At 41.2% G+C, this 72,089-nt stretch overlaps 2 protein-coding genes across 14 annotated transcripts in view; one reads left to right on the plus strand and one right to left on the minus strand.

Moving 5' to 3' along the window:
* The first annotated feature begins 1,506 nt into the window (after positions 1-1,506).
* LOC132870918 (uncharacterized) lies at positions 1,507-49,555 on the plus strand. 10 transcript variants are annotated; one of them, XR_009651229.1, is made up of 10 exons: positions 1,507-1,603; positions 4,642-4,703; positions 15,516-15,647; positions 16,957-17,000; positions 17,202-17,590; positions 17,684-17,818; positions 17,938-18,010; positions 22,557-22,671; positions 22,750-22,904; positions 49,458-49,555. XR_009651229.1 is itself a non-coding variant. In XM_060904913.1 (9 exons), the coding sequence occupies exons 3-8, from the start codon at positions 15,625-15,627 to the stop codon at positions 22,634-22,636; spliced, it is 744 nt and encodes a 247-aa protein (XP_060760896.1). In that variant the 5' UTR covers positions 1,507-1,603; positions 4,642-4,703; positions 15,516-15,624; the 3' UTR covers positions 22,637-22,671; positions 22,750-25,310. The 10 variants fall into 10 exon arrangements, 5 of the variants coding, with proteins under 5 accessions (XP_060760896.1, XP_060760898.1, XP_060760893.1 ...); XR_009651227.1 differs by lacking the exon at positions 49,458-49,555 and adding an exon at positions 26,635-27,076; XR_009651228.1 differs by lacking the exon at positions 49,458-49,555 and adding an exon at positions 26,688-27,076.
* A 12,277-nt stretch (positions 49,556-61,832) lies between these two features.
* The window catches only part of LOC132870920 (uncharacterized), a 14,416-nt gene continuing 4,159 nt past the window's right edge, over positions 61,833-72,089 (minus strand). For 3 of the 4 annotated variants that reach the window (XM_060904918.1, XM_060904917.1, XM_060904916.1), the window contains 3 exons: positions 69,112-69,259; positions 67,291-67,467; positions 61,833-63,666 (listed from right to left, as the gene is read on the minus strand). In XM_060904918.1, the coding sequence (XP_060760901.1) occupies positions 62,968-63,666; positions 67,291-67,467; positions 69,112-69,129 (894 nt within the window). In that variant the 5' untranslated portion in view covers positions 69,130-69,259 and the 3' untranslated portion in view covers positions 61,833-62,967. The other variant, XR_009651232.1, reaches the window with a different exon arrangement.

Consider the following 72,089-nt stretch of genomic DNA (forward strand, 5'->3'; position numbering starts at 1 on the left):
TTGTCAGTGGGAGGTCAGGAGGATTTTCTAAGGCTACGTTCACACTGCAGGCTGAAGTGACTCAAATCCGATCTTTTCGCCCATATGTGACCTGTATCCGACCTTTTATTGACAATATGAACGACACAGATCTGATTTTTTCAAATCCGACCCAGGCCGTTTGGATATGTGGTCCTAATTCCGATCCCTATCCGCTCTTTTCATATGTGACTTCAGTCTGAACCGCCAGGTCGCATTCATCCGACTTACACGTCATCAACAAGCCACAAACGTCACTATTCTGCGCTGAAGTAGGCGGCGGGTCTCTCAAAAAAGTTACAACAACATGGCGCATAATCACGGGCGCAGATAGAGGGTGGGACTCGTCCCACCCAGATTTAAATTCACCTCGTTCGGTCCCCCCCACTTATAGGGAGGAAAAAACATCTATGCTGTCTTTCTTTGCATAAGGCAAACCTCACGGAAAAATCAAAAGACTAATTACCATTCGGTTTATTGAGGTGCACGGCAGTGTATACATAGTTGCAACAACTCACATAAAACAAAACAAAGACTGATATTCGGTTGGTTGAGCTGCGCAGACTGCACAGGTTGCGAGCTCGAGCTTGGTTGCTATGGTTACTAACAACAAGTTTGACAGGCATATCGGGGTTGGGGTTGGTTTGCTGGCAGCTTTGTCCCCCCCCCCCCCCCCCAGTTTTTTGTCCCTCCCAGTTCAAAAAACGTATCTGCGCCCCTGCGCATGACATCAATGCGAGGGACGCTTCGGGCTGTGAAGGTTCTGAATCTTCTCAATGGAAGGACGCAGAGGTTAGGGAGCTGATTTCCATTTGGGGGGATACAGCTATTCAAGCTAGATTGGATGAGTCATACCGCAACCGGGCGGTTTTACTTCCGTAAACACTGGCCATGCTCACTGCGTGTGACGTCGTCGTATCCTGCAATGCGCATGCGGAACACTTTTAGGTCGCTTTTCGTTCATACTGAGGATCACATACAAGTCGCATATATTTGTTAATGTGAACGACCTCACAAAAAAATCGGATTTCACAAAAAAATCAGAATTGAGCATTAAGCCTTGCAGTGTGAACGTAGCGTAAATGTTCCCTACAAGATGGTGGTGGATGCATACGTCACACTATTTTGTCACCTGGTTACACTCGAAGAATACAAACTGTCCCCAGTCTCCCCATATTAATCTGTAAATAATCCTTTACAGATTACAGGGAATTTTTTTTTCACAGTGAAAAATAGCTGAAGTAAACGAAAATGTCTGAGAACTCCTGGTGTATAGCACTACAATACCACTTAAAACTGTCAGTGCCTTTTTAGAGCACAAGATGTGTTATCTCTGCGTTATAGGTTATATGGAAAATATTGAATTATTTATATATAGGTATATTTATCATGGGCTGTTCTAACCTATAAATTGATTGTGAAACTTAAAGCAGCACGGTTTTGGGAGACTGTGACTGTGAAGGACTCAGAGTGAATGCAGGGTGTGGTGTTGCTCTCTTTGTGCTCAACGACGCCATGAAGGTGAGTCACACAGGTGGGAATTTTACTTCCGCAAAGAAACAAGACGGGAGTTGAACCGCTCTGTGTAAGTCAAAGTCTAATCTTTTTTATCCTTGTTTTAAATGTTATTTTATCATCAAACGTTGTCTTGTTGTGTGCTGTTTTACATTTAATGAATTATTTGGTGTTTTCCCCCTTTATTATTATTGTTTTATGTTTGAAAAATAATTTCCGGGAACATTAGTAACAATCACCAACTGCTTTTGGCTCTGCGCCAGGCAGCTCGGGTTAAAGCTGATTGTGGAAAACAAAATCCCTGAATATTTTAAAAATACATGTATCTTTCACACAGAGTTTTACCAATTTCATTCTAATGTCTTTTAATTTCACTGTCTTATTCCTCTTCTCTGTTTATGACGCACTTATTAAGCCTTTATATCTAACGTCCAGATTAACTCAGAATATTCTGTAAGCGTGTGTATCTCTGTCCCTCCAGAGCAGCGATGCACTATTTGTGCTGTTAATTTTAACGTTTTAAGTTTTATTCTTCTTCTAACGTTAAAATTTTTGCTTTCATTGTTATGACAAGTCACTTCTCGGATCACAAGACGATATTGACGTCGACTGATTTATTGATTTTCCATCTGATTTATTATTCTGGTTGAGACTGAAACCTCGGTGTTAAATAAATGTTGAATAACCTTTACAATACCAACAAAACCCAACAGTATAGTGATGTTGATGACAACGAAATCTTATCAGAGTCAGGGCGTTGTAGCCGACCCCGAAACAACGACGAGATATTGTAGCTGACCTCGAAACAATGACGAGATATTGTAGTCGACCCCGAAACGATGCCGAGATATTGTTGCTGACCTCGAAATGACGACGAGATATTGTAGCTGACCTTGAAATGATGAGATATTGTAGTCAACCCCGAAACGACGACGAAATATTGTCACTGACCTCAAAACAATGACGACAGATTGTAGTCGACCTCGAAATGACGACGAGATGTTGTAGCCGACCCCGAAACGACGACGAGATGTTGTAGCCGACCCTGAAACGATGACGGGATGTTGTAGCCGACCCCGAAACGACGACGAGATGTTGTAGCCGACCCCGAAACGACGACGAGATGTTGTAGCCGACCCCGAAACGATGACGGGATGTTGTAGCCGACCCCGAAACGATGACGGGATGTTGTAGCCGACCCCGAAACGACGACGAGATACAGTGGGGCAAAGAAGTATTTAGTCAGTCACCAACTGTGCAAGTTCTCCCACTTAAAAAGATGAGAGAGGCCTGTAATTTTCATCATAGGTATACCTCAACTATGAGAGACAAAATGAGAAAAAAAAATCCAGAAAATCACGTTGTCTGATTTTTAAAGAATTTATTTGCAAATTATGGTGGAAAATAAGTATTTGGTCAATAACAAAAGTTCATCTCAATACTTTGTTATATACCCTTTGTTGGCAATGACAGAGGTCAAACGTTTTCTGTAAGTCTTCACAAGGTTTTCACACACTGTTGCTGGTATTTTGGCCCATTCCTCCATGCAGATCTCATCTAGAGCAGTGATGGTTTGGGGCTGTTGCTGGGCAACATGGACTTTCAACTCCCTCCAAAGATTTTCTATGGGGTTGAGATCTGGAGACTGGCTAGGCCACTCCAGGACCTTGAAATGCTTCTTATGAAGCCAGTCCTTCATTGCCCGGGCGGTGTGTTTGGGATCATTGTCATGCTGAAAGACCCAGCCATGTTTCATCTTCAATGCCCTTGCTGATGGAAGGAGGTTTTCACTCAAAATCTCACGATACATGGCCCCATTCATTCTTTCCTTTACACGGATCAGTCATCCTGGTCCCTTTGCAGAAAAACAGCCCCAAAGCATGATGTTTCCACCCCCATGCTTCACAGTAGGTATGGTGTTCTTTGGATGCAACTCAGCATTCTTTCTCCTCCAAACACGACAAGTTGAGTTTTTACCTAAAAGTTCTATTTTGGTTTCATCTGACCATATGGCATTTTCCCAATCCTCTTCTGGATCATCCAAATGCTCTCTAGCAAACTTCAGACAGGCCTGGACATTCTTTTAAGTTCGTTTCTTAAGACACGTATTTTTTAGTATGTTACCTCGCTTGTTGACAGTTTCGGCGAACACTTCCGCCTTCTTCAAAACAGTCACCAGATGTCGAGTGGTGACGTGCCTTATCAGCTGATGTTACTCTATGGAGGCGTGAACGTCCCGCCCAATTTGACAGGTAGTTCACGCCTCCTGCTGTCAGGTCGCTGCCCCAGGACTGCGCTCCAGGTGTGTGACAGCGCGTACGCTCCCTCATCCCGGTTCATCGTCCTCTGCGCCTGCTTACGTATCTCCACTGCCTCCAAAATCCAACGCTGATATCTATTCTCTTCAGCGCGAATGACTCTGGCCTCTTCCCAATTCATTATATGATTTTGCCGTTTGCAGTGGTCTGAAATGGCTGATTTTAAGTTTTCTTGGTTTGCTTTTTCTTTTTCGGATCTTGTGAGTCTTTTTGTTGTTTCTTTTTCACATTCTAATTGGTGTTCTTTCCTGCGAGTGTGGAAGCATCTGCCCGTTTCACCAATATAGACTTTATTACATGAACGGCAAGGGATTTCATATATGACATTGCATTTATTGTCCAGTTGTATTTTGTCTTTGGGGTGAACTAGCAGCTGTCGGAGGTTCTTGTATGGTTTGACCGGGGTGTTGATGTGGTATTTCCTCATGGATCGTTGGATGCGTTCTGTAACTCCTTTTATATATGGTAATGTGACAAAGCCCCGGTTTGTTTTTTCTGTGTTTTTTCTTGTTTGTTTGCTTCTTTCCTTTTTTTGTGTCTGTAGTTTCCCTTTTTGAATTGCCCACGGTGGATATTGGCAGTTTTTTAATGCCTGTTGGATGTGTTGTTCCTCCTCCTCTCTGTCTTTCTCCTCTGTGATGCTCTGTGCTCGGTCGTATAGTGTTCTGATTACTGACATTTTGTGTGCGATGGGATGTTCAGATGTCCAGAGAAGATATTGGTCGGTGTGTGTAGGTTTTCTGTATGTTGTAATTCTGATGTTCCCTTCTTCTGTGTGGTGTATTTTTAGGTCCAGAAATGCTATTGTCTTGAAGAAGGCGGAAGTGTTCGCCGAAACTGTCAACAAGCGAGGTAACATACTTAAAAATACGTGTCTTAAGAAACGAACTTAAAAGAATAGTTATAATTATTAGACGTAATGAATTTTCACTACATACAGGCCTGGACATGTACTGGCTTAAGCAGGGGGACACGTCTGGCACTGAAGGATTTGAGTCCCTGGCGGCGTAGTGTGTTACTGATGGTAGCCTTTGTTACTTTGGTCCCAGCTCTCTGCAGGTCATTCACTAGGTCCCCCCGTGTGGTTCTGGGATTTTTGCTCACCGTTCTTGTGATCATTTTGACCCCACGGGGTGAGATCTTGCGTGGAGCCCCAGATCGAGGGAGATTATCAGTGGTCTTGTATGTCTTCCATTTTCTAATAATTGCTCCCACAGTTGATTTCTTCACACCAAGCTGCTTACCTATTGCAGATTCAGTCTTCCCAGCCTGGTGCAGGTCTACAATTTTGTTTCTGGTGTCCTTTGACAGCTCTTTGGTCTTGGCCATAGTGGAGTTTGGAGTGTGACTGTTTGAGGTTGTGGACAGATGTCTTTTATACTGATAACGAGTTCAAACAGGTGCCATTAATACAGGTAACGAGTGGAGGACAGAGGAGTCTCTTAAAGAAGTAGTTACAGGTCTGTGAGAGCCAGAAATCTTGCTTGTTTGTAGGTGACCAAATACTTATTTTACAGAGGAATTTACCAATTAATTCATTAAAAATCCTACAATGTGATTTCCTGGATTCTTTCCCCCCATTCTGTCTCTCATAGTTAAAGTGTACCTATGATGAAAATTACAGGCCTCTCTCATCTTTTTAAGTGGGAGAACTTGTACAATTGGTGGCTGACTAAATACTTTTTTGCCCCACTGTATTGTAGCCAAACCCGAAACGACGGCGAGCTATTGTAGCCGACCCCGAAACGACGACGAGCTATTGTAGCCGAACCCGAAACGACGACGAGATATTATAGCCGAACCCGAAACGACGACGAGATATTGTAGCCGACCCCAAAACAATGACGAGATATTGTAGCTGAACCCAAAATGACGACGAGATATTGTAGCCGAACCCGAAACGATGGCGAGATATTGTAGCTGACCCCGAAACGACGACAAAATATTGTAGCCGAACCCAAAATGATGACAAGATATTGTAGCCGAACCCGAAACGACGACAAGATATTGTAGCTGACCTGGAAACGACGACGAGATATTATAGCCGACCCGGAAACGACGACGAGATATTGCAGCTGACCTGGAAATGATGACGAGCTATTGTAGCTATTAAATTAAATTACGTATTTACATATACAAATATAAAAAAGAATAAGAAGAAGATATGGGGAAGGGGGGAGGCCAACAGAAGAGGTATTGCACATTATATTGCACATTGTCCGGTATTGCTTATTGTTAGGCTAGGCTACTGCTCCTTCCCGTCCTCTGTCTGTCCTCCTGTTACCCCTCCCCCCCAGAGAGGAGTTGTACAGTCTGATGGCGTGAGGGACAAAGGAGTTTTTGAGTCTGTTTGTCCTGCACTTGGGAAGGAGCATTCAGTCACTGAACAGGCTCCTCTGGTTGCTGATGACAGTGTGCTGAGGGTGACTGGCATCGTCCATGATGTTCAGTATTTTGTCCATAGTCGTCTTCTCTGCCACCATCACCAGAGAGTCCAGCTTCATGCTGACCACAGAGCCGGCCCGCCTGATCAGTTTGTCCAGCCTGGATGTGTCCTTCCTGGATGTGCTGCCCCCCCAGCACACCACGGTGTAAAACAGGACACTGGCGACCACAGACTGATAGAACATCCACAGGAGTTTCCTGCAGATGTTAAAGGACTGCAGCCTCCTCAGGAAGTACAGCCTGCTCTGTCCCTTCCTGTACAGGTCATTGCTGTTGCAAGTCCAGTCCAGCTTGCTGTCCAGCCACAGCCCGAGGCACTTGTAGAAATCCACAACCTCCACCTCGACTCCCTCGATCAAAACTGGTCGTGACCTTGGTCTGGACCTCCCAAAGTCAATGACCAGCTCCTTGGTCTTCGAGGTGTTGAGCTGCAGATGGTTCCTGTTGCACCACACAGCAAAGTCCCTCACCAGGCTCCTATGCTCCTCCTCTCTATCGTCCCTGATACACCCCATGATGGCTGTGTCATCGGCGAACTTCTGAATGTGACACAGCTCCGAGTTGTAGCAGAAGTCCGCGGTGTACAGGGTGAAGAGAAGAGGGGCCAGCACCATGCCCTGGGGTCCTCTGATGCTGCTAATCACAGTATCAGACATGATGTCCTTCAGCCTGACGTACTGCGGCCTGTCAATGAGGTCGCTGGAGATCCAGGTGACCAGGCAGGGGTCCACTCGCATCCTGTTCAGTTTGTCCTGAAGCAAAAGGGGCTGGATGGTGTTGAAGGCACTCGAGAAGTCCAAGAAGTGGATCCTCACTGTGCCATTTCCCTTATTCAGATGCGAGTGGGCTCAGTGTAGCAGGTAGAGGATGGCGTCTTCCACACCAACACCTGCCCAGTACACAAACTGCAGAAAGTCCTGGGCATGTTGCACCTGGGGTCTGAGGAGGCTGAGGAAGAATCGCTCCAATGTTTTCATCAGATGTGAAGTGAGTGCCACCGGTCGGAAGTCATTCAGCTCACTGGGCTGATTCTTTTTGGGAACTGGAACGATGCATGATGTCTTCCAGAGGGTGGGCACTCTCCCCAGCTGCAGGCTGAGGTTGAAGATGTGTTGGAGTGGTTCACCCACTTCAGCAGCGCAGGTCTTCAGTAGTCGGGGACACACCTTGTCCGGGCCTGCTGCTTTCCTGGGGTGAAGCTTCCTCAGTTGACCTCTGACCTTGTCTGCAGTAATGCATGGAGGAGTCTGTGTTGAGGAGGGGGAGGGCTACTCCACCTTTCTCCTGTAGCTGTCCTTAGCTTCCCTCACGCAGCGTTTCACCTCCTGCTGTGCTGCTTTCATCGCCTCTCTATCCCTGCTCCTGAAGGCGGCCTTCTTCCTGTTGAGGACAGCTTTGACTTCCTCTGTTACCCATGGCTTGTTATTAGGGTAACTCTGTACAGTCTTAGCGGGGGAAACCACGTCTGCACAGAAGTTGAGATAATCCGTCAGACAGTGTGTCAGCCCCTCTATGTCCTCACAGTGTGGGCTAAGCAGCACATCCCAGTTCATGATGTAATGGCAGTCTCTGAAGGCATCTTCCATTTCAGGGGACCACCTCCTGATGGAGCTAGCTGTTGCAGACTGCCTTTGAACCAGGGGGGCGTACTTCGGCTGTAAATGAACCAGGTTATGGTCAGACTTCCCTAGTGGGGGGAGTGGTGTGACTCTGTGTGCATCCCTCACATTAGCATGCAGCAAATCAATTGTCCTGTTGTTCCTTGTTGGACAGTCCACAGCCTGGTAAAAAGCAGCCAAAGTAGAGTCCAAAGTAGCAGTCCCCAGAAATGATCATAAATGCCTCAGGGTGCTGTGTCTGCAGCCTTGCTGTGACAGAGTGAATCCTCTCACATGCAGCATCTGCGTCTGCCCTTGGAGGGATATAAACACAGATGGTGATCACGTGACTGAACTCCCTCGGCAGATAATATGGCCACAGGCTAACAGCTAGCAGCTCCAAGTCCGGGCAAAATAAAACTGTCTTTACGGAGATATGTCCCGGGTTACACCAGCGGTTGTTCACGTAAATGATGAGTTCTCCACCTTTGCCTTTCCTGCATGCTTTAGTGTCTCTGTCGACTCTCACAGCAGTGAATCCCTGCAGGTCCACGTTAGCATCTGGTACAAGGTGTGTTAGCCATGTCTCCATAAAGATAAATAAGCTGCTCTCCCGATAAATCCACTGGTTGTTCAGTGCGAATGGCTCATTGACCTTATTCAGCAGCGAGTTCACAATGCCCATGATAACAGAGGGAATGGATGGTTTGTAGTGCCGCCAGTTGTCCGCTAGCCTAGCCTTTAGCTTAGCCCCGGTTTTGCAGCCCCTGGATTTCCTCCTCAGCTCGGCTGGGATGGGGTGTCGTATCCAGCTCGTCCCATTGTTTTCAGGGCCAGCAGCTCCTCTCTCGAATAAGCGAGAAAACTGGCTTGCATGTTAAAGTAAAAAAAATCCATGTGATATAAGTAAAACACACTATGTCTTCATAAGAAGAGCAGAAAAGTAAAAAAGGTGGAAAAAAAAGAGGTTTCAAGAGCTAAAAACTACAGAGCTACTGGAGAGGCAGTCGTCTCACACAGCGCCCCATTAGCTTGGTTTAGTGTCACTATTCTCAAACCTTTTCTCCTGGCATCCTCATGTACTTTATCTGGATTGCAACACTTCTTTTGTAGACTTGAGTACAGGTCTAAGTAGACTTTCTTGTGGTGTAAACATATGACTGCCTCAGCTGGGAGGGACTCCATATCACATCTGTGGAGCAGCAATTCCTGATCTCCGTCTGACAGTTTTTGAATCCTAATCAGATTCTTTGGTCTATAATAATGAAATTGGTAATATTAAATTTTATATAATTTATAAAACTACAAGACTTCAAAAAATCTGCTAATATTTTTAGGCACTTATAGTAAACTCATTAACTCAGTCCTCAAAGGGCTATCATTTACATTGTTAAAAATATTACAAAATCAGTGTTTAATGATTGGTGAAAAGGCTACACATTTAAGTTCTTTATGTCCAAGTGATCATGAGTAGGCTTATCTTTTGACGTTTTTCACATAATCTGGTTTGTGACAATCTTCGGGGCAATTTGTCAATTGTCCAATTGAGCATGATGCCAAAGATGAAGCCATGTTTTATCCAGGTTTGTATAGCATTGTTGGAAAGTGAAAGGACTACTGAACCAGATTATGGTGATCCCTTTTATAAACATTGAGAGACTGCTGACATCGGCCTCCAAATCTGGCTGGCAAGTCTGGTCATGTTTAGCGGCACTCTGCAGAGATAGGCAGAGCTCTGCTGACATCAGTCACTGTATCTGGCTGGCAAATGGAAGCTCACATATGTGCTTCTAAGAGATAGTGATAAAAATCCTCATGACCTTTGTGATTTTTCAGTTTTTATGCATCTCTAGATGCATCCAAGTACCAAATGTCGAAAGTGAGACATTTTGAAATTTCATGCCAAATATTGGCTCATTTGAAATTTCATGACAGCAACACATTTCAAAAAAGTTGGGACAAGGGCAATAAAGGCTAGAAAAGTTAAAGGTACAAAAAAGGAACAGCTGGAGGACTAAATTGCAACTCATTAGGTCAATTGGCAATAGGTCATTAACATGACTGGGTATAAAAAGAGCATCTTGGAGTGGCAGCGGCTCTCAGAAGATCCCCCTAATTCTGAGCCGACAATTAGTGGAGCAATATCAGAAAGGAGTTCGATAGTGTAAAATTGCAAAGAGTTTGAACATATCATCATCTATAGTGCATAATATCATCAAAAGATTCAGAGAATCTGGAAGAATCTCTGTGCGTAAGGGTCAAGGCCGGAAATTCATATTGGGTGCCCGTGATCTTCGGGCCCTTAGACGGCACTGCATCACATACAGGCATGCTTCTGTATTGGAAATCACAAAATGGGCTCAGGAATATTTCCAGAGAACATTATCTGTGAACACAATTCACCGTGCCATCCGCCTTGCCAGCTAAAACTCTATAGTTCAAAGAAGAAGCTGTATCTAAAGATGATCCAGAAGCGCAGACGTCTTCTCTGGGCCAAGGATCATTTAAAATGGACTGTGGCAAAGTGGAAAACTGTTCTGTAGTCAGATGAATCAAAATTTGAAGTTCTTTATGGAAATCAGGGACGCCGTGTCATTTGGGCTAAAGAGGAGAAGGACGACCCAAGTTGTTATCAGCGCTCAGTTCAGAAGCCTGCATCTCTGATGGTATGGGGTTGCATTAGTGCGTGTGGCATGGGCAGCTTACACATCTGGAAAGACACCATCAATGCTGAAAGGTATATCCAGGTTCTAGAGCAACATATGCTCCCATCCAGACGACGTCTCTTTCAGGGAAGATCTTGCATTTTCCAACATTACAATGCCAAAGCACATACTGCATCAATTACAGCATCATGGCTGCATCATGGCTGCGAAGGGTCCGGGTACTGAACTGGCCAGCCTGCAGTCCAGATCTTTCACCCATAGAAAACATTTGGCGCATCATAAAATGGAAGATACGACAAAAAAGACCTAAGACAGTTGAGCAACTAGAATCCTACATTAGACAAGAATGGGTTAACATTCTTATCCCTAAACTTGAGCAACTTGTCTCCTCAGTCCCCAGACATTTACAGACTGTTGTAAAGAGAAAAGGGGATGTCTCACAGTGGTAAACATGGCCTTGTCCCAACATTTTTGAGATGTGTTGTTGTCATGAAATTTAAAGTCACCTAATTTTTCTCTTTAAATGATACATTTTCTCAGTTTAAACATTTGATATGTCATCTATGTTCTATTCTGAATAAAATATGGAATTTTGAAACTTCCACATCATTGCATTCCGTTTTTATTTACAATTTGTACTTTGTCCCAACTTTTTTGGAATCGGGGTTGTAGATTATATGCCTTAGAACAGCATTTCCGTCTATCGTAAAACATACCGTACTTGATACCTTAATATTTATAGTTTGGTTTAGGGTACCAACTTCATATTTTGTGCATTTGCTAATCAAAACAAGCTCTTTCCAGTGGTGTAATTGTTTTTATGGTAGACCTTGTCATACATTTGTAATATGCATTTGAATTATAGGCGCAAAATGTTTTTTTGGTGTTTTTTTTAAAGCCTAATAAATCAGAAAGTTTGAATACATACCTAGTTACCTAAAGAGTACTATAACATGAGTAATAAATAAGAAAATTTGAAAGACCTGGTGTGCTTTAATGTGGAGATATGGGGCATCAAATTTGCTCCAAAGCACGATAGAAGACATTTTTTTATGATTTTCAGCAAGCCATAACTTGGCAAATATTGAACTGTGAACTTTCTATTATAGGATTTAAAGGTGTCTGGCTTTGAAGAACAATCCTTGAAAATTTCATGTATCTTGCATGAATAGTTTAAAAGTAATGACTTATAGAAATGCCCTGTGATGACCTGGCAACTTGTCCAGGGTGTACCCCGCCTTTCGCCCGTAGTTAGCTGGGATAGGCTCCAGGTTGCCTGCGACCCTGTAGAACAGGATAAAGTGGCTAGAGATAATGAGGTGAGATGAGACTTATGGAAATTAGGTCCGTTTTCTGTAGCACGCATTTTAACAGTGAAATTGGGTACATGCCCCTTTATTTAAGCCCCTATATGTCAGAAACTAATGAAGGTACAAGCCTAAAACTTTGTACACTATTTATTGGGCACACTGACAATATTTCCAGAAAGTATGAAGCAAATCTGAGATGATCAGTGGCGAGGCCTCTGATGATTTCACATGGATTGACCCAACAACAACAAGATATTGTAGCCGAACCCGAAACGACGACGTCATAATGAGTTGCAGAATTATAGCAGACCCAGAAACAATGATGGGATCTCGTTGGCATCATGGCAATGTCGCCGACCCCGAAACGACGGCGAGCTATTGTAGCCGATGCGGAAACTACAACGAGCTGTTGTAGCTGATGCGGAAACAACGAGCTGTTGTAGCCGACCCGGAAACGACGACAAGATGTTGTAGCCAAACCCGAAACGATGACGAGATGTTGTAGCCAAACCTGAAACGACGACGAGATATTGTAGTCGAGCCGGAAACGACGACGAGATATTGTAGCCTACCCGGAAACGACGACGGGATATTGTAGCCGACCCGGAAACGACGACAAGATATTGTAGCCGACCTGGAAACGACGACGGGATATTGTAGCTGACCCGGAAACGACGACGGGATATTGTAGCCGACCCAGAAACGACGACGAGATATTGTAGCTGAACCTGAAACGACGACGAGATATTGTAGCTGACCTGGAAACGACGATGAGATATTGTAGCCGACCCGGAAACAACGGCAAGATATTGTAGCCGACCTGGAAATGACGACGAGATATATTGTAGTCGACCCGGAAATGACGACGAGATATTTTATTACCACCAGTGTAGGATGTTCATGTTCATGATACAGACATATAGCTCTGTTCTACTTCTGAGTGCAATTTTTGAGCTTTTTTTTTAATCTGAAATTCATAACTTTTTTTATTTTATTTTTGTTTCTCTGTTTTCTATTTTAGATGCCCTGACTCAGAAAACGGGGGAAAGGGCTGTCTCTGAATTTGCCTTTACCCATGCAGGCAGTTCATAAATGGCTCTGTTCTACTCCATGCTCAGTGGGTGGGGCTGGACCGGGTGGGTGGGGCTGGGTACCGCACGGTGGAGGAGTCAAATCACAAAGATTGAAATTATAATAACTACACTTTTTTTTTTAAACTGATGCAAAGTTGTCCATTATCATTTATATATTAGGTAATAATAATAATGCATTTTATTTAGAAGCGCCTTTCAAAACACTCAAGGACACTATACAAACAGTAAAAACAAGAATAAAAACAACAGTAAAAACAGTAAAACAAGACACAAAAAGCACAGAGAAAGTAAACAGAGAATTTAGAGATGGTAAGAGTCACAGTGAATATGCTAACTGAAACAAGTGAGTTTTCAGTCTGGATTTGAATAGAGGTAGAGAGTCGATATTACGTCTGTCGGGGGGAGTGAATTCCAGAGTTGGGGAGCAGAGCGACTGAAAGCTCTACTCCCCATAGTACTGAGGCGGGCAGAGGGGACAGTGAGGAGGATGGAGGAGGAGGATCGGAGGGAGCGAGAGGGGTTAGCAATGTGGAGAAGATGGGACAAATATGGAGGGGCAAGATTATGGATGGCCTTGAATGTGTGGAGGAGAATTTTGAAATTGATCCTGTATTTGATAGGGAGCCAGTGGAGAGTCTGTAGTGTTGGGGTGATGTGATGAAAAGAGGGCGTATTGGTGATGATACGGGCAGCTGAATTCTGGACCAATTGGAGCTTATGAAGGGATTTTTGAGGGAGACCAAAGAGGAGAGAATTACAGTAGTCAATGCGGTAGGTGACAAGACTGTGTACAAGGATGGAGGTGGTGTGGGAGGTGAGGGAGGGGCGAAGACGATTTATGTTGCGCAAGTGAAAATAAGCAGACCGTGTAATGTTATTGATATGAGAGAGGAAGGATAGAGAGCTGTCTAGGATGACACCCAGGCTCTTGACCTGAGGGGAGGGGGAAACTATGGAACCATCAATTGAAAAGGAGATACTGTCAACTTTGGAGAGGGTGGATTTGGTGCCTACAAGGAGGACTTCAGTTTTGTCGCTGTTCAGTTTCAGGAAGTTAGCGGTGAACCAGGATTTGATTTCAGCTAAGCAGGTGGTAAGGGAGGGGGGAGGGAGGGTGGAAAAGGGTTTTCCAGACAGGTAGAGCTGGGTGTCATCCGCATAGCAATGAAAGTTGATATTAAATTTACGAAATATATTGCCGAGGGGAAGGAGGTAGGTGATGAAGAGGAGGGGCCCCAGGACAGAGCCCTGGGGCACGCCAGAGGTGACGGGGGAGGGTTGAGATCTAAAGGACTTGAGTTGAATGAACTGAGTGCGGCCAGAGAGATAGGAGTGAAACCAGTCGAGGGGGGTGTGAGTGATACCGATGGAGGAGAGTCTATGAAGAAGGATGGAGTGAGAGATGGTGTCAAAGGCTGCACTTAGATCGAGGAGGATGAGAATGGAGAGTAGACCAGAATCAGCTGCCATGAGGAGGTCATTGGTGATCATTAAGAGAGCAATTTCTGTACTATGGCGGGGGCGGAATCCACACTGGAAGTGCTGATATAGGGAGTTGTGAGATAGGTGGGAGTGGAGTTGAGAGGCTACAATTTTTTCGAGGATTTTGGAGATGAAGGGCAGGTTGGAGATGGGGCAGAGGTTGTTGTAGTCTGTGGGATCAGAACCAGGTTTCTTGAGTATTGGGGTGACAGCAGCAACTTTGAATGGTGTGGGAACAGTTCCAGTGATGAGTGAAGAGTGGATGATAGCAGATATGATGGGGAGGAGAGAGGGAAGGCAGGATTTAACAAGGGAAGTGGGGAGGGGATCAAGCTGACAGGTAGAGGGCTTGGACTTGCGGATGAGGCCAGAAATTTCAGAGGGATCAGGGAGCTGGAAGCTAGACAACGGCTGGTGAAGGGGAAGGAGTTCAGTGGAGGGGTGAAATGGAGGGTTGGAGCTGAGATGTTGGTGAATTTTGTGAATTCTTTTCATTGAAAAAGTGCAGTAGTTTGTTGCAGGTGTCAGCTGAATACAGGTGGGCGGGGAGAGAGTCAAGTGGTTTGATGATTTTGTTGAGCAGGGTGAACAGTGCTTTGGAGTTGCCGTCGTTGGAATGAATTAGAGTAAAGTAGTAGTCAGATTTAGCTTGAATGATGACATTAGGTAAAACCTAATGTTTAATGATATTGGGTTATAGATATATTTAATAAAATTTATCTTGACTGGAAATAAAGCAGAGCATATTCACAATATTTTGAAACATGAAGAGTAATTTTTGCTGTGGTTTAATTTCAGTTGAAATGCCATTGAAGTCCTGTTGATATTTAGTTATGATTTCAGTGTTCCAGTATTAACCGAGGGTGCAAAAGTGATGAAGGATGAACATTGGAGTTCAATGTTGTTTCGTTTAAATTAATGTTGATGGAAAAATGTTGATTTAACATAGTTTCAGTGATTGCTTGTTATTAGCTCCTGTTATGGAACACTAAAACTGGGAAAAAAATTTCACTGGAAATCTGACCATATATTTTGTTTGTTTGTTTGTTTCTTTTATTAAACTTTCTAGTTTGTCTGTCTCTCTCTCTCGCCTACTGCCTGTTGCATCTTGATCAAAGAAAAGGTGAGAGTAAAAGCAAAACTGGCAAGGAAACAATCATCCACTGTCAAAGATCACCATGAGCTTCAGTGCAGAAAACAAGTGAGCATGTTCAACTTTTTAATTTCACTGTTTAACTCGCTTAAGCATAAGTTACAGAATATTGATTCTGATAAATATGTGGTTCTGAGATTTTAGAACATTTACATTTAGTATAATCTCTAAAACAGCTTGAATTCAAATATTAATTTTTTTATAGACCTTTTAACAACAGATAAAACAGTTTATTGGTGAGTAGTACACTGTAAAAAAGAATAGTTGAGAATACTTGAAATTTCAAGGCAACTGTCTGCATTAAGAATTTTATGTTTTGCCAACGATGTGCCCATGATAATCCAAACTATGACAACACTGTTATCTTTATTAAGAATTCTTAATTAAGTCAATTTTCAATTCCTCATTCTGCCAACATAGATTTCTCTTTTTGCTGAACAGTGGCATTCACAGTAGTACAAAAAGGCAGTTGAGGTTATCACAATTTTTGGGGGGCTTTTTTCACCTTTATTTGGATAGGACAGTGTAGAGACAGGAAATGACCTCAGGTCGGAATTGAACCCAAGTCCCCGGATTTATGGTATGGCACTTTATCCACCTGAGCCACGACACCCCCAAGGTTAGTACAATTTATCATTAAACTATACATGCCTATTTTCATTGTTCTACACAATTACAAAACTTCAATAATGTACAATAAACTTCACACTTTTTTAAAAACTTTATTTCAGTATTGAAGTTTTGTAATTGTGTAGAACAATGAAAAAAGGCATGTATAGTTTAATGATAAATTGTGACAACCTCAGGGACATCGTGGCTCAGGTGGATAAGGCACCATACCATAAATCTGGGGACCTGGGTTCGATTCCAACCCAAGGTCATCTCCCCATCTCTCTCTACACTGTCCTGTCCAAATAAAGGTGAAAAAAGCCCCCCAAAAATAGTGATAACTTCAATTATCTTTTGGTACTACTGTGAATGCCACTGTTCAGCAAAAAGAGAAATCTATGTTGGCAGAATGAGGAATTGAAAATTGACTTAATTAAGAATTCTTAATAAAGATAACAGTGTTATCATAGTTTGGATTATCATGGGCACATCGTTGGCAAAACATAAAATTCTTAATGCAGACAGTTGCCTTGAAATTTCAAGTATTCTCAACTATTCTTTTTTTACAGTGTACACGCTTGGATCTCAGCCCAAAATGAGCAAGCTACAGGAAAAAATGACTCAAAAGGGAAACCTAGACTCCTCAGGGTCATACCCAGTGGACACAAATAATATAAAGTTTTTCATTGTGTTGTTGTTGATGTCTATTATTAATTATTACTTGTATTATTTGTGTTATGTTTTGTAGATGTGACCAGCTTAAACATGAATTAGATGAGGCTTACAGTGAAGGTATATACTTAAAAATAATCTTATTTTTTGCAGAACACTGATGTTTAATGGTTTTTCCTTTTTAAATTGATTTTTTTAAATTAATAGACATTGAAAAATTGTGTTAAATATTTTCACTGAGTGCCATGTGATTATTTTGTGGATTATTCTTTTCTTTATGTGAAGTTTATCAGTAAGATCTACACCATTTATCTTTTTTAGCAGGTTGTGTGGATCTGGATACAGCTGACAGTGTTGTAAAAAGGTTCTCCGGGACACTGATTCCCCTCATAAAGCCCAAGAGTTACAGTGTGAGAGTGTGTGGGCAGGATGGCACAGTCTATGCTGGGAACGACGATCAGCTAGAAGCCTGGAAAGATTTCTACCTACCAGAGAGAATGGAAATGGTGGTGATTGGTGCGATTGATGATTTCCCATGTGACGCATTTGACCTGCAGTTAGTCCTCTTGCTGTGTGAGGACGGGAAGATCTATGCCTATGAAGATGAAGAGCTGCACCTTGTAGCCAGAAGTGTAAATGAGCTGTTTGAAACTGGTTTGACCTTTCCTGGATTAGAATGCTACAAGCTAGGGGAATGTTTTGAGGACTATGTAAGTATTTCCAGTCTTTAATAAAATGGTAGGGACCTGTATTGATGAACTTTTTCCATGTAGACATTTACTGTGGCCTTTGATGTTTTTCAGACTGAGGAAGAATACAGTGAAATCATGGAATCTGATGACATGAAGAAAATGAAAGAGGCACACGACAAGTACCGTGAATCTTTAGAGACTGAACTCTGGGAAACTCTAAAGGAATTCAAAAGAAGTCAGTGTGAGGTCAGTTTCACTGCAAGTGAGAACTCAGTTTCTATTCAGTTTCTCAGCATAGTCCTTTGCGAAGTTTGTTGCAGTTTCTGAGTATCTTTCATATTTTTAAATGTTGCTTCCTACCCCAGGATGTGGTCCAACGAAGCATGGTCCAGCCTCAGAACTCAGACACAATGAAAGAACGTAAAGAGCTTGTGATTCGTAAGGACATGCCAGTTGATCCTTCTGATGGGAAATTGTTCAATAATGCATGTTTGTATGAACATACTGTATATACTGTCAAAGGCCACTTAAGAACATCTGGGCACCTGCTGATTCATGCAAATGTCCAATCAGTCTAACCCTGTGGCAATTTATTAAACCAAACAGATACAGCCCAACAGCTTCACTTAATCCTCTAATAATCAAATTTTAGAATGCTGTGATAAACATATAATCTGTGACAGTGTTGTTGGTGCCAGAAAACTTGACTTAAATACTTCAGAAACTGCTAATTTCCTGGGATTTTAACATGCAACAGTTTTTAGAGTTTACACAGAATGATGTGGAAAAACAAAAGCATCCAGTGACCACCGGGTTTGTGGACGGAAACACCTTGTTGATGAGAGAAGTCAGAGGAGAATGACCAGACAGGAAGGTTACCATAATTCAGATAATCACTCTTTACAACTGTGGTAAGCAGAAAAGCATCAAAGCTGGACAGCTCTCGCATCAGCAAGGTGTTTTTGACATCAAAAATACCATTCACTGGGTGTCTTTTTACTTTTCCGTTCTGTGTAAACACGAGAGGCTTGTGTGTGAAAATCCCAAGAGATCAACAGTTTCTAAAATGAGTTTCTAATCTACTGTCTGAAAACAGTTTCTAATTGGACTCGTCTCGCACCAATAACCATACTATACTAAAACTCACTGGCCTGATTACACTTGGTTTTAAAATGCATCTTTGGTTGTCAGATCACTTGTGGACAGCCGAGACACATCGTCGCTTACACGTGTACCTACAGTGGTGCTTGAAAGTTTGTGAACCCTTTAGAATTTTCTATATTTCTGCATAAATATGACCTAAAACATCATCAGATTTTCACACAAGTCCTAAAAAGATAAAGAGAACCCAGTTAAACAAATGAGACAAAATTATAATCAGGGATGTGATTTTTCCGCGAATTCGCGGAATTCCGCTTTTTTCACCTCAAAACTTGAAGAAAAATTTTTTTTCCGATTTTTCCCTCATCCACATTCGTATCCTATTCGTTCCGACTTTGTTTGAAAGATGGCAGCCTCGGATTTGCATCTTTACGCCTCGATCACGGAGGCTGCCATCTTTCAACTCTTTGTTTGAAGCGAGCTTACGTACAGCTATCTAACAAGCGCGTTCATTGGTTGTTACAGAGCGATGAGCCAATCACGTACCTCGTTTTAATTACGTAATTACATCAATGAGATGAAACGAGGTACGTGATTGGCTCATCGCTCTGTAACAACCAATGAACGCGCTTGTTAGATAGCTGTACGTAAGCTCGCTTCAAACAAAGAGTTGAAAGATGGCAGCCTCCGTGATCGAGCATAAAGATGCAAATCGAGTTAAAGAAATCGACAGAATAGTGAAAAAAAAGTTCCGCTGGGAATGGTTGGAGAAAAACCGCGGCTCGCCTCGGGGCGAATTACGTCACAAGGCGTGGGGCTAGCGGGCCCTGCTCGCGCTGGTTCTTTGGGGTGTGTGTGAGTGAGTGTGTGTGTGTGTGTGTGTGTGTGTGAGAGAGAGAGAGTGTGAGTGAGAGAGAGAGAGAGAGTGTGTGAGTGAGAGAGTGTGTGAGTGAGAGAGTGTGTGAGTGAGAGAGTGTGTGATAAGTGAGAGTGTGTGATGAGTGAGAGAGAGTGTGTGTGAGTGAGAGAGTGTGTGAGAGTGAGAGAGTGTGTGAGAGTGTGTGTGTGTGTGTGTGTGTGTGAGCGAGAGTGTGTGTGTGAGAGTGAGCGAGAGTGTGTGTGTCAGAGTTGCATGTTGACCATTAAATTGGCTTGAATTTGTTAATCATGACAAGTTTTTTCTTGTGTGTTTGCTTGCCATTTTAGTACAATTTTTAAGTCAGAAAACCCCAGAACCCAGGAGCTTCGGGGGGCTTCCCCCCTTGTCCCCCCACCAGGCCACTGCCCTGGACCAGCTGGGGGCCTGCGGCCCCCAGACCGCCGGCTAAAATTTTCAGATAATTTCACCGGCCCCAAATCACATCCCTGTATAATACTTGGTCATTTATTTATTGAGGAAAATGATCCAATATTACATATCTGAGAGTGGCAAAAGTATGTGAACCTTTGCTTTCAGTATCTGGTGTGACCCCCTTGTGCAGCAATAACTGCAACTAAACCTTTGCGGTAACTGTTGATCAGTTCTGCACACCAGCTTGGAAGAATTTTAGCCCGTTCCTCCATACAGAACAGCTTCAACTCTGGGATGTTGGTGGGTTTCCTCACATGAACTGCTCACTTCAGGTCCTTTCACAACATTTCGATTGGATTAAAGTCAGGACTTTGACTTGGCCATTCCAAAACATTAACTTTATTCTTCTTTAATCATTCTTTTGTAGAATGACATGTGTACTTAGGGTTGTTGTCTTGCTGCATGACCCACCTTCTCTTGAGATTCAGTTCATGGACAGATGTCCTGATATTTTCCTTTAGAATTCATGAGTATAATTCAGAATTCATTGACTGTAAATTGGTGGAGTCCAAACAGATGATTTTGTAACCTTTTCCAGCCTGATGAGCATCAACAATGCTTTTTCTTTGGTCCTCAGAAATCTCCTTTGTTCGTGCCATGATACACTTCCACAAGCATGTGTTGTGAAGATCAGACTTTGATAGATCCCTGTTCTTTAAATAAAACAAGGTGCCCACTCACACCTGATTGTCATCCCATTGATTGAAAACACCTGACTCTAATTTCACCTTCAAATTAACTTCTAATCCTAGAGGTTCACATACTTCTGCCACTCACAGATATGTAATATTGGATCATTTTCCTCAATAAATAAATTACCAAGTATAGTATTTTTGTCTTATTTGTTTAACTGGGCTCTCTTTATCTACTTTTAGGACTTGTGTGAAAATCTGATGTTTTAGGTCGTATTTATGCAGAAATATAACGTGCTTGAACGTTCACAAACGTTCAAGCACCACTGTATTATGTGTTCTTTTTGGGGATGCATTCGCATTTCCACGAGAAAAGATGCATGGTCAAATGTGTCCCAGATCTCCTTGGTAAGTGGTGTGACCCTACTATATAGTGATCTGACATGTATACTGTATGTTACTATACTGTACGTGTATGTACTCAACTTTACCACCTTGTTCCAAGCGCCGATCCTCTCCCACTTGGACTACAGCAACCCTCTCCTTGCTGGCCTTCCATCTTCTGTGGTCAGACACCTGCAGCTCATCCAGAATGCTGCAGCTCACCTGGTCTATAACCTCCCTTGTTCTTCCCATGTCACCCCTCTGCTTGCTGCTCTGCACTGGCTATCTTTTGCAGTTTGCATAAAATTTTAAAACATTGAGAGCCTCGTAAGCTAACACCAAAGGGTACCAGCATACCTCCAACACCAGCATACTTCCAGAGTCTGTTCCACCCCTACACCCCAGATAGATCCCTATGCTCCGCTACTACTCCACTACCTGATAAGAGCGTCTGCTAAATGCCATGCAAAGTTCTTTGTGAAATACATATCTAGACAATTTTTTTTAAATTTGTTTTCCATAGACTTATATTTTGTACAAAATATATTTTATATAAATATATGGTTGTCGGTGCTTACGTAAATGAGAAAGTAATTCTAATGTTTGTAAACAAATGAACTGATAATGTTTAACCTGTCAGAAAATCTTTTTGTTCCACTTTCTACCCACTTTCTAAGTATTTTTATAGATAACATTTTGTTAATCATTTGTTTGTTGTTTGTATTAATTTCTAGGTTTGTAGTTTACCAAAAAATGTGAACAGGCTGTTGACATTGTAACCACATGAAAATCCAGGTCAAAAGTCACACGTCATTCCTCGAACCAAAACTTTATAAAATGTCCACTGATATTAAAATATGTGGTAGATATTTACAACAAACTGCAAAAAATTATATATGTATATAAAAATAGAAAAATTTGAATATTTCAAGCATATAATTTTTTTATATGCTAGGAATTTAATTCTGGTCTCATTCTATTTATTGCAGTTGGATTCCAAATAAAAATCACAGCACTTTAATTTTTGTAAAGTACTTCATCTACTTCAACAATGTTACACAAAGATCGATCCATAACAGTTGTAAATGTCACTTAATTCCACAGGGAGTCGATAATGGTGGACACCGGTGAAAGTGATCACTATTATCGACACCTCACATGACTTCTCAAATGCGTGTTTAGATACAAAATAGTGACCGTCAAATGAAAGCGTAAGAAACAAAAGTAGGTTTCGACGAGGAGATCATGAAATATCGGTGAATTTGATCAGTAAAAACATGTCCATGATCTTTCCACCATGCTTACCTGTGATGATAACGTTTGGGTTTTTCTCAAATTGCTGATTGTGCTAAAGAAATTCCATCTCGAGCTGTGTCATCAGATGACAAGATCGGGGGGGGGTCTTCCAGTTGATTAATTAACCAATAATAACTGTTGTAACTAAAACTCACCTTTGTAAAATTGTTTTTATTGGTAAATGTGAAAAGGTGTCTAATTATGGATTGTCTAATCATAGCCGCCGCTCTGTATGGAATGAAACTGAATCTGACATCCTTGAGGAAGATGTGCCATCTTGATTTTACAATGCATTGCTAATTTCATATGGATGTTGCTGCAAGACATCACTATGAGTGAGTCAGTAAGGAATCTAGTTGCTGCAAAAATAAATAATGACATTATCAACATCCTGGCCAATGAAATTTTTTCAGTGTTTCAATGAGGGAGACAGAATCCGGTGAACCTCACACAGATTGGCCAGTTCCCATGACAAAGAGAGAGAGAGAGACGCTTCCCACCTCACAGGAGCCCTCCACAACAGCCCCGATCTATAATCTTCACCCATTCACTCAACGAGGCCCAAGTGGTAAGCATAAAATTAGGTGCATTTCAATTGCGGGTATGAATTCATTGTCACAAACTCATCATAGCAAAACCAGAAATATCAGACAGATGTTGCTGCCAGTGACTGTGAAGATGATTACTTTTACTTTTGCAGTTTGTGGATAGCGACGATGACTGTTTCATGTGACATCAGGGACAAATCAAAGTCCTCCACTTTTATCTGTTGGCAAATACGTTCCACAAGTGAGAGTCAGTGTTCCTATGTTTCAAGTTACTCTTTACAGTGTCTTTAAACCGAAGCTAAGGCCTTCCCCGGTCACGTTTTCCCTCAGACAGCTGAGAGTAGAGTAGCTGCCTAGGTAGGCGATCACATTCCATTCTTTCCACATGGCCTAACCATCTGAGATTCATTCGTGTTAGTATATCTTCCATAGATGGGAGACCTGCTCTCTCAAGGATTTCCTTGTTGGAGCTCTTATCCTTCCAGGATATATGAAGCACTCAAATGGCACACACGCGCGCACACAGCGATATTTCAGATGTATTGCAAGACTCACGCAATGGTTAGAAATCAGCATTATGTTAGATTAAGTAGTAAAGATTGAATGCACGCCGTTAATCTGCACCGTTTATGGCACAGCTGATGTAGGACAAAAATCCGTTCAAATGCCAAGAAATGACGTTTTGTGCTCTGCGCATGCGCGCGCATACGCAGTGGGGCTTTGTAGGACGCATTGACGTGTAGGACAGTTTATCAGAACACCGGATCCGGATTAGCGCTGAACTGGGAGATAATAAATCTCCGGAGTGGAAGTCCGGGGCAGAGCATGACAGTTTTTAGTCCTGTTGGGTGACATACCACCCTCCTCACCAGTATACACTGGTGGGGGGGCCGGTTTAGACGCCGACCACCCGTCCATGTGGCAGGTTGTACTGGGTTACCAGTAGCAAGGTCCACCAGGGCCCTGACCTGACACTAAGACAATACCGGCAATGTTTAATAGGCTATGTCGGCAATTTAACATTTTGAGTCCCAGAGACTCCATATAATGATGCGTAGGCCTACCCAGAAAATATCAGGGGTTTGGGTTAAGTGTCAAAGAAGCATTCTCAGTGAGTTATGGAAACATTGTGTGTTATCCACAACTTTCCCGAACTCTGACCTTTCCCATGATTTGTTGCTGCGTCATAGCGAAGCCAGTCTCTTTCTTCTACTCCACTCAGTGAGCTTTGAAACCTGGAGAGCTCATAGCCTATTCCCCACTGTTGAGATGAGTGTAGTCATCTGGCCGCTATCTTACCACTCGCATTGTGTGTATTTGGCTTGTGTTAAACCATCGTATCTGATCAAACTTCCCCCAAGAAACGTATCTCCTGACTTTTTTCCCCCTTTCATTACCTCCTCTTATTTTCTCACCTTTACCTACATGCCTTACATATCTTTATCACGCTCCTCTTTGCTGTTAGTGTTTTTTTTCCCTTTTCCAGTTCAGTCTCTGATTTTTTTTTTGAATGGCTCTTTTACTACCATAATTATTTTTATGGCGATTATTTCAGTTTTTCTCTTATGCAGTATATCTTTCTCTTTCATATATTTCTCCCTTTGATTTATTTATTTATTTAACCAGCACAAAGACTGTACAATTCTTTCTATTTAGGACAGTTATTGAAACAGGATTATTTTCTCATGTTACTTGCCATTTTCACTTCATTCTCACAGTCATGTCTTAACAGTATTTATTGGTCACATGAGGGCGGCACGAATGTGTAGTGGTTAGCACTGTCGCCTCACAGCAAGACCTGCTTTTAAGGGATTAAAGATTTTAAAGTGTTTTTTAAAATTGTGTATACTTTTAGTATTTTGTATTTGCAATTATCTGTACATACACGACCCCACCACCTGTGCTGATCAACTTTATTTAAATACAATAAGTTATTCATTCATTCATTCATTCATTCATTCATTATGACCTGGAAAATTATCCAGCCGTTGAGTTCCCCGACATCTCACACTACCTGGTGCTGCAGCCATCATTCTACACAGACAAACAGATGAAAACCTGGAAGAGCATGGAGGAGAACACCTTTTTATATGTGGCTGGGTTAAAGATCTAGGGATCAGGACACTACAAGATAAATCCTGTGTCGTTTTTGGCTGGGTAAATAAGAGTTTCTGGGCTTTTTGTCTGTGTCTTTGACATGATTGCTAGGACACTACAAGTTTTAGTATCAGGTGTAAGCAAACCACAGCCGCTCAATTCCCAATCCTCCCTGCTCTTCTCTTCCAGCAAGCATCACAGATCCATATAATTTACCCACAAATGTATTTATTTATTCTGCCTACTGTGCTGTGTGTGCACATGCACACACATGGGTTAAATGCAGAGGAGGAATGTGACAAAAATAAAGGCTTGTTGTTCTTAATTTACCCACAAATGTATTTATTCTACTTGAAAAGTGTACTGCAAACCAACTCCTGGATTTAGTACACTACGACATCCTGAACCATTTAGTATTTGGCTTCAAACTTGAAAAAAAATTCACAGCCCACTAGATTGTGCTTCGCAGCCCACTAATGGGCCATGGCCCAGTGTTTGAGAAACACTGCTTTAAAACATAAGCCAAATACACGTGGGCAACACGGTGGTGTAGTGGTTAGCGCTGTCACCTCACAGCAAGAAGGTCCGTGGCCGGCGAGGGCCTGTCTGTGTGGAGTTTGCATGTTCTCTCCGTGTCCGTGTGGGTTTCCTCCGGGTGCTCCGGTTTCCCCCACAGTCCAAAGACATGCAGATTAGGTTAACTGGTGACTCTAAATTGACCGTAGGTGTGAATGTAAGTGTGAATGGTTGTCTGTGTCTATGTGTCAGCCCTGTGATGACCTGGCGACTTGTCCAGGGTGTACCCTGCCTTTCACCCATAGTCAGCTGGGATAGGCTCCAGCTTGTCTGCGACCCTGTAGAACAGGATAAAGCAGCTAGAGAGATAATGAGATGAGAAATACACATGATGTGAGTGGTAAGATGGTGGCCAGATGGCTTCACTCTGACAAGCCTATGAGCTCTCCAGATTTTATACAGAGCTCAGTGGCTCCACTATGGTGACGTTTGGTGCTAACGCTAACTGCTAGGTAGGTAAGCTTAAAGACGACTAAAAGATGGTTACACAGGTCCGATTTTCTGACGTGCTCTGGGGATAAATACGATCAGAGTGCCCCATCCGTATACCCTCACGGAACGGATAGATGACAGGAAGTTGTGGCCTGACATCAGCTATGTTGACACTGTCAATTATTTTATTCTGTGTGAGGGCTTTGATGGCGAGGAACTAAGGAACTACAAAAGCATGGAACCGTACAATTATCTACACAGGAATAAAATTTGCAAAATTATATGTAAAAGAGAGAGCGTGCAAGTTTGTTTGCTTAAAGGCTGAGGTTGAGCTGAGCCAGAGCAAAAAAAAAAAAAGGGAAATCCTACAGTCATGCAGCAGCTATCATCTGGAAGGTCTGCCATGTCAGAGTAGAGCGATTTGATTATTGTATTGCAGTGGTCGAAATACTTTTTTCCAGTGTTCTGCAATATTGCAGAATGTCAAAATTTTGTTCTGCAATTTGGAAATATTTTCTGCAAATACACAAGCCTCCATACTACACCCTTCTCAACCTAATAATGCCTATATTTACATCATATCTAGCTTTACAACTCATAGCATTACTGTAATTCTTTATTCTTTCACTCCATTTTTAATTTCAGTCTTCACAGATCCTTCTCTGCAGCAAAGTTATCATTCCATGATCCCTCCACAGGTCTTTCATCCCCCTCGCCCTGACACTACGGGCTACTACAACTTGAAGTATACCAACTAATTCATAAATGTACTAGTTATCACACCCACACATTATCCTTCCACACAACATACTAATAAAAGGTATCACCACAATAAAAAATAGAACACAACTGTTCAAGAAACAAAACATTCATTTTCATGTTACATGTCATGTTACATTTTGTCAAGATTAAGTTTCTAGCTTGAACAATAGATTGTTACCCAAAATGTACTTCATTCACAGTGTTTGCATTTGCAACCTGTAGTTTTAAATTGAAAGCAAGGTTTCAATTCTACACTCTGTTACATCTTACGATGATGCAAAGAATTGATGCCATTATGGAATAAAACCCAACTGGCAAATGGAAAGACGTTTGGGTTCATTGTGTTTGCCTGGCTTCTAAAGTGCAAGGTCATGAACTGAACTGAGAACTACTGCAGGGGCTTCACTGCTCTAAACTAACAACAGAGAACTGGGTACAAACTAATCATGGCAGAACTGAGAGCTACAGAACTACTGAGAGCTACAGAACTGAACCTATGAGCTTTGTCTTACAGGGCAACTGTTTTACTTTGTGCTAGTCTGCACCACAGGCAAGATAGCACTAGTAAAAAAAAATAGAACATGTACACAAAACATGCATTAGTGTAGCTTGGTATGAGAAAACAAAATATTCAAAAGTATCTATGAATAAAGGTAAAATACTGTTGCTGTCTTCAAAAGGGATATAATATCAGTATAATTTTGCATGATTCAACAATACAGTATATACAAACCTATACAATTTACCAATTATTAACAAAGTTGCTAAGCCTATATCCATACTTTTTGTTGAATTTGGGAATATACTGTATATCCTAATTCCACAATGTCCATCTTGTGGATCTTTTGACCAATCTATAAATATTTTAATAAAACCATAATATTTAGATACACAATGTCTTTGGCTGCATTCTGCAAGGCTTTGTTCATTAGGCTGCTCTGCTTTTTCATTCAGCAGTTCTAAATCAATGGATGGAACAGGCAGCACCCATGGAGGAACTGTACTCAATACAAGTGCAGGGCTTAAGTTAAAATCTTTAATTCCATATTCTACCCCATGCTGTTAATATGCCATCCAAAACCAGAACTCTTTGAAATGGTATTCCCAACACTCATTTAGAACTGATACAGCAAGATTATTTATGCTCCCTTTAACTCTCACCCAGTATGTTAAGGACAATTTATCAAATCTTAGTTTAAGTGGGGTTTCTTCAGCTTCTACAGTACTAACAGTGCACAGGTAGGAGTTGTTCTGATAGCTCCTATAGCAATCCTTAAACCTTTAAACTGAACTCTATCAAGTTTCCTGAGAGATGTTGCACATGCAGAACTATATACTATGCAACCATAATCTATGGTTGATCTGATTAATGCTTTATATTCATCAGTGATCGTTTGTCTGCACCCCAGAAATCATCCTCATAAGATTCGATACTTTTTTACACTTAGTTTCTACATGTGCTATATGCTGTTTCCATGTCATTCTTTCATTCATGAAGATTCCAAGATATTTAAACTTATTTACTCTTTCAAGTGGTTGGTTGTACAACATTATTTTGAAGTTCTCTGGGATCTTCTTTCTGGTAAAAACATTACCTTAGTTTTTGGTAAACAGAACTTAAATCCCCAATCTATTCCCCATTGTTCTAATTTGCGCATGCTATCTATTATATATATGGGACATTACGTCCCCTTTTCCATTACAACAGCATCATCTGCATACAATAGTCCTTCACCTCCTTTCTCAAATATGTCATTAATCATTATACTAAATAGAACAGGGCTTATAATGCTCCCCTGGGGAATTCCACTTTCTACTATATCTTCTGACAATCCATTGGCTACTCTTACCCTCAAAGTATGATGTGTCAAAAAATCTAAAATGAAATTGAACATTCTCCCATTTATCCCAATTTTCTCCAACTTAATTAATAGGCCCTCTCTCCACATGGTGTCATAAGCTTTCTCAATATCCAGAAAAACAGCTGCCATCACCTCCTTCATAACTAAAGACTTTTCAACCTCATTACAAAATTTAACAAGAGCATCAGTGGTTGATTTACTCCTTCTAAATCTTAGGGATGTCCCGATCCGATCACGTGATCGGAAATCGGGCCCGATCACATGGTTTCAGACTCGATCGGAATCGGGCATTGCCTCCCGATCAGGGATCGGATATATATCTATATAATATATTCTCATTTTTAACACATCAATAGCTATGCATTGGCACAGAGTGAGACCAGACCTCTTGTCTCAACACAGCAACATCAACGTGTGCGGCATGACATCACTTTGTAGCGGAGACGCTATTGGTTATTGGCTGCCTGTTGTCGGCAAAGTTGAACACGGAAGCAGTTCGAAGCGGAAAGCAAAGCATGAGATCATTTTTTTCGTTGGATGACAAAAGAAACGGGCTCAAACCTGAAAGGGTAGAAATGCTTGTTTTCATCAAGAAAAACGTTCATTTCCTTAATTGAAATTACTGTACACCACTGTGAGATGCGTTCTTAAAAGCAAATTACCGGCACTGTGGCACTTTATTTTTTTTATTTGTTTACATTCCTGCCAGGTATTTTAAGGTTATTTTTTAAAATTTGTTATTTATTGTTCAAACTGCCTCACGTAAGTGCTCTGTTTGCTAACGGAGATGTTGGATGTTAAAATAAGGTGTTAAATAAAAAATGAGGAACATCCTGGATCCGTTTCTTTCCTCGTCTTTATTTTTTATGGATTATAAGAAGTATCGGATCGGGACTCGGTATCGGCAGATACTCAAAATCAAATGATCGGTATCGGATCGGAGGGCAAAAAAACCTGATCGGGACATCCCTACTAAATCTGGTTTGATAGCTTTTAAGCAAGCATTTCTTTTCTAAGAAATAATTCAGACAACCCACTACCAATTTTTCCATGAGCTTTCCTCGGTGTGAAGTTAAAGCTATTGGCCTGTAATTACCTGGGTTACTAGGATCTTTCCCTGACTTAGGAAATGGAAGAATTGTTGCCTTTTTCTATGTTTTAGGTAATTTTCCTTCTTTCCAAATTTGATTAAATAACTCAAGTATCTTTTCCAGTATTTCCACAGGTAGTTTTCTAAACATAGCATAACACAACTTATCACTTCCTGGTGAGGAGTATGCTGTATTAGCTACTGCCATTTTCAATTCTGACATATTAAATTCATTAATCAAGTATAGACCCTGTTTCAGGTTTAACATTTAGGATACCTTCATTCACCTTTAATATATCCTCTTTCCTTTTTTTTTTTTAAAAACGATCGTCTAAATGATCACCTTTATGGATATCTGCAAATATTTTACCCAACATAATAGCCTTTTCCTTATCTGATACAGCTTTGAAATTCTTGTCATCAATTAGTACAGGAACACTTGCAGGCTTATATCTACCTGACATCTTTTTGACCATCATCCACATCTTATCTAAGGTTGTTTCCCTTCCAATTGTAGAGCAAAACTGTCTCCACGATTCCCTTTTTACCTCTTTAATTACCTTCCTCGCTAGAGCCTTTTTCTTTTGGTATTCCACAAGGTTCTCTGTAGTTAATGTTTTACACAGTTTTTTAAAAGCTTTATTTCGGTCTTTAATGACTTCTTTACATTTATCATTCCACCATGGAACATTCACTCTTCTTCTGACTCTTACTGATAGGAATGCTCGGACTAGCTGCAGTAAGAATGAGGATGTTTAGGTTATTATTCATCTGCTCTATAGTTTGATCAATTTTTGGAATATTTTTAATTTCTTGATTGCAACTTTTTAAAAATTTCTCCCAGTCTGCTTTCATAAAATGCCATTCATGATGAATTTAACTTTCTTCAGTCTTCATTTCAACTTCAACTAGAAAAGCACTCAGAGAGCGCAGACCTCCGCCAAGAATCCTTTAAAAAATCCGGGATCTAGAAGGTGATCCGGATCACCGCCAAAATTTAATGGACTGTTACTTGTGCCCAGTCACACCTCTGGAAAAAATTTCAGAGCAATCCGTTCATAACCTTTTCCGTAACGTTGCTAACAGACAAACCAACAAACAAACCAATGCTACCAAAAACATAACCTCCTTGGCAGAGGTAAAAGAGATAGGAAAATGATCACTACCAATGCTTGTTTTCTGGTCTACCTCCCATTCACAGGCTAATTTCCTATCAACTAAAGTCAGGTCAACACATGAGGTTTCATTTTATATATCACTGCCATTATTTAGACATACTAGCATTCTTTCATTTATCATTTCTTCAACAGTCTCCCCATTTAGATCTGTGTGTTTACTTCCCCATAAGCTATTATAGACATTAAAATCCCCACACCATATCTCTCTATGAGATCTTTTGATAATGTTTCTCAACAGTTCATTTGTTAAAGCTTTACATGGGTTATAGTAATTAACAATGTATTTACCATTATCTCCATTAAAAATTTCAGTCACAATACATTCATGTTCCTCAGCTGTACTCAAATGTCTGTATGACACTCCTTCTGTTAGGACTGGGACTGTTTTGGCCTCTAGAGGCTGCTGTTATTACCATCTTGTCATGTTTGTTTTGGCCTCTAGAGGCCGCCACTGTGTTTTTGTGTTTGTCTTCATTGCCTGTTTCCTGCCCCGCCCTGTTCCTTAATTAGTGTGTGTATAAATACCCCTCTGTTTGTTCCCTTGTCACGGAGTCTTTTTCTTATGCTATGCTGTTAGTGCTAGGGCCCTCTGTCCCATGTACCTTGCCTGTGTCTTAGTATTCTTGGTTTTGTTGCTTTCTTTTGGACTTTGTGGATTTTGTTTTGACCTTTGAATCTTCTGAGCGTTTGAGTTTTTGCCTCTTCTTTTCTTAGTTGGATTTTGGACATTGAACCTTGGGATATTTTTATTTTTGTATATCTTCTGAGCTTTGAATTATTCTTTTTGTTTTTTCCCTTGGATTGTATATATTTTGTAAATAAACTTTTTGATACGTTTCTACTTCCGCCTCACGCCTCTGCACTTGAGTCATCCCCCTGGTGGCCTAGTGGGGGTTTGCTGGATTATCACACCAGTGAACCAGGTTCAAATCCCAGCAAACACCTTCTTTGACAAAGGTCATACACCCTCCTCTATTTTTCCCCCTGTCATATCTAGTGTTGTTATAACCTTTTAAGACAAAATCCAAATGTGGTTTTAACCATGTTTCCTGTATACAGATAACATCTGGTTTACTATTTAATTCATGCATATACCTTTTAAACTCTTGTCATTTTGCAATCAGACTTCTTGCAGTCCACTGAAGAATGATTAACACCATTAGACATTTAACCAACTCGAGATTCTCCATATTTATTATTTAACATTTCATGAATTTCATCAGCTTTGGTTGTGGTACCCAAAAATTCATTTGCGGTTTCCACAACTGATCTAATTCTGTCACTCTTCCTAGAGTGCTGTATTGTGACATTAACTATAGAACAGATAAATGCTATAAATTCATTGTTCTTGATCAGTAGAGTCTCTTTTGAAATTCTTGTTTTGCATTCACAACATTCTATCACTGGGTTAGACCTTGGCAGGCCTACCTTTGTCTATTGTAGGCTTGGCACGGTTATGGGAAAAAAACCGAACCGTACGATACGCCTGTTGCGGTGCAATACGCGTATAAACCGCGGTACCCCTATTTAAGATGTTCACCCAAAAAAAAAAAGCCGAATGCCCATATGAAACCACGTGGTTCTCTTTCGCGCGAACAGGGGTGATAGCGTTCCGGCGCCGCGCCGGAAAAAAAAAAATCTAGTTCGCCCATTATCCTGTGTCATTCTGAGATGCACAGATAGACAGTAAAGGGAATTCCGAATTCCCTTTACTGTCTATCTGCGCATCTCAGAATGACACAGGATAATGGGCGAACTAGATTTTTTTTTTTTCCGGCGCCGCGGTACGCCGGAAATCCGGCGCAGCGCCGGAACGCTATCACCCCTGCGCGAAAGAACTGAAGTGACAGCGGAGTGTGGATGGCAAGTGCAAAAATGGCAAGTGGGAGTGGAGAAGGCAGGTCGTCGTACATAGAGGATGCCCCCGCGGCATTCAAATCAGGTGTGTGGGAACATTTTGGTTTTCCCATTACATGCGATGACGCCGGCAAAAAATCAATTGACAAAAACGTCACAATATGCAAGCTTTATAAAGTACGAATGCCGTACACTCGTGGGAATACTTCAAATATGTCTGCACATCTAAGTTTTAACACACACATCTGTTCAAAAGTAAGCTTTAAGAACTCATTTTTATTTCTTCCAATTATGAAAACTCTGTATGTGACAAAAGACACCTGGTTCCTCTAGATGCCACAACATGGCAGCAAACACTCCTGACACTTTGTATAAATACTGTAGTAAATAAAAAAGCTGTTGAAATCATCCATGTCTTCCCTCTTGCTGTTTCAAAATACTACCTGGCTTTTCATCAGAGATTGTTCATAAAATGTGCTTATGTCAACTCAAACTCAGTTTGTGCATGATTATTTCATTGTAACTATAATTTTAACCTCTCTTAAATGCTGTATCCTAAACTATGTTTACTTAAGGTAAATAGTAGGCTATATGCCCAAATACAGAGTACTTAAGATTTAAAAAAAAAAAAACCGCAATACGTACCGAACCGCAGACCTCAAACCGCAATACGTACCGAACCGCGACTTTTGTGAACCGTGCCACCCCTAGTCTATTGATATACATGGCTCCCACCATTCTGTCTTGGAGTCCAAGAATTTTGCTCTGTTGGAGATACAAATCTGTTAACACTCACATCTTTCTTATTTTTATTTCTCCTTTAGTGCATTAGCATATGACATCTGATGAGTTAGTTTGTATTTCTGAACTTCCTTTGCCTCCTCTCTCTCACACCCTCCATAGGCAGCACTATGCTGACCTCCACAGTTGCAACATTTTAAGTGAACATTCTCCCCACATTTCCCATACTCATGTTCACCTCCACATTTTGCACATCTAAGTTTACCTCTACATTGTGTTGCTACATGGCCAAAACGACATTTAAGACAGCATATTGGAGGGCAAATGAATTCTCGCACTGGGTAGCTCATAAACCCTTTTGGACTCTGGCAGGCATTTCATTCTTAAAATGAAAGAGTAAAACTGACAAACTCTTTTCTTTGCCTTTAGTCAAGCATTTTGCATTGACTATTTCTCCCCCTTTCAGATTGTTCTTGACCTCATCAATGGACACTGAAACTGGAATCCCAGTTATAACTCCTCTTTTCTTTGCCACTATTCCTGGGATGTGTGATGTTATTTTAGAATGTTTTAATGTAGTCTTCTTTAAGATCTTATCTCGCTGAGTTTCAGACGCTGCAAAAATCAGTAGTCTACCATTCCCCATAAATCAAGCATGATTAATTTTACCTATTTCTTTTTCTATTGCTTTGGTAACATGAATGGGGTGTAGATCTGGCCCTCTTTGTTGATCAAACACGATGATTACTTTCCAAACCTCTTTGTCTGGCTCCTTGGTTCTAGTTCTTAATTCAGGTTTGCTCCTTTTAACAGTGTCTACGGATTCATTGCTGCTGTTAGAATCTGATCTTGGTCTCACTTGTTTTTTCCTCATTTCCTCCCAAAACATTTCATCATTATCCAAACCATAATGATCTCTTATATTACTGCCATCTGATTCCTCTGCCATTGTCCACTTTACAGTAGTTTACTTTCAAACCTTCCGCATTTGTTATCGTTGTTCCCATTCCTGCTTCTCTCTCCAACTTCCTCCTACCTCCCCACCCAACAATGAGTACAAGGATAGGCACACAACATGCTAACTAGACACAGGTGTAAGCAATTAGCAAAATACACTGAGTGCAGAATTATTAGGCAAGTTGTATTTTTGAGGATTAGTTTTATTATTGAACAACAACTATGTTCTCAATCAACCAAAAAGTCTCATAAATATCAAAGCTGAATATGTATGGAAGTTAGAGTGGGGCATTTTTAGTTTTGGCCATTTTAGGAGAATATGTATGTGTTCAGGTAACTTTCACTATGCAGAATTATTAGGCAACTTAATAAAAACCAAATATGTAGCCATTTCACTTATTTATTTTCACCAGGTACACTGATATGACAACTCCAGATTTGCAAATAAACATATCTGACATTCAAACACAAAACAAAAACAAATCAGTGACCAATATAGCCACCCTTCTTCATGAGGACACTCAAAAGCCTTCCATCCATAGATTCTGTCAATTTCTTTATCTGTTCACGACCAACATTGTGTGCAGCAGCAACCACGGCCTCCCAGACGCTGTTCAGAGAGGTGTACTGTTTTCCCTCTTTGTAGACCTCACGTTTTATAATGGACCACAGGTTCTCTATGGGGTTTAGGTCAGGTGAACAAGGGGGCCATGTCATTATTTTTTCACCTTTCAGGCCTTTACTGGCTAGCCACGCAGTGGAGTATTTGGACGCATGAGATGGAGCGTTATCCTGCATGAAAATCATGTTCTTCTTGAAAGATGCTGACTTTTTCCTATACCACTGCTTGAAGGTTTCTTCCAGGAACTGGCAGTAGGTCTGGGAGTTGAGTTTGAGTCCATCCTCAACTCGAAAAGGTCCAACAAGCTCGTCTTTGATGATACCAGCCCATAGCAGTACTCCACCTCCACCTTGCTGGCGTCTGAGTCAGAGTGGAGCTCTGTGCCCATTACTGATCCAGCCACAGGCCCATCCATCTGGCCCATCAAGAGTCACTCTCATCTCATCAGACCACAGCACCTTAGAAAAATCAGTCTTAAGATATTTCTTGGCCCAGTCTTGACGTTTTATCTTGTGTGCCTTACTCAGTGGTGGTCGTTTTTCAGCCTTCCTTACCTTGGCCATGTCCCTCAGTATTGCACACCTTGTACTCTTTGACACTCCAGGAATGTTGCAACTCTGGAATATGGCAGAACTGGATGCTAATGGCTGCTTGTTAGCTTCACGATTGATTTTCCGCAGATCATGTGCAGTTATTTTGCGCCTTTTTTCTTCCACACACTTCTTTTGACCCTGTTGACTATTTGCAATGAAACGCTTGATTGTTCGGTGATCACGTTTCAACATCTTCGCAATTTCAAGAGTGCTGCATCCATCTGCAAGACATCTCACAATTTTATACTTTTCAAAGTCTGTCAGATCTCTCTTCTGACCCATTTTGCCAGAGGAAAAGAGGTTGCCTAATAATTATGCACACCTGATATAGGGTGTTGATGTCATTAGACCACACCCCCTCTCATTACACAGATGCACAGCACCTGATATACTTAATTGGTAGTAGGCTTTCAAGCCTAAACAGCTTGGAGTGGGACAACATGCATTAAAAGGATGTTGTGGTCAAAATACTCACTTGCCTAATAATTCTGCACTCAGTGTAGACACAAATGGGCAAAATGTATACATCTAATGGTGGAAGAGAGGAATTGGAATGTGTGAAAAGTCCCAAATCCTGACAGATAGAGATTACATGGCATATAAAATAGAGATTCTAAACATGGCACAAGCAACTAACTGATGTCTACTAATAACCGTGTAGATTTTACTCACAAGGATATGACATATATCCTTCTGAAATATTATCTGGGAGATGTGACTAGAGTATACAAAACCTCATATGATGAATTGTAAAAGGTGCACTGTTTGATTTGGTTCTCTCTGCTGGACAAACTGTGTGACTCAAATGTTGTTTGTTGAAGATATGGATCTTTGACATTTTTGCATTGTAATTTCTTGTCATTTATTGACCCACAAGTGGCATATTTGGACATACTTTACTGAACGTAATAACAGGACACACACCTTAAGTAATCACAAATGTATTCTGATTCATATAAACACACATACACTGATTAATTTTATGATGATTATATACAGTGATTCAAAGCCGAGTATCTTGTTTTTCAGTAAAGAATAAATGAAGTTGATTTGATGGAAAGTAATAATAAATTGGTTTATGAATGATCATAATTACAGTAAAATACAGCAAAGACATTGAGATTGTTTATACTGAAGGTTGTGTTTCTGTTAAATCACAGGCCTATTCAAGAAGTGTATTATTCTAACTTCAGCACCTGCAGCGTTATCATATGTTGTAATGGGTTCGCCAAGAAGCATGTTGAAATTAAGCAATTGTTCATTCTGGAGTGTTTTGCATGCTGACATAATACATTTTATGAAGTTATTCTGAATTGGGTATTGTTACACACCGCAATGTGCATTTTCCTTTTTTTAAATCCTACGGTGTGGTAGACTGGGCAAGGCCACGAGTGTTGTGTTAGTTTCCACCTGCAGCTTGTGTTAGCCTTAAACCTGATTTGACCCCAGTCATTTTGAATCATGTACATGCTGAATGCTGTGTTGTTCATGACGTACCACTTCTATCATTGGTCAATTCAGGAAGAATCAAAACCTTTCATACTGGAAAATTTGGCTCAACTGATGCAAAATAGGAGAAGCGTGAGATGTACTGCCCAGTAGAAGATGCTGAAGTGGTATGACATGTTAACCAATGAAATTATTTGTATGTACTGCTTTTTTTTTTTTTTGAGACAGTATAAAATGACAACTTTGTGATTTTGAGTGGGTTCACTCTGCAGAATCATTTTATCATTTTTGCTGGGAGAGTTTGAGTTTCCACGACAATACAACAGCTAACACACCTGTTCAAAACGTTACTCCATCACTTTACTCAGTGAGAGTGAAATGCCCCGCCCTCTGTTCCGCTCACTACCCACTCTGTTTCCAGCAAACCACACCTTCCTGTGATTGGATTGGCTGCGAGCTCGACTCCGCAGAAATAATCTAATTGGGTAGTGACATCTGATTGCGTCAATCCTGCTGCCATTTTGGATAGGGCAACTTTCCTGTTCGTGCCCACTGAACCATGCGCAACAGTTATTTCTTTTCTTTTTTTTTTTAAAACAATACTAATAAAACTCCACATTATACAGAAATCTAATCTAAAAGACTCAAAATGAAACAGACCGCAAAATAAAAAAAAAGATTAATATCGACACAAATATTAATTATGTCTTTGTGTGTATATATTTAAAATATGTTTTGAAAGCTATTACATCATCAACCGTCAGGGGTCACGAGCTTGTACCGCAGGTTTATTTATTTATGCAATTATTTATTTATTTATTTTTGTTTGTTTGTTTGTTTGTTTTGTTTTGTTTTTGAGCGCAAATGCTGTCAAAACTTTGCAAACCTTTTCTATTAGCAGGTAGGTCAGGGATAATAATCACATATCCGGAAATTTTACTGTAAAATAATTACCACTTCATTAATCTGTCGCGTAAATTAAAAAAAAAAAAAAACTGGGGCTGCTGCTAATCTCACCACACACACCTGATGAGAGCAGGATTTATTCTAATTTTATGGTATGAATGATGTTTATGGTATTAAAATGTCCATTAATTAGTTAAGTAAGAAATGTCACAACTCGGCTGGAGTAAATGAGTGTTTAATGTGAAATTAAATGAGTGTCCAGGGCTGGGCGATGTGACAAAAATACCAGACCGCGATACTTGAAGTAATTTCAATACACAATATATTTTACTATAAATATATAAGCCTGGGTGGCACGGTGGTGTAGTGGTTAGCGCTGTCGCCTCACAGCAAGAAGGTCTGGGTTCAAGCCCCGGGGCCAGCGAGGGCCCTTCTGTGCAAAGTTTGCATGTTCTCCCCGTGTCCACAGGGGTTTCCTCTGGGTGCTCCAGTTTCCCCCCACAGTCCAAAGACATGCAGGTTAGGTTAACTGGTGACTCTAAATTGACCATAAGTGTGAATGGTTGTCTGTGTCTATGTGTCAGCCCTGTGATGACCTGGCGACTTGTCCAGGGTGTACCCCACCCTTCACCTGTAGTCAGCTGGGATAGGCTCCAGCTTGCCTGTGACCCTGTAGAAGGATAAAGCGGCTAGAGATCATGAGATGAGATATATATATATATATATATATAAGACTGTAGTGTTGGGCTTAAAAATGATCCAGGCAGTGCAGACAAAAATACTGACAAGGAGGTAGAAGGAAAATGAAGTATTTTACAATTTGTACAATTTTTAAAATAAAATCTGATCTCCTGTGTCCAGTCATGGTTTGTATCTGATGTAGAAATCCTGACCATACCTGTGATATCTTGAAAAGTGAAATTGATTTTGATTATTTTAATAATTTGTCATTATATCAGTGTTATATCATCATATTGCCCAGGACTAATCTGTAATTAAAAACAGTGATGGCGGAAGGGTGAGTAAATCAATACCACTGAATAAGAGAGTGTGATGAAGGGAACTGGTGATTAAATTTCCTCATCAGGGCCGTGTAGAGGTGTAGAGATGTTCTGCATGCCCACCATGCCCTGTCCTATACGCTTGGGCTCTGTCAGAAGCGAAGTGGAGGCTCAGCAGCACCAGTTCACCCGGGAGAGAAACCTGTGCAAGGTGGAGAAACTCCTCAGGCGAGGTAAAACACAGAGAGGATCACGGAGAGATAGCTTTCGAAGAAGAAAATTACATTTTTATCATGTATCCTTTACAGGACAGGGCAATCATTTTTTTCGACATAATTGTAATATATTTATTGGTTGATTATTTTATTTGGGCGGCACAGTGGTGTAGTGGTTAGCGCTGTCGCCTCACAGCAAGAAGGTCCGGGTTTGAGCCCTGCCGCCAGCGAGGGCCTTTCTGTGCGGAGTTTGCATGTTCTCCCCGTGTCCACGTGGGTTTCCTCTGGGTGCTCTGGTTTTCCCCACAGTCCAAAGACATGCAGGTTAGGTTAACTGGCGACTCTAAATTGACTGTAGGTGTGAATGGTTGTCTATGTGTCAACCCTGTGATGACCTGGCAACTTGTCCAGGGTGTACCCCGCCTTTCGCCCGTAGTCAGATGGGATAGGCTCCAGCTTGCCTGCGACCCTGTAGAACAGGATAAAGTGGCTAGAGATAATGAGATTATTTTATTTTATTTTAATTTTTTTTAAGGTTTGTGTGCCAGTTTGAATTTTTGGCTTGTAACACATTTCCTGATTCTGGATCAGTTGTGTTAGCGTGTTGGTGTTTTTCTGTTTAAAAAACAAATCTGTTTCATCAGAACAGGAGCTACTTAAAATAACGCTGAACTCTCAGCAGAAACAACTCTAAAGCTACTAGGAACAGTATAAACGTGTGAGTCTGCAGGACTGTAGCTGTGGAATTGGTCAGTGTGCTGTGATTTATCCCGTATGTTTTCTCTGTTCAGGTGTGGACGTGGACTGTGTGAATCATCTGGGCCAGATGGCTCTTTTTTGTGCGTCTTTGCTGGGCTTCACCACCACACTGTGGCCAAGCTCCTTCTTCACTATAGAGCTGATCCCAATCTGTATGGTCACCCAGCTCTGTTTTCTCTCTTGAACTATTGAACAGTGTTGATTCCAGCATGGAGCTTGTTGTCCCAGTTAAACTCTGTGTGTGGTATTGAACACTAGAGATAGGAGAGACAGTAGAACGTGTTCCACTAGGTTGAGTTGTGTTTTCTCCCCGTTAGCCACTGTGAAGACATGAGCATTCTGGTCTATGCTGCTGTGTTCTCCTCGAACACATGGCTGCTCAGCGAGCTGCTGGAGGCTGGAGGAGATCTGTGACTTCACGATAATTCAGGGTAAGACGCCGAGAGACTGGGCTGAGATCGGAGCTCAGGAGCACAGCCTAAGGGTGCATAACATGACCACCACACACGTACTCACCTGGGATGTGGGACAAAGTGGTTCTACAGGGGGGCGTCAGCAAAAACAATACAAAACTAAACCCCAGACAGATTACATGGATCACCGACATCTGCAGAAGGAGACGTCTGTCAATTAAATTACATCACTTGGCCAATTATGGAAGCTCTGCCTCATTTTTTTGAGTTTTTTTTTTTACTCTCAACATGGTGGCGCGTACACACGCAGCGGCTCCTCTCCGTCCCGACAGAACGGTGTTTTCGTGTTTTTTGTGTTTTAAAACAGCGTGTGTCTGTTCGTCTTTGTCATGTCCATCAGTCTTAAGGCGCACATGCTCCCGTGAGTTTCTGCTCGACATCTGCAGAACTATATTCACGGATATAAATCGAGTGGACGTGGAAGTGCTATGCGACTATGGTTTGCTCCGGAGGCCTGCTCAACCACCGACCCCCACTCCTGCATCCAGCCCACAGTGGAGGTGCCACAGGCAGAACATGCAGAAGCAGAAGAGGGGCAAACGCGGAGGTATCCAGGCTAGGCTAGTGGCTAGCCCTCGCCAGCCGGCTATCCCTACCATCATTCTGGCCAACGTATGCTCGCTGGACAACAAGCTGGATTATGTCCACCTACTCCGCTCATCTTCTAAGTCTGTGAGTGAGTGTTGTGTCCTTGTGTTTGTGGAAACATGGCTTAATGACAGCGTCCCGGACTGTGCCATTCAGCTAGCCTGGCTAACATGCTACCGGTTAGACAGAGCGCTAGCCGGGGGGGAAGACTCGTGGCGGAGGACTCTGTGTTTACATCAGTGATGCCTGGTGCCGCGATGCTGTCGTGGTCTGCAAACACTGCTCACCACTGGTGGAGTTTATAATTATTAAGTGCCGGCCATTCTACCTGCCGAGGGAATTTACAGCCATATTGCTGGTAGCAATATACATCCCTCCCGGCTCCAATAACAACAGGAGTGAAGCACTGAATGAACTCTATCAGCACATCAGTGAGCAGCAGACAGCCCACCCAGATGCTTTCCTCATCCTGGCTGGGGATTTCAATCATGCAAACCCCAAGAGCGTGTTTCCAAAACTCTATGGACATATCAACTTTCCCACACGTGGAAATAATACTCTGGACAATGTTTGCACCATGCATAGAGGTGCCTACAAATCCCTCCCCCTCCCCCACCTTGGGGCCTCAGATCACTCCACTGTTATGCTAATGCCATACAGGCCACTGGTTAAAGTCACCAAACCAGCTACAAAACAGGTACGTGTGTGGCCAGAGGGGCCCTCAGAGGCACTCCAGGACTGTTTTTCCACAACTGACTGGAGCATGTTCAGACAGGCGGCCACCTACAACAACACTACAGATCTCCAGGAGTACATGGAGACCGTCACTGCCTACATGAGGAAGTGCATGGATGACGTTACAGTCACCAGAACCATCTCCATTCAGGCAAATCAGAAGCCATGGCTGACAGGAGAAGTCCACAGGCTCCTGAGGGCTCGGAACGCCGCCTTCAGAGCTGGGAGCAAGGTGGGCCTGAGGACAGCTAGAGCCAACCTGTCACGAGGCATCAGGGTAGCCAAAAGACAATATTCCAGGAACATTGCTGACTACTTCAATGACAGCAGAGACACCAGGAACCTGTGGTGGGGGATTCAGACCATCACAGACTACAAGCCCTCACTGCAGACCTGTGATAACTCCACCTCTCTGCTGAATCAGTTGAACGACTTCTTCACTCGCTTCACCACAGCACAGAAGACCCCACCGCCTCCCGGCGACCAGGTGTTGATGCTGTCCCCAGACAGCGTGAGGAGAGCTCTCAGGACACTAAATGCACGGAAAGCCCCGGGTCCTGATAACATTCCTGGTCGTGTCCTGAGAGACTGTGCCAAGGAGCTCACAGATGTCTTTACAGACATCTTCAACATCTCTTTGAGCCAGGCTGTTGTCCCCACATGCCTCAAAGCCGCCACCATCATCCCGGTCCCGAAGAAGCCGTCTCCCTCCTGCTTCAATGACTACCGCCCGGTTGCACTCACTCCCATCCTCATGAAGTGCTTTGAGCGGCTAGTCATGTGGCATATCAAGTCTGCCCTCCCCCCACCCCCCACCCTGGACCCTTTCCAGTTTGCATATCAATCCAACCGTTCGACCGATGACGCCATCTCCACTGCCCTCCACTCAGCCCTCACCCACCTGGTGACAAAAGACTCGTACATCAGAATGCTGTTCATAGACTTTAGCTCAGCATTCAATACAATCATTCCTCAGCAGCTCATTCATAAACTGGACCAGCTGGGACTCAACACCTCCCTGTGCAACTGGCTGCTGGACTTCCTGACGGGGAGACCACAGGCTGTACGGGTCAGCAGCAACTCCTCCAGCACCATCACATTGAACATGGGGGCCCCACAAGGATGTGTGCTGAGCCCCCTCCTCTTCATTCTGCTGACCCACGACTGCACACCAACATCCAGCTCCAACCTCTTCATTAAGTTTGCGGACGACATGACTGTGGTGGGTCTCATCAACAATGGCGATGAGACAATCAACAGAAGTGAGGTGAGCCACTTGGCCATGTGGTGCAAGGACAACAATCTCTGCCTGAACGTGGAGAAGACGAAGGAGATTGTTGTGGACTTCAGGAGAGCACACTCCCAGCGTGCTCCACTAACTATCGACGGTGCTGCAGTGGAGAGGGTGAGCAGCACCAAGTTTCTGGGTGTGCACATCTCTGAAGACCTGTCCTGGAGCAACAAAACTGCATCACTGGCCAAAAAATCCCAACAGCGTCTGTACTTCCTCCTCAAACTGAGGAGAGCAAGAGCCCTGTCCCCCATCATGCACACATTCTACAGAGGCACCATCGAGAACATCCTGACCAGCTGCATCACCGTGTGGTATGGCGCCTGTACCGTGTCCTGCTGCAAGACTCTGCAGCGCATCGTGAGAGCAGCTGAGAGGATCATTGGTGTCTCTCTCCCCTCTCTTATGGATATCTATAACTCCCGCCTCATCCGCAAAGCCATCAGGATTGCAGGTGACCCCATCCACCCATCTCACAGCCTCTCAGTCTGCTGCCATCGGGGAGGAGACTGCGGAGTCTCCAGGCCAAAACCAGCAGGCTCAAGGACAGTTTCTTTCACCAGGTGGTCAGGAGGCTCAACTCCCTCCCTGTTCTGCCCCTCCTTCCCCCTCTGCCCCCTGCCACAGATTCTGCCCGCACACCCCCCTGCCCCCCCCCTTCAGCATCTGACATCATGTCACCCTCACAGTTCTCACACACACACACACACACACACACACACACACACACACACACACACACACACACACACAGTGGGGCAAAAAAGTATTTAGTCAGCCACCAATTGTGCAAGTTCTCCCACTTAAAAGGATGAGAGAGGCCTGTAATTTTCATCATAGGTACACTTCAACTATGAGAGACAGAATGGGGGGAAAGAATCCAGGAAATCACATTGTAGGATTTTTAATGAATTAATTTGTAAGTTCCTTGGTAAAATAAGTATTTGGTCACCTACAAACAAGCAAGATTTCTGGCTCTCACAGACCTGTAACTTCTTCTTTAAGAGGCTCCTCTGTCCTCCACTCGTTACCTGTATTAATGGCACCTGTTTGAACTCGTTATCAGTATAAAAGACACCTGTCCACAACCTCAAACAGTCACACTCCAAACTCCACTATGGCCAAGACCAAAGAGCTGTCAAAGGACACCAGAAACAAAACTGTAGACCTGCACCAGGCTGGGAAGACTGAATCTGCAATAGGTAAGCAGCTTGGTGTGAAGAAATCAACTGTGGGAGCAATTATTAGAAAATGGAAGACATACAAGACCACTGATGATCTCCCTCGATCTGGGGCTCCACGCAAGATCTCACCCTGTGGGGTCAAAATGATCACAAGAACAGTGAGCAAAAATCCCAGAACCACACGGGGGGACCTAGTGAATGACCTGCAGAGAGCTGGGACCAAAGTAACAAAGGCTACCACCAGTAACACACTACACCACCAGGGACTCAAATCCTGCAGTGCCAGATGTGTCCCCCTGCTTAAGCCAGTACATGTCTAGGCCCATCTGAAGTTTGCTAGAGAGCATTTGGATGATCCAGAAGAGGATTGGGAGAATGTCATATGGTAGATGAAACCAAAATAGAACTTTTGGGTAAAAACTCAACTTGTCGTGTTTGGAGGAGAAAGAATGCTGAGTTGCATCCAAAGAACACCATACCTACTGTGAAGCATGGGGGTGGAAACATCATGCTTTGTGGCTGTTTTTCTGCAAAGGGACCAGGACGACTGATCCGTGTAAAGGAAAGAATGAATGGGGCCATGTATCGTGAGATTTTGAGTGAAAACCTCCTTCCATCAGCAAGGGCATTGAAGATGAAACGTGGCTGGGTCTTTCAACATGACAATGATCCCAAACACATCGCCCGGGCAACGAAGGAGTGGCTTCGTAAGAAGCATTTCAAGGTCCTGGAGTGGCCTAGCCAGTCTCCAGATCTCAACCCTATAGAAAATCTTTGGAGGGAGTTGAAAGTCCATGTTGCCCAGCGACAGCTCCAAAACATCACTGCTCTAGAGGAGATCTGCATGGAGGAATGGGCCAAAATACCAGCAACAGTGTGTGAAAACTTTGTGAAGACTTACAGAAAATGTTTGACCTCTGTCATTGCCAACAAAGGGTATATAACAAAGTATTAAGATGAACTTTTGTTATTTTCCACCATAATTTGCAAATCAATTCTTTAAAAATCAGACAATGTGATTTTCTGGATTTTTTTTCTCATTTTGTCTCTCATAGTTGAGGTATACCTATGATGAAAATTACAGGCCTCTCTCATCTTTTTAAGTGGGAGAACTTGCACAATTAGTGACTGACTAAATACTTTTTTGCCCCACTGTACATACTCTCAATATTCATTCGCACACTGAACTCAGGAACTGCACATTTCACTTTACCTCGCTCATTTGCACTATTCTGCACTACCTCACCTTAACAGCTATTAGTTTATTGTTTATGCTGCTTATTTCATGTTTACCTGCTATACCTCAAGTGCCTTTGACTGTTTATTTTATGTCCTTTTGCTCCAATTTATGTGTGTGTGTGTGTGTGTGTGTGTGTGTGTGTGTGTGTGTGTGTATGAGTGTTTAGTCTACGTATGTCTACTTCTTATCTAGAGTGTTTGTACTGTTTATATTGTTTTTCAGTTATTCTGTTTTTACTTATTGCATTGCCTGTTTGCACCGTGGGTCAGAGAGGACTGAAATTTCATCTGTGCTATATGTCAAGCATGTATAGCATATTTGACAATAAACTTGACTTGACTTGACTCATTTGGTATTCTAGTCTAGACAGCTTGTGTGGCTTTGGGAGGGGTGGTTTTGCTTGGAATTTGAGTTTTAAAGATGTTTTAGTTTTGTACTGGAGCTAACATATACAACCCCGATTCCCAAAAAGTTGGGACAAAGTACAAATTGTAAATAAAAACAGAATGCAATGATGTGGAAGTTTCAAAACTCCATATTTTATTCAGAATAGAACATAGATGACATATCAAATGTTTAAACTGAGAAAATGTATCATTTAAAGAGAAAAATTAGGTGATTTTTAAATTTCATGACAACAACACATCTCAAAAAAGGTAGGACAAGGCCATGTTTACCACTGTGAGACATCCCCTTTTCTCTTTACAACAGTCTGTAAACGTCTGGGGACTGAGGAGACAAGTTGCTCAAGTTTAGGGATAGGAATATTAACCTATTCTTGTCTAATGTAGGATTCTAGTTGCTCAACTGTCAGGTCTTTTTTGTCGTATCTTCCGTTTTATGATGCGCCAAATGTTTTCTATGGGTGAAAGATCTGGACTACAGGCTGGCCAGTTCAGTACCCGGACCCTTCTTCTACGCAGCCATGATGCTGTAATTGATGCAGTATGTGGTTTGGCATTGTCATGTTGGAAAATGCAAGGTCTTCCCTGAAAGAGACGTCGTCTGGATGGGAGCATATGTTGCTCTAGGACCTGGATATACCTTTCAGCATTGATGGTGACTTTCCAGATGTGTAAGCTGCCCATGCCACACGCACTAATGCAATCCCATACCATCAGAGATGCAGGCTTCTGAACTGAGCGCTGATAACAACTTGGGTCGTCCTTCTCCCCTTTAGTCCGAATGACACGGCGTCCCTGATTTCCATAAAGGACTTCACATTTTGATTCGTCTGACCACAGAACAGTTTTCCACTTTGCCACAGTCCATTTTAAATGAGCCTTGGCCCAGAGAAGACGTCTGCGCTTCTGGATCATGTTTAGATATGGCTTCTTCTTTGAACTGTAGAGTTTTCGCTGGCAACGGCGGATGGCACGGTGAATTGTGTTCACAGATAATGTTCTCTGGAAATATTCCTGAGCCCATTTTGTGATTTCCAATACAGAAGCATGCCTGTATGTGATGCAGTGCCATCTAAGGGCCCGAAGACCATGGGCATCGAGTATGGTTTTCTGGCCTTGACCCTTACGCACAGAGATTCTTCCAGATTCTCTGAATCTTTTGATGATATTATGCACTGTAGATGATGATATGTTCAAACTCTTTGCAATTTTACACTGTCGAACTCCTTTCTGATATTGCTCCACGATTTGTCAGCGCAGAATTAGGGGGATTGGTGATCCTCTTCCCATCTTTACTTCTGAGAGCCGCTGCCACTCCAAGATGCTCTTTTTATACCCAGTCATGTTAATGACCTATTGCCAATTGACCTAATGAGTTGCAATTTGGTCCTCCAGCTGTTCCTTTTTTGTACCTTTAACTTTTCCAGCCTCTTATTGCCCCTGTCCCAACTTTTTTGAGATGTGTTGCTGTCATGAAATTTCAAATGAGCCAATATTTGGCATGAAATTTCAAAATGTCTTACTTTCGACATTTGATATGTTGTCTATGTTCTATTGTGAATACAATATCAGTTTTTGAGATTTGTAAATTATTGCATTCCGTTTTTATTTACAATTTGTACTTTGTCCCAACTTTTTTGGAATCAGGGTTGTATCAGAAGTGTATGGCCTCCAGTTTCGCATGGTGCACTAACTACAGTGGTGCTTGAAAGTTTGTGAACCCTTGAGAATTTTCTATATTTCTGCATAAATATAACCGAAATCATCACCAGATTTTCACACAAGTCCTAAAAGTAGATAAGGAGAACCCAGTTCAACAAATGAGACAAAAATATTATACTTGGTCATTTATTTATTGAAGAAAATGATCCAATATTACATATCTGTGAGTGGCAAAAGTATGTGAAACTCGAGGATTAGCAGTTAATTTGGAGGTGAAATTAGAGTCAGGTGTTTTCAATCAATGGGATGACAATCAGGTGTGAGTGGGCACCCTGATTTATTTAAAGAACAGGGATCTTTCAAAGTCTGATCTTCACAACACGTTTGTTGAAGTGTATCATGGCACGAACAAAGAAGATTTCTGAGGACCTCAGAAAAAGCATTGTTGATGCTCATCAGGCTGGAAAATGTTACAAAACCATCTCTAAAGAGTTTGGATTCCACCAATCCATAGTCAGCCAGATTGTGTACAAATGGAGGAAATTCAAGACCATTGTTACCTTCCCCAGGAGAGGTCGACCAACAAAGATCACTCCAAGAGCAAGGCGTGTGATAGTCGGTGAGGTCACAAAGGACCCTAGGATAACTTCTAAGCAACTGAAAGCCTCTCTCACATTGGCTAATGTTAATGTTCATGAGTCCACCATCAGGAGAACACTGAACAACAATGGTGTGCATGGCAGGGTTGCAAGGAGAAAGCCACTGCTCTCCAAAAAGAACATTGCTGCTCATCTGCAGTTTGCTAAAGATCATGTGGACAAGCCAGAAGGCTATTGAAAAAATGTTTTGTGTACAGATGAGACCAAAATAGAGCTTTTTGGTTTAAATGAGAAGCGTTATGTTTGGAGAAAGGAAAACACTGCATTCCAGCATAAGAACCTTATCCCATCTGTGAAACATGGTGGTGGTAGTATCATGGTTTGGGCCTGTTTTGCTGCATCTGGGCCAGGACAGCTTGCCACCATTGATGGAACAATGAATTCTGAATTATACCAGCGAATTCTAAAGGAAAATATCAGGACATCTGTCCATGAACTGAATCTTAAAAGAAGGTGGGTCATGCAGTAAGACAACGACCCTAAGCACACAAGTCGTTATCCCGAAGAATGGTTAAAGAAGAATAAAGTTAATGTTTTGGAATGGCCAAGTCAAAGTCCTGACCTTAATCCAATCGAAATGTTGTGGAAGGACCTGAAGCGAGCAGTTCATGTGAGGAAACCCACCAACATCCCAGAGTTGAAGCTGTTCTGTACGGAGGAACGGGCTAAAATTCCTCCAAGCCGGTGTGCAGGACTGATCAACAGTTACTTGAAATGTTTAGTTGCAGTTATCGCTGCACAAGGGGGTCACACCACATACTGAAAGCAAAGGTTCACATACTTTTGCCACTCACAGATATGTAATATTGGATCATTTTCCTCAATAAATAAATGACCAAGTATAATATTTTTGTCTCATTTGTTTAACTGGGTTCTCCTTATCTACTTTTAGGACTTGTGTGAAAATCTGATGGTGTTTTAGGTCATATTTATGCAGAAATATAGAAAATTCTAAAGGGTTCACAAACTTTCAAGCACCACTGTATGTACAAATCCTCCCACACTGGAGTCAGGTAGGGGGTGTTGCCTAAATTCTGAAGCACAGGGTTTGATTCGAAGATGAATAGATCAGTTTGAATAATGCTAGAGTATTTTTTTCTCTGTAATGATTCAGATGTTCAGTTTTATAAAGAGCTGTATGTCTGTCATGAGGAGATTTGAACTTGCACCTTCTTAAATTGGAAACTACAACAGTCATTTAATTATAAATATTTGTTTTGTTTTCTTTCTTGTTTTACAGATATAGAGCATGTCTTCTCCAAGGGTAGCATATCTGCACCAAAATCTCAGGAATGTTGCGATGTTGAAGAGAACGGTATTTTTTAACCATATTCAGACCTGATCATTAAACATACACTTTGCATTTTGCATCGCTCCAGACTTTTTAGTGTAAAATCATCAAATGTCTGATGATTGAAATCAGTTCAGTTATTGTTTCTTATGCTGTTTTCCAATATTTAGACCTCAGCTGTATGGCTGCATCTAGTGATGCTGTACCTCCAGACAATGAAAATGATGTTCTTGTTCTTATATACTCATTGTTCATTTGCTAAAATGTTCCTGTAAGTATTTAGGACTTTTCACATTTTATATTTTCTTTGTGTACATGTGTGTTCATTTTCGAGGATGGCATGGTGGTGTAGTGGTTAGCACTGTCACCTCACAGCAAGAAGGTTCTGGGTTCGAGCCCAGTGGCTGATGGGGGAGGCCTTTCTGTGTGGGGTTTGCATGTTCTCCCCATGTCTGCGTGGGTTTCCTCTGAGTGCTCCAGTTTCCCCCACAGTTCAAAGACATGCATTTAGGTTAACATGGGGTGGCCTTGGGCTGAAGTGCCCTTGAGCAAGGTTCCTAACTGTTCCCTGGGTGCTGTAGTATGGCTGCCCACTGCTCTGGGTGTGTTCACTGCTTCAGATGGGTTAAATGCAGAGGATGAATTTGAGTGTGCATGTGACAAATAAAGGCTTCTTTTTCTTCTCTCATAATGGCCTTTTGAGTTTTCATGCAATGGAAAGGTGCACTAATTTTAAAACTTTGCACCAAGTGGATTCATTTGCACGATGGAAATGGCATTATGGCCTTCTAAATTCTTGTGTTTGAGATGCACAATTTTTTTTGCACCACAAGAGTTACAGTGCCACTCACAGACCTGTAATATTGGATAATTTTCTTTAATAAATAAATGACCAAGTATAATATTTTTGTCTCATTTGCTTAACTGAGTTCAAATTATGTACTTTTAGGATTTGTGTGAAAATCTGATATTTTAGATCATATTTATGCAGAAATCTAGAAGATTCTAAAGGGTTCATAAACCCTCAAACACCACTGTAAATTGGTCCCAAAGTGGACATATTTTCTCATTTCCCTGAATTTATTTGCAACATTTGTGAACATTTATCTCCTGTACTTTTCAGAATAAACTGGAAATGCCTAATTCTGTTCAGTCAGTTGTAATCACATTCATCTTGTTTACCCAAGTACCTGTTGTGGGGGGGGGGGGGGACGCCGCTCTCCAACAACCACATATATAGTATGTATGATTACCATTATACAAGAATGTGTATTAAGGGAATAAAAATATTCTTTAGTAAGCTTAAATAACTTAGGGATCGGTACTCAAGCCTAAAGGCAGTTGTTAAAATCAACTAAAAAAAATTGCTTGTGAAATTGGATCGACCCTCAAGAAATTCTGTAAGATTGTGATAACTGAGAGCAGGGCCATCGACGGGGGGGACAACCGGGTATTTTGTCCCGGGCCCAGGCATGAGGGGGGGCCCAGAACTGGTCCCTCATGAAGATGCCATTAATCATTCTGTTTCATTTCAAAATGTGTTGATTTGGGGGAGAAAAATGTGCTATATTTGCATTCAATGAATGATTTCTGGTTCTTTTGCCTTTATTGTCTTCGAAAATAGATTCAAGAACCCACCTACCACCCCTAATGCAGAAATGGTTTGGTCTTTGATTAAGGCGCCAAATAACACGGCACTATTCCATCATAACGCTTCGACAATAAGCGTGCGAGCCCATTTGCCAACATGCACAAGTCAGGAGCAAAGAAAAGAAAAGAGAAAAAGAGATGAAGAAGCCAAGAGACTCAGGGGCTCACTGCATAGATATTTTAGAAAAGATTCAGATGATGCAGCAGGTGGTGAAGGCAGTGGGGCAGCTGAGCCAGGTAAGACACATAACTTTTTTCCAGCCCCGTAATGTAACCCCAGCACGCGCGACACGCCATTCATAATTATAAAGTAGGGGATAGCAGGGTACACTGAGTGAACACTGAAATGCACAGGGCATTGAATTATTTCCTAAACATATCGGTTTAGGGCGGCACGGTGGTGTAGTGGTTAGTGCTGTCGCCTCACAGCAAGAAGGTCCTGGGTTCGAGCCCCGGGGCCGGCGAGGGCCTTTCTGTGTGGAGTTTGCATGTTCTCCCCGTGTCTGCGTGGGTTTCCTCCGGGTGCTCCAGTTTCCCCCACAGTCCAAAGACATGCAGGTTAGGTTAACTGGTGAGTCTAAATTGACCGTAGGTGTGAGTGTGAATGGTTGTCTGTGTCTATGTGTCAGCCCTGTGATGACCTGGCGACTTGTCCAGGGTGTATCCCGCCTTTCGCCCGTAGTCAGCTGGGATAGGCTCCAGCTTGCCTGCGACCCTGTAGAAGGATAAAGCGGCTAGAGATAATAAGATGAGATGAGACATATCGGTTTAATAACACTGTGTTGCATATATCTCAATGAAGCAAAGATTCAAACATTGGCCCGCAATCATATCCAAATGTTTTAGGCATGCTTGCTGAGCTGCGCTGAGCTGGACTCCGGTTAGCTGAAAGCCCGTGGAACGCTGCCTCTTGTTAATTAAACCTTATTTTGTTGGAAATCATCCCGTGTAGATACGACGGCATGTGAAATTGCCAGCTAGATAGAGTTTAATGTAACGAATGGGCTATAAATGGGGTGTTTTGAGGTTAGTCTGTTGCAAAACATTAAACTTTCGCTTAGACTGGATACTCTTCAAACAATTCCCTTGCTCAAGTGAAAAATGATAGGCCTGTATGAAAAGCGCAATTAATGAAAGTAGCCTAATAAGCCCTAAATGAATAAAACAACCTCTGTTTTATTGTTGTTGCTTACACGTTAAGATTTTGAAATCTTCTCGGTCCAGTTCTATATCCAGGGAACGTTGTAATCCTTTTGGTTTATCCGTAATAAACGTGTCAGCCCCCAGGTCAGATAGGCTAATGTTACGTGGTTGGGAGGGTGTCAGTTTTTTTTGTAACATTCTAAATCGAGTACGGAAAGGACGTTTATGAAAAACAAGACAAAAAAATACACTGAAAAACTCACTGTACACATCACTAGTGGTGATGTTCAGATTTTGGGAAAGCCATAACTCCGTTCTCACTGAGGCCCAGTTCCATCCCGTAAACAATCATTTTGGTTTATCAACTACCTGCGCTCAAACATGTCACAGGAGAGGCTCAATGGGCTGGCTATGCTCTCTATAGAGTGCGAACTTGCAAAGAAGCTGGACTTCAATGACCTTATTGACGACTTTGCCACAGCAAAAGTCCGGCGCATTGCATTTCACACCTGAATAGTTGCAGACTAAGGAAATGTTCAAACTGTAAATATGTTGAAATGTTGAAATAAAATGGTTGACTGTTATAATGGGCTTGGAATACCTGTTATTTAAGGGTTGGAGTGAATGGAGACTGTGAAAAGAGGGGTTGGGTGTGGGTGGTTGCTGTGTGGCGATGTGCGTGCACGCGTATGTGTGTGTGTGTGTGGGGGGGGGCACTCAGATTATTTGGGGGGGGGCCCACTCAGATTATTTTGTCCCGGGCCCAGCCAAAGCTGTCAACGGCCCTGACTGAGAGTCTCATGAACAAAGACAGTGAGGCAGGACAGAAGGCCAAGAAGTTCATCAGGTTGCTTAACTCTGACTGGAACACATTTGTCTCAAGGTGTGCCAGAACCAACCTCAAACAAAAGCTGAACAAAATATAACTGTTTTTACACAAACAGCTGTTGCAGTTCAACAGCTGTTTTTAGACATCTGTTCAAAGTGAATCTTAGTAATCAGAGTTTGTTCTTTTCTCAGTGTAGGGGGAAAAATCTGCAAATTCTTTTTTGTGATCTGAAATCCGCTACTATACAATGAATTACCGTTTCATTTTTAAATCACTCAACTAATGCTAGCTACCTACAGTCAGGTCCATAAGTATTTGTACAGTGACACAATTTTTGTAAGTTTGCCTCTGTACACCACCACAATGGATTTAAAATGATGCAATCAAGATGCAATAGAAGTGTAGACATACAACTTTAATTCAAGGGGTTTAACAAAGTATTGCATTACCCATTTAGAAATTACAGCCATTTTCCATTGTCCCTCCATTTTCAATGACAAAAAAAAAAAACAATTGGACAAACTAATGTAATTATCAGCATCATTTTTAGCATTTTGATGAAAATACTTTGCAATCAGTGATTGCCTGGAGTGGATGGATATCACCAAATCCTGAGTTTCCTCCCTTAAGATGCTTTGTCAGGCCTTTACTGCAGCCACCTTCAGTTGTTGTTTGTTTGTGGGTCTTTCTGCAGCCAGTTTTGTTTTCAGTAAGTGATGTCGTGGAAACTCTCAAACTCTCCAAGCAAATAAATGATTCAAAGTCCAAAAGGCTGCAAAAAGGTTTAGACTTTTATTAAATCAAATAATAAAAGCCATGTTAGGTCTGCAAAGTGAACCCACTCAAAATCACAAAGTTCTTATTTTATACAGTCTCAAAAAAAAAAACAAACACAGTATATACAAATAATTTCATTGGTTAACATGTCACGTCATACCACTTCAGCATCTTCTACTGGGCAGTACATCTCATGCTTCTCCTATTTTGCATCAGTTGAACCAAATTTTCCAGTATGAAAGGTTTTGATTCTTCCTGAATTGACCAATGATAGAAGTGGTACGTCATGAACAACACAGCATTCAGAGCGTACATGATTCAAAATGACTGGGGTCAAATCAGGTTTAAGGCTAACACAAGCTGCAGGTGGAAATGAACACAACACTTGTGGCCTTGCCCAGTCTACCTCACCATAGGATTTTAAAAAAGGAAAATACACATTGCGGTGTGTAACAATACCCAATTCAGAATAACTTCATAAAATGTATTATGTCAGCATGCGAAACACTCCAGAATGAACAATTGCTTAATTTCAGCATGCCTCTTGGCGAACCCATTACAACATATGATAACGCTGCAGGTGCTGAAGTTAGAATAATACACTTCTTGAATAGGCCTGTGATTTAACAGAAACACAACCTTCAGTATAAACAATCTCAATGTCTTTGCTGTATTTTACTGTAATTATGATCATTCATAAACCAATTTATTATTACTTTCCATCAAATCAACTTCATTTATTCTTTACTGAAAAACAAGATACTCGGCTTTGCATTAGTACAGGGGTGGGCAATTATTTTTTCCACGGGGCCACATGAGAAACAGAAAATTTTGTGGAGGGCCGGACCATAAGGCTGAACTAAATTCTGCATAATATTAATTGTATTTCTTTATATAAAGCAATAAATATCATTGTTTTTACAAGCTGCTAAGACTGGTAAGAGTATGGAAAAAACGAGGTTGCCTTACAAAAAATGTCATTTATTCAATCAAATTTCCCAAAACAATGGTTAACAAAATGTGAACGTTTGTACCATTTTTTTTCAGTCACATTCACCCCAAAACACAATAAAGACATCACAATATTGTCTTTCTACTCCAAATATCAAACAAGATACATCATATAATAATAATGATGCCCACATTTGTAGTCTAATCACCTCATTTGGTGTTTTTTATTTGTTCAGTGAGAGAAATCTAGTCTCTGTTGGTCTTTAACGAGTGCATGAGTCAGGTTGAATGTCTGAGGTGGAGATACGAAGCACAGCTGACAGATGATCATCAGTCGATTCGGTGTAGGAATCAGATCTACAGATCAGCTCGGGCTCCGGCGCCTGCTGGTGACGTCACACTATGTGATTGGCTGGACCGTTTGAAGGATGGCGTACAAGTTTGTGGTTGGTCTGGACAAATTACGGAAGTAGTTATCGCGGGATTAGGTTTCGTGGGATTTCATGTCATGTTCATGTCGCGCACATTGCGTTTTTGTTGAACACAACTTCAAAATAAAAGCAATGCACATTCAGTCCATGCATGAGGTAAAATTAGAAAATATGTTTATTTTGTCATTTCTAATTAACCTTACACGGGCCGGTCAGAATGAACCAAAGGGCCAGATGCGGCCCGCAGGCCTTAAAATGCTCAGGTCTGCATTAGTATATAATCAGCATAAAAATAATCAGTGTATGTGTGGTTACATGAATCAGGATACATTTGTGATTACTTAAGGTGTGCGTTTATATACATGAATCAAAATACAATTATCACAAACCAAATTAATGTTTATATGATGACATCAAAGCATGTGTGCATGGTTACATTAAGGGTATAAAATCAACAGCACCAACAACAATGTCAGAGATCATATGTTTATTTCTGCATTCTAATATTAGATTATTAAAGCGTTAAAGCCTAGGTCACAACCGGACGTATGATTTTTTGGCTGTGCGATTTTTGGCATTTCCCAAATCGCTGTGGTTTTTTTGTTCGTGGAGAAAGATGCACATTGGCCGTAAGTTTGTCTTGCAACCTGAAAAAAATGTAAGCGCCCGTAGAGTTTGTTGGACATGACAAAGAACCTCTGCAGCCGGTCTGCGGCCAGTCTACGGCTCGAAAATCAGCACGTCACATGCGCGCCCTCCGTGCGTTTCTTGTGTTTTTTGCACGTAGACCGGCCGTAGGAGCACGTACGGCCAGTTGTGACCGAGGCTTAAGTGAAACTCTTGGTCTGCGTCTGTATGATTTTGTGAATTGCCACTGGGCTCGACTGATTGGATATCTGCATGAATGAGGAGGTATCCAGGTATGCTCATTAAAGTGGCCATTGACAGTACCAGGCCCGGCGCCATGGGCGGGCCTTAGGGGGCCGTGCCCGCCCTGAGACTCATGTGGGCCCGCCCTGCTGGAACCAAGAGCAGAGACTTTTTTTCATAGGAGACAGGTCACTGAAGAAATCGTCCATAGAAATGAATGGGGACAGTTCGTAACGGCAGCAAACATTCTAATCAACCGTCTCTGACGGCAGTACGGGTCTGCAAATATCCCACCTGTTCCGCTGCCAACAACCAATCATATGTCGATCTGAACCAACAGCTTTCCAATCATCTTGCAGCTTCGTGCTCCGCTGTCCCTCTCCTGCCGTTATAGAAGTACTGGGCCTGCGCAGTGTCAAAATAATCCACGAGAAAAGTGGATTTTAAAGCTTTTTCTGAGTCATGAGAACCAACCTAACACTCAAGTATAATCAGCTTTTCATGGCGATTTCAATCATATGCTCTTCGCCACCGTTAGTTTTCACAGAGTCCAGTATTGATATCTTCCCATTCATGTTCAGAGGGTCTGGTCTCACAAATCCGAAAAAGATGCCTGAAAGTGGGCGGCATGGTGGTGTAGTGGTTAGCGCTGTCGCCTCACAGCAAGAAGGTTCTGGGTTCGAGCCCCGGGGCTGGCGAGGGCCTTTCTGTGTGGAGTTTGCATGTTCTCCCCATGTCCGCGTGGGTTTCCTCCGGGTGCTCCGGTTTCCCCCACAGTCCAAAGACATGCAGGTTAGGTTAACTGGTGACTCTAAATTGAGCGTAGGTGTGAATGTGAGTGTGAATGGTTGTCTGTGTCTATGTGTCAGCCCTGTGATGACCTGGCGACTTGTCCAGGGTGTACCCCGCCTTTCGCCCGTAGTCAGCTGGGATAGGCTCCAGCTTCCCTGCGACCCTGTAGAAGGATAAAGCGGCTAGAGATAATGAGATGAGATGAGATTCAGAATTTGAACAGCTCAGTAGTTGATGACTTGAGAAATAGTCAGAAACCCTCTCTGATTTGCATAAACAGGGAAATTAATTTTAATGGAAGGTGTGAAATTCAGTATGAGATTTTATATGGAATAGTGTGCGGTGGCCCAGGGAAAAATTTACACCTTTTTGAATCAGAGCACCCCCCCCCCCCCCCCCCCCCCAAAAAAAAAGGAAAGAAAAAAAGATGAAAGGATGTGTCTATGCTCTCAGCCAAGGATCTTCAATCTTATCCACAAAGGGTCAGTGTGGTAAGCTTTCATTCCGATCAAGCAGGAGCCCCACATGATTCCACTTTAATCAGTTTTTCATGGTTTTTATATATATATTTTTTTCAACAGAATCTAGTGACTGCACAGCTGAGTATAACCAGCCTGAGCACTGAATTACTGAGGTCATGTTGGAAAAGTGATTGTGGCTCCTCAGACAATTGAAGCTAAATGTAATTTATTCCGTCTCCCCAGATTCGCCTTTTATTGATTTGTATAAATAAATTTGTATGCAGGGGATATAAAGTGTATTGAACAAATTGATTTGCACAACCAAAAGATAAGTCCATGAATTTTGGAACATTACAGAGGGTGATCCTTGAAATTTCAGTGCCACTTGTCTCTGACCATGATGACAACAATTCCCTGTGGCATTATCTCAGCCCATTACATGGCAACCATATATATATATTTTTTAATGCACCTGCTGCTTTTATAGTTCCAGGAAAAAAAAAAAAACACTCACAGAACAATGTTGTTTGACCTTTAGGTGGTGGTATGTCACATTTATTACATTTTCCACAAATTTGTCACAGATGGAGAAGGAACCTGAAGTAGAATGTACAAAAACATATGATTCAAAATTATTCATTCATAATGATAAAAAAGACATTTGTTGTATCAAAAGCTTAATATACCGTGCTTCATTTGCATGTACAGCTAATAAAGAAATGTAGTCCAAGTCAAATTTATTTATAAAACATTTCAAAACAGCAGTTAAGAAACGCGTCCCATTTAACATCACTGTTTATTATTACACTCAAATTTTTTACAGTAGGTTTTACAAATAGTTCTCAGGAACACAGGTGCATATGAGAGACATTACAGCACTGCTGGGTCCAAGTATCAGAGTATCTCATTAAAGTATCTCATTAAAAGTTTAAAAAAAATAAGGACATCAAAACTTAGGTGGCCTCAGAGACAGTCCAACAATGGTTTTAAAGAATTAGTATCATGCCATTTCAAATGCAGGAAAATTTGACCACTGTACAGTACAATATGCTATATTTTCTAAGAATGGACTCTCGGAAGAGCATATAAAGTGAAAACAGGATTGGCCTGAGACTAGAACCCTGAGGGACTCCACAAGGGAGGGGCACTGAGGAGTCACCAAGGCTGACAGAAAAATGTCTGTCAGAAAAGTAAGACCTGCACCACTCCAGAGCAGTACCAATAATACAGACACAATGCTCCAGGCAGGAGATGAGGACGCTATGCTCCACGGTGTCAAATGCAGCTATGAGATCTTAAAGCATAAGAATGGCAAAATCCCTGGAGTCAGTAGTTTATAAAAAATTGTTAAAAACTCAGATTCGGTGTTGTGAAGGGCTTTAAAAACAAACTGAAACACCTCAAAAGTACTGTGTATGTCTAAAAAAGATTGCATTTGTATGAGCACAACTTTCTCCAGAATTTTTGAAAGACATGAGTTTAGGGCGGCACGGTGGTGTAGTGGTTAGCGCTGTTGCCTCACAGCAAGAAGGTCCTGGGTTCGAGCCCCAGGGCCGGCGAGGGCCTTTCTGTGTGGAGTTTGCATGTTCTCCCCGTGTCCGCGTGGGTTTCCTCCGGGTGCTCCGGTTTCCCCCACAGTCCAAAGACATGCAGGTTAGGTTAACTGGTGACTCTAAATTGACCGTAGGTGTGAATGTGAGTGTGAATGGTTGTTTGTGTCTATGTGTCAGCCCTGTGATGACCTGGCGACTTGTCCAGGGTGTACCCCGCCTTTTGCCCGTAGTCAGCTGGGATAGGCTCCAGCTTGCCTGCGACCCTGTAGAAGGATAAAGCGGCTAGAGATAATGAGATGAGAGACATGAGTTTAGAAATCGGTCTAAAATTAGGGCAGACTGTGGTGTCCAGATTAGGTTTTTTGGTCAGATGTTGCATGCTTAAAATTTACTGATACAACACCTGAGGGGAGATTGCTGTTAATAATAGTTTGGTCCAATAGTTTCAAAAATCTCTACCAAGTGAAGGGAGACAACACCTATGGGAAAAGCTGAAGATTTCATATGACCAATAATTTCATTTAAAAGAGAGAGACACAGGCTCAAACTGGTTAAAAGCAGCAGCATAAGTGACAGTTACCCCTTTCCCACCAAGGCAGTTCCAGGGCTGGTTCAACAGCCAAAAAACTGTGTCTCAGACAGGAAAACTGGTTCCAGAGTGGCACCAACTCTTTACTGGTCTAGAACCAAGAACCGCTCATGTCAGCGGCTAGGGATTATCATGCTCAAGACCGATAAAAATGTTGTGACTGACATTTAAACAAAACAAAAAAACCCCACACAAGTTAGGCTTAGAGTTAGGCTGCATTTGAAACAGACAGTTGCTGTCTTGTTGTCTCGTTGCTGTAATAGACAGGTGTTTCATAAGGCAGGACTTTCAACTAAAGGCATCTTCTAAGGACATTTGTTTGGAATGATCTTTTAAGATAGCATGAACAGTAACATGTACTGTCTAACTAAACCAAAGATTTAGCTAGCTAGCTAACAGATGCCTCACAAATCATATCAAATTTAATTGGCTACAGTCACAGGGTTATATCAGATGGTACAATGTTTATTTCTCTGTAACTTTTCAAAAATCTAAGTGGAAAAAAATGCCTCAAAATTTACTTCTCTACAAAATCATTTTTCTGTGAAGTGTGGGGTGCCATCTTTTAATATTTTTCCCCTTGTTGCTAAAGGGAGCTGCTGCATAGGTTTATGACTAATAGCCAGGACTGAGGATACATCAATGTTACTTTCAACTGGAGGAAGTTTGAAGGTATTTTAGAAGACCACAAATGAGAGCTTGATCTTGGAACAGTCCTCGATGCCTCACTAGCTTCACTGCAAAAAATTTAAAACTGAATTTGAGGAGAAAATTCCTGAATACTAGTGAAATTATCTTGCTGCATGGACAGATAATTTTACTTGACAAGACATCTTGGAATAAGTTGGTTACAATCTAGAACTAGTTTTAATAATCTCAGAGTTGGTGTCTTGTTTTCTTCTACACTGCAAAAATGGTATCTTAACAACCCTTAGCAAAAAGTAGTATACTTTTCATTTTATTAAGTATGCTTCAGTATGAGTATAAGTATAGCAAGTATACTACAGACCATGTACTTTTAGTGTACTAGAAAGTATACAAATTTAATACTTTTTTGGACTAAATTGGAACATTTCAAGTTTATAAAAGTATACTTTAAAGTTCATTTTAAGTTTGCAAAAGTACACTTTAAAGTAAACAACAAGTACACTCATCTATATACTATCAATGTACTTGGTATATCCCTCTTGCATGCTTAAAGTATACCACAAATACACTTATCGATATACTTCTTTTTTTGGGCTTTTTTCACCTTTAATGGATAGGACAGTGTAGAGACAGGAAATGAGCAGGAGAGGGATCAGGAAATTATCTTGGGTTGGAATCGAACCCAGGTCCCCAGATTTATGGTATGGCGCTTCAGTTGACTGAGCCACAACACCCCTTAGTTACATACTTCAAGTCGCTATTTTTAGTTTATTATTGTATACTTTAAGTATACTGTTATAAACGTTGGTTATTTCACTAGTTTACTTGTTATACTTTAAGTTTGCTTGGCATATTACTTGTAGCTTACTATTTATATACTGGAAATATACTCCTTAATGTATTCTTAAAGTTTACTCATACTGTATGTACACAAGAGTGTGATGCATTTACAAAATCACAAGACAGAATGTTGAAAACAAGTTTGATATATTTTCAAACATTTCAAAAATAAAGACCTATGAAATCAAGTCCTTCCTTACTGGAGAAATTGATCAATAAAGTCAAGTCAAAAGTTTTTCTGTTTTTGTGTATGATTTTAAGGTACATAAAGATAATGCAATTGAGCACACATACTATATACTGTAAAGTTTTAAACTCCAGCATTATATTATATTAATATATAAATTAAATGTTAAGCATGAGTCAATGACTTGACCTTATTATGCACTTGGAGCAAGATATACTAAGTATTAGTACTTTGTGGCAGAAGAACGTGAAAAGTATACTAAAGTATACGTTTTAGTATTAATGTACTTAGTCTTAGACTTTTATTTATACTTTTCAGTATAAGCCAAGTATACTTCACTATACTATTCTTAAGTATATAAAATATAGTTTATAAAAAGTCAACTTCAATTATACTTCTGCAGTTTTAGTAAAAAATAAGTATACTCATAGTACATTTGAATAAACTTCTTTTTGCTAAGGGAAGTTAGAATATCTTGAATATAGTTGAAATGATCTAGTATTTCCTATTAGAAGAAAACAAGACACCAACTCTGAGATTATTAAAACTAGTTCTAGATTGTAACCAACTTATTCCAAGATGTCTTGTCAAGTAAAATTCTGTCCATGCAGCAAGATAATTTCATGAGTATCAAGGAATTTTCTCCTCAAATTCAGTTTTCAGTTTTTTGCAGTGTTAGACGTCTTCCTGAGAAAGCACTTTCCCCATTTCAAATGCACCCTTAATGTAGCATCTAGTCTAAATAATCCAAAGAAAGAGAGACAAAGCAGTCCGCCATTGTTGTCATTGTGCTTGGTGTTAGCAGAGCTAGCACCTGGGAGCTGGCAGCTGAGTTAGCAGCTTAGAAAGCAGATGTATACAGTGACATAATGACATGGCTCTGTGGTCGCTCTTTAGGCTGTGGAAAAGCAAACCAGTTCTTAGAAGGTTTGCAAGTTGAACTAGTTCTGAACCAGCATGAGCAACAGCCCAGAACTAGCACCTGGTTTGCATTGGTGGAAAGGGGGTAAGAGATAGATGGGTCATAAGAGGGTGGTGAGATAAAAACTCTAAGGCTTGCAATCTTATCAACAAAGAAGTGGAGGAATTTTTCACAGGTTTCTTTGGAAACATCAAGACAAGCAGATTGGGGGAATGAAGAACAACATTAATGGTACTAAAAAGAACACAAAGTTTCGGACAATTATTTAAAGTAATATCAGAAAAATATTTTTGTCCTTTTGGCTGTGGCAATTTTCTGGTATCTGCAGCAGCTGTCCTTTAAAATCTCAAAAGACTCCAGCAATTTGTCTTTCCACTTGAGTTCAGTCATCCTACTGTTTCATTTGACAGTACGAGTGGTGTTATTCAACCATGTTTCAGCTTTGGAACACATGATCTTAAGGGGAGCAACAGTATCTAGGGTGTTTTAGCAAGTGGAATAAAATAGTGAGTCCGAGTGAGACTCAACCAAATTTTTAAAAGCAACAGACAACTGTGCAGCAGTGAAAATAGTAAATGTATTGCAAGAATAAACTGAAGCACATAGTTTAAAAGGTATTACTGGGGAGAGATCTCAAATAAAACAGGCATGTGGCCAGAGAAACTGTGTCACGTCTCAATGTTCGAAACAAACAGACCACATGATAAAATGAGATCCAACATGTACCTATGCACTTGTGTAGGACCTGACACAGGCTATACAAGATTAAAAGATCTGAGAACTTTGTGTTCATACAAAGTTTTATGTTTCCCAGAATCAAAATAACAAATGTAATAATTTATTTTTGAATTCATCACCCTTCCTTTGCACTGGTCTGTAGAACAGAATGTTCTGATTATTAATTTTAATGCCAACCTTGCCAAGCTCCTCTACCAAGCGGGCTTCTGTTAAACATTTGAGTTCTTTATAGTTTTCCTCTGTATGATTGTTAATTTGTGTGTTCTTTTGTATGTATTGATTATTGAAAAGTAGTTTGCTCAAGCATTCTGTCTCAGCACAGTTCCCATAGGGATGATACCTTTTATCTGGATGTGCATCTTTCAGATTAAACAGCTGCTTACAGTTTAAACATGGATATTTTTCTTCATAAACATTTTCTTTCCGGTCTCTAAAGTATGCCTGACATTTCACTGACTCTGGGAATGTTATACCATCACCAGGACCTTCTGGATAAAATGACATGACCGCATGGGACACATACTCATGCCACGTTTGAAGACAAGACAGGTCGATCAGAATTCTCTTTGCATTTTGTTTTCTGCAGGAAAGAGATGCCCCGTAGTACCGCTGTGGATCAGAATCTGAATAACACACACAGATCACTGTTGATTCCAGTGTGTAATATTCCTCATACTTGCTGCCTGGTTTGTGAAGAGGGTTTGGGAATCTGAGTTCCTTCAGCAGCTTCAGAAGCTCTTCTTTTATTTTATTTTCAGTGCTGTGAAGTATCTCCATCTAAATGACAACAACAATCAAAAGAATATACCTTCGCAACATTCAACATTAAAGATATTAAACATCTGTGATTAAAATTGAGTATTTAGGGTCTCATACATGTCACCTGCTGAGATAATCCAAGAGTTTTATTATATTAAAAGGACCAACATATTTAAAATACACATTACTTTTTAAAGGGTATGTTTGAGGAATTATGAAATATTCCTATGTACAAAAAACAAAGGCCAAAAACAAGGGATAAAACTAAAAGAATAAGAAATTTACCAGTCCAGTACTAATATAAGTTCCTTGTAATTGGCCTAATGGTTAGAGCAGCAGCTTTGGGACCAAAAGGTTGCTGGTTTGATTCCCTGGACCAACAGGAATGGCTGAAGTGCCCTTGAGCAAGGTACCTAACCACCAACTGCTCCCCAGGGTGCTCTGGGTACTGTATGTTGTACATTGCTCTGGATAAAAGTGTCTGCTAAATGCCTGTAATGTAATTAAAATGAATGCCTTTGTACAAGTTTTAAGTGACATATTTGTTCAGGTATTAATTATCACTTTATTCAGCTGGTAGTACTAATACCAGGCACCATGTCATGTTGTTGAAACCAGGTTGAGAGGAATTTTGCTTTATGACATGGTGCATTATCATGCTGGGAGTACCCGTTAAAAGAGGGTAAATTGTGGCAGTGAAGGAATGCACATGGTGAGGAACCATACTCAAATAGGCTGTGGCATTCAAAAGAAAACGGAGTAATGTTAATGGATCCAAACAGGGGCGCAGCTATTGGTGGGCCAGGCTGGGCCTTGGCCCATCCAATCAAATACCTTATTTTCTTTTTAAATAAACCTGAGATTCATCATGATTTAACACTCATTTTCATTTCATACAGTTGTAAAACAATGCAATAATCTATTACTTATTTCAACTGATGAAAATTTCTTTGTAAAGTAAATTATGTGTGACAAGTGTTATGATTGGCTTTTGAAATGGTGTTGCAGATACCAATTGAAATCTACCACAGTATGCATGCACCACATTGCTTGTTTTCCTGAAACAAACATGCTAATGTTTTTTGTAGCTTAAGAGTAGCTTGGTGACCAACAAAGTTAACACAGCAGTGTTTATATATACACACATACAATTGGAAGAGCTGGTGCCTGATGCCACTGCCAGCATTACATAATGGGGGAGGGGGACACCAAATGTGTGCCGCCGAACTTCAACAGATAGGCCTTCACCAACATCTGACACTCGAAGTAGCCCAGGGCCAGTGCCATGTGACCCATCAAAGCTAGAGACGATTCTCCCTGTGGTGCCACCAGACCTGTTTATAATCAACGGACCAGAGTCTCAACCAAGAATGACACGTCTTCCTGAAACTGTCATATCAAGAAAAGCACACTGCTTTTTACAAGTTGGTATAATAGCTTTAAGTGGCTTGAGTATAGCACATCAATGGATGCCATCTTTTGCAAAAATACTATAGATGTTTTCCTGGGGTTTTTACAGGATATTAATTCATGAGAGAATATAGAGAAGGAAGCACCTCAAAGAGGCTTGTTCTACACAGCAAGCCATATGCTCTTGCATTTAGTACACTGGCATCTTACAGAGAAAGCCATGCACCAGATAGCCACGGGACTGTGTGAAATCGAATTTGTGGCGGTGCAGTGGTTCACACTGTTGCCTCACAGCAAGAAGATTCTGGGTTTGAACCTCATGGCCAACAGGAGCCTTTCTGTGTGGAGTTTACATGTTCTCCCTGTGTCTGCGTGGGCTTCCTCCCACTTCAAAGACATGCAGATTAGATAAAAATTGCTGAATTTGTTGTACGCTACTCTAGATAACAGCGTCTGCTAAATGCCTGTGATGAGATGCTGGTAACATTGCATTTACTGGAAGAAACCATCAGCATGTGAAAGTGCTATTAGATATTATCATGAAGTATTCTAAAACAGGACATCAAAGGTGTGGTAAAACCTCATTTTTTGCTGAAGTCCATGTCAGGCTGTTGGATGTCTCTGCCTCATGGCGAAATAGTGATGTTAGTAAAGTTGGCTTTGAATTTTGTTGAAGTTGTGTCTGCAATGTTTATGGCTTGTAATGCATGTGATGTTTCTTATATTGTAAATTGATCATGTTTTATTTTTCCACAAGGGAGTTCACTGTTGTAGGCCTAGTATGCGGAGAAAAACAGTGTGCATCTCAGACTATTAGAGATCAGAGATGGCTTCGGTAGCTGAGAGAGAAACAGGTAATGTTAGGGTACCACTGTACACTGTGAAGCTGTTTTCATCTACATCTGCTTTGGTGTGCTGTTCAGATTCTGAATATACTAGTTTACAGTAACTGAACAGAGTGGATATGTTTGATTTTAGGGCTGCTGAGGGACATTAGCATGGCGACACAGCAGGCCAATGCATAGCAGAACACTAAGCTTGTAATGTACTGTAAATGCTGTTGAGCTATATTGAATTTTGTGGCCCAACCGATTTTGTTCAGGTTCGGCCACAATTACATTTCTGGTGAGGACACTGGACCCTGAGTGTGTCAAGAAAACATTCCCCACACCATTACACCACCTCCACCAGCCTTGAATATAGCCTTTTCCAGGGTTTGTAGGAGGTTCCCATTTAGATCACAAAATCTGGGGGAGGGAAGTATTTAAATGAATCATGCAATGTGATTTACTAAGGTCAATTTACTGCTAATTACATAGTGATTTAATGCTGAAAAAAGCAGGTCTTAATTTTGCGGAGATGTTGAGGGAACATGAGAGACAGGATGAGTGAGTGTGCAAGTGTCTGTCAGTGCAGAGATTGCGCACACAATAGTTTTTTTTTCCTTGCTCAAATAAATATTTTGTTAAATATAATTTGTGTCCTTGCAAAAGTCCCACTGTACACTCAGGAATGAGCGCATGGTAGAAACGAGAGAATTTTCTCATCTCATCTCATTATCTCTAGCCGCTTTATCCTGTCCTACAGGGTCGCAGGCAAGCTGGAGCCTATCCCAGCTGACCACGGGCAAAAGGCGGGGTACACCCTGGACAAGTCGCCAGGTCATCACAGGGCTGACACACAGACACAGACAACCATTCACACTCACACCTACGGTCAATTTAGAGTCACCAGTTAACCTAACCTGCATGTCTTTGGACTGTGGGGGAAACCGGAGCACCCGGAGGAAACCCACATGGACACGGGGAGAACATGCAAACTCCGCACAGAAAGGCCCTCGCCGGCCACGGGGCTCGAACCCGGACCTTCTTGCTGTGAGGCGACAGCGCTAACCACTACACCACCATGCCGCCCAGAATTTTCTCCACTTGTGTTAATTTATTTGGAATGCCAGAGGAAGACATTATCAGAACATATTGATTGCCAAGGCACATTGTTCTGTACCTGTTTGTGACCCTATGCTAATTTGCACTGCTCTTGGTAGATTGTGTTGGTCATTACTAAAATTAACTGACTGTGTTCATTAAATTTGCACATTGTTAGTAGATCACCTGCAGAATTGGCCACTCCCAATGGAAGTTTTTATTTATTTACGCATTTATTTATTTACACCCCCCCGCTTCATGTGAATTTGCTCTCCTTCGTAAAGATGGGCCTTGATCTTTGACTCACCATGTTTAGCAGAATAGAAAATGGAGTGCGTGTTGGCAAATGAGTTCTGTAGCTCTGGAAAGCCTCACAAAATAGCTCCTTGACAAGATCATATGTCTTATCAGTTTTGAAGAACTTCTTGGGAACCATCTTGCTTGAGTCATAAATGTGCCCCAAGAAGAAAATGCTATGAAGCATCTAAAACAAACAAATACATTCAGAAACTTTAGTTAAAACTGAAAAGATAATATCGTTAAATCTCAAACACCAAACTCTTCTCTCTTATACTATCAATTTAAATTTTCTGAAAAAAGTGCCGAACTTCTTAAAAACTCATTTTATAACCATTTATTATTATCCTTAAATCATGTACATCATCTATGATGCAATGAAATGAGCATTAACCCTTACATACTGTTTGGGTCAAATTTGACCCATTTTAACATTTGACAGCAATAAAAATACCCTAAATGTCATTTTTTTGGCCTGATATCGTATGACTTTTCCTAAAGTGATCCAAAATACACAAAACTGAAAATATTTTAAACTGGTATAATTTTACAGGGGGGTTACAATTTTTTGTACACTTAGGCTGTTCTGGGGCAAATTTGACCCATATTCATTTGAATGTCTTTTAAACTTCCCAGAGTGTGTTAAATCATGGTAAAGGGTGGGAGGGGAGGGACAGTACATGCCATGTTCTTGTATATCACTTATGGGACAGTTATGACAGTGTTCAAGGGGGGACTTGAACCTGTCTCGGGAACTTTACATGTTCCCACCATATTTTCTCACAGAAAATATGGTTTCCATAGGAACATGTACCTGTTAGTTTTTGAAGAGTCATGGGGAATCTCGAAACAGTGAAAAAAACAGTTGCACAGTGATCATACATAGTAAACATAGGAACAGAGGTCATATGAGGTCAGAGGGTGCCTTGAAACAGGCGTGAGATCTGCACTTGCACCAGAAATGTAACAAAATCTATAGACCTATATAAAGAGTTAATAAATGTTATAAATGTTATAAAGAGTTATAAATGTTTTTGCAAACTGTACTTTCAATAAAATATATTAACATCATTATGACTATTATGTTTTCATGTCTTAGGTAAAAAAGAATGTGTGAAAGATGTTTCTATCCAAAATCGGGTAGTGTAAATATATAAAAAATACACTCTCTCTGCTTTCTGAAACATTGATTAAGGATTAATCAACCATTTATTAATGTCAGATTGGTCATTTATATGTTTTAAAAAGATATGGAGCTCAAAATTGGGTGTGGACTCTTATTAGTAGGGTATTCTTTGCCTGGGTCAAAATTGACCCAGACCATACCATGAAAGCATGGAATATGAACAGTATGTAAGGGTTAAATATAAACCTATCATTTGAAGCAGCTGGCACTACTGTCATAGTCGCTGTGACAGAAAATTGGTCAACACCTTCTGACAAATCAAAGTTCAACAGCACTGAACATGTAAAACAGGAAGTTATCCTGTATATGCACTACAGTGTCAATTACGTACAGACAGTGTGCCAGTATGAATCAATGCAGAAATGATTGACCAGTAATGCTGATGTAGCAATAATTTTATGTCCAGTTATTTCCTCAGTATTTTCCCTATACCACAGAAATATTAATGTGCATAAAATTGATTAGGCTTGTATACCAGTCATACGAACATTAAAAAAAAAAAACTCATGTGTTTAAGAGTTTTGTGTAAATTAAATCTCTTAACATAAACCATTTAAAACAGATTCAGCATAATTTATAAATCTAATTATTTCTCTGCAGTTATTTCACCCTTGATGTATATATAATACACATTTTTCCACCTACCTCATCTATGCACCTCATGAGTCTGTCATCTCCTCAGTTTAGTGCGTCTCTTGTCATCATCAATGTGCGGATGATTAATGATGAAGCGCATGATATTAAGCTGCTTATATTACTTTCTTGACTTTTCACATACTTTTCACTGGGTTTCCTGGGGGGACATACACACCTTTTATTTACACATATATGCGCGCTAAGATTTGCTCAGGGTACCATAATATATAAATTAGTGCTGTCAAAAATGTCGCGTTATTAACGCGTTAATTTGACTCAATTTTAACGGCGATAATTTTTTTATCGCGAGATTAACGCTCTATGGCATGATGTAGGTTTTTCATAAGCTTTTGAAACTGCCAGGAACTTGGAACAGAGACTTTGCTTAGAAAACCGATAGCAGCTAGACTGTAATGCCACGCCCCGCACAGCCAGAGTCCTCTGCCCTCCTCCCCCAAAGAACCAGCGCGGGCAGGGCGCGCTAGTAGAGATGGGATTTATGGCTCTTTGATGGGATCCGCATCTTTGTGATCCGTTCTTTGAAAAGAGCCATTCAAAAGACTGGCTAATTTGGCTCTTTTTAAATATTTATTCAGTTTTAAGAAGACAGCGTCTAAAGAAGCCAGATCCCTCTGAACTGTAAACTCAATGCTATCCCAGAAATCCTTCCTGTAATATGCAAATTTGGCCGCCTCTGATTGGACAGCGCGACGCATCAACAGGCAGAAAGTGTAAAAGTACAAAATGTGTTAAGTGAGCTGAAACAGTAAAGATCAGATTCAATGCAATATTTATCAACGAACAACTTAATAATAGTGTACTTTATATTATAATCAAGCATGTCAAGCCTACCGTCACTGTGTAACCTATCTCTCTTTAGTTGTAGACTAACTCAAACAGTAGATCATTTCACTCATGGTTCTCTTGCTAGCCCCGCTCCGGTGCTTGGCTTAGGTTTCACTTTGCGGTGGCTGTGTCAAGACGTGTTATGCTTTGCAATAAAAAAAACATTGGTACAAAGCAAGCCCATTCACTTTTTTATGCTGATTAGAGAATTACAATGTTTTTTTATGTGACAAAAATGTGCGATTAAATTGCGATTAATCGCGAGTTAACTATGACTGTCACGACATTAATCGCGATTAAATATTTTAATCGCTTGACAGCACTAATATAAATGGATAATTTTAATTAAAGTAATGTGACACACAAGCATCTCTTATCATATACATTATGCATTTTCCAGAAGCAGTGAGTTGCAGAAAGCTGTAGTTCGTTTTACTTCAGATCTGAAAAGTCTCTTTCTGACCCACTAAGGCATACATTTTCATGTCACATCTGGCCAAGAGGTAATTTGTTGTAAATATAAAAGCCACTATATTACAGAAATCACTGATATTTATGAAATATAGAATTTAATATGCAGATATATTATTTTTACCTGGTGTTGCTAGTTGAACCATCCATCATGAAAACCTTGTCTGTATATTTATAACCCAAATGTCACATTTATTTTTTTGAAATTGTAGCTTTTCAAAGTAAAGCAGTAAAGCAGCATTTCAGTAAAATGTAGGTTTCATTTATATGAGGAAGTTCATTAAAAACAATGGAATGCAAGTTCTCCGGACAGCATTCGTCTCTTGATGTACAAAAAGTACATAAATGCAGCAAAACAATATTTCCGTAACATTTATGCCACGTCCGTCCACTTTGTTTTCCTTTGTTTTGTTCCTGATTTTTTTTAAATTTTGGATTTACTTCATTAATATTTGTACTTAAGGACACAACTAAATACAGTAGGTACAAGTTTCTTACTAATATTGTAATGGTGGTAATGCACAGTGGTGCTTGAAAGTTTGTGAACCCTTTAGAATTTTCTATATTTCTGCATAAATGACCTAAAACATCAGATTTGCACACAAGTCCTAAAAGTAGAAAAAGAGAACCCAGTTAAACAAATGAGACAAAAATATTATACTTGGTCATATTTGAGTAAAATGATCCAATATTACATATCTGTGAGTGGCAAAAGTATGTGAACCTTTGCTTTCAGTATCTGGTGTGACCCCCTTGTGCAGCAATAACTGCAACTAAACGTTTCCGGTAACTGTTGGTCAGTCCTGCACACCGGCTTGGAGGAATTTTAGCCCATTCCTCCATACAGAAAAGCTTAAACTCTTAGATGTTGGTGGGTTTCCTCACATGAACTGCTCGCTTCAGGTCCTTCCACAACATTTCGATTGGATTAAGGTCAGGACTTTGACTTGGCCATTCCAAAACATGAACTTTATTCTTCTTTAACCATTCTTTGGTAGAACGACTTGTGTGCTTAGGGTCGTTGTCTTGCTGCATGACCCACCTTCTCTTGAGATTCAGTTCATGGACAGATGTTCTGACATATTCCTTTAGAATTCACTGGTATAATTCAGAATTCATTGTTCCATCAATGATGGCAAGCCATCCTGGTCCAGGTGCAGCAAAACAGGCCCAAACCATGATACCACCACCACGTTTCACAGATGGGATAAGGTTCTTATGCTGGAATACAGCGGTTTCCTTTCTCCAAACATAACACTTCTCATTTAAACCAAAAAGTTCTATTTTGGTCTCACCCATCCACAAAACATTTTTTCCAATAGCCTTCTGGCTTGTCCATGTGATCTTTAGCAAAGTGCAGATGAGCAGCAATGTTCTTTTTGGAGAGCAGTGGCTTTCTCCTTGCAACCCTGCCATGCACACCATTGTTGTTCAGTGTTCTCCTGATGGTGGACTCATGAACATTAGCCAATGTGAGAGAGGCCTTCAGTTGCTTAGAAGTTACCCTGGGGTCCTTTGTGACCTCGCCGACTATTGCACGCCTTGCTCTTGGAGTGATCTTTGTTGGTCGACCACTCCTGGGGAGGGTAACAATGGTCTTGAATTTCCTCCATTTGTACACAATCTGTCTGACTGTGGATTGGTGGAGTCCAAACTCTTTAGAGATGGTT

This window comes from Neoarius graeffei, chromosome 22 (assembly GCF_027579695.1).
Source record: "Neoarius graeffei isolate fNeoGra1 chromosome 22, fNeoGra1.pri, whole genome shotgun sequence".
Lineage (NCBI taxonomy): Eukaryota > Metazoa > Chordata > Actinopteri > Siluriformes > Ariidae > Neoarius > Neoarius graeffei.

What these genes read in the sequence shown, in the direction of transcription:
- LOC132870918 (XM_060904910.1), top strand. Translation starts at nt 15,625, where the DNA reads ATGAGCTTCAGTGCAGAAAACAA. An exon ending in GGGAATGTTTTGAGGACTAT is followed by an intron (nt 17,591 to 17,683) that starts GTAAGTATTTCC and finishes GATGTTTTTCAG; the next exon opens with ACTGAGGAAGAATACAGTGA. An exon ending in TCAAAAGAAGTCAGTGTGAG is followed by an intron (nt 17,819 to 17,937) that starts GTCAGTTTCACT and finishes TTCCTACCCCAG; the next exon opens with GATGTGGTCCAACGAAGCAT.